Source organism: Ranitomeya imitator, chromosome 2, assembly GCF_032444005.1.
Source record: "Ranitomeya imitator isolate aRanImi1 chromosome 2, aRanImi1.pri, whole genome shotgun sequence".
In the NCBI taxonomy this organism is placed as follows: Eukaryota; Metazoa; Chordata; class Amphibia; order Anura; family Dendrobatidae; genus Ranitomeya; species Ranitomeya imitator.
Window position 1 is genome coordinate 329,460,264 of NC_091283.1, and position 72,089 is coordinate 329,532,352.

General features: G+C 45.3%; 1 protein-coding gene across 1 annotated transcript; it reads left to right on the forward strand.

Moving 5' to 3' along the window:
* The first annotated feature begins 25,265 nt into the window (after positions 1–25,265).
* On the forward strand, positions 25,266–59,778 carry LOC138663562 (oocyte zinc finger protein XlCOF22-like). The gene is made up of 6 exons (XM_069749808.1): positions 25,266–25,390; positions 40,726–40,875; positions 46,958–47,081; positions 47,165–47,262; positions 47,467–47,557; positions 57,866–59,778. Exons 2-6 carry the CDS (start codon positions 40,798–40,800, stop codon positions 59,248–59,250), a joined length of 1,776 nt encoding a protein of 591 aa, XP_069605909.1. The 5' UTR covers positions 25,266–25,390; positions 40,726–40,797; the 3' UTR covers positions 59,251–59,778.
* The last annotated feature ends 12,311 nt before the right edge of the window (positions 59,779–72,089 follow it).

Sequence of the window (72,089 nt, forward strand, 5' to 3'; positions counted from 1 at the left end):
GAAGGTAGGAAATGGTTAATTTGATTACTTTCAGACCATCTCTCCTGTCTGCATTCAGTAAGACGGCATCAATACGAATGCAGTAGTTAATAAAGTCTCCTAATGCAGTGGGAGGGTCAGCACGAGCAAGTTCATCCTTAATCATGGGACACAACCCTTTCCGGAAAATAGATTTTTTTGCGGAACTGTCCCAAGTGGTATCAAGGGCCCATCTCTTGAAATCCAGGGCATATTTGGCTGAGCGCTTACCCTGGCGCAAAGTCAACATGGCTGCTTCAGCTGTTAAACCTCGGTTAGGGTCATCAAAAACCTACCCCATGGCTGAAATGAAAGCATCAAGATTATTCAAACATTCATCCTCAGTCTCAATCAGAGGGTTTGCCCACATTAGAGCTTTGTTGGAGAGCAGCATAATTAGGTAAGCACTTTTGGATTGTTCCAAGGTAAGTTGCGAAGCATGTGCAGAGAAAAACAATTTGCATTGGTTAATAAACCCTCTGAAATTTTCACGTTTGCTACCAAAACAAAAAGGAGGTAACTTGGGAATCCCAGAACCCGGGGGTAGAGATGAAGCCTGGACTTGTTCCTCCAGAGCCTCAATCCTGACTCGTAAATCCTGAGTATTTTGTCCAAAAACTTGCAGATTGTGATAGTTAAGATCCTGCAGACTTGCATAGCGGATCTTTAAAGCCTGTAAATCCGCAAAGATTGTATCGATAACTTCACACAATTCCTTTATGCGAGCCTCCATCTTCCCAGATCCTTTAAGGCAGAAGTGCTGGAAAAGGAAAAAGGCGCACAATAGGGTTTACCCATGGTAACACACCTGACTGGAAAGAAGGGAATGTGCTCACCTGAAATGGTAGTGAGAAGTTACAACCACTGTCATCACAGAATATATAGATGAATATCTGCCCGAATCCTCTAAGGCAGAAATGTTGGAAGAGAAACAAGGGCGCACAATAGTGTTTACCTGTGGTAACACACCTGGCTGACAAAGAAGGGAATGCACTCACCTGAAATGGTTGTGAGAAGTCACAACCACTGTCATCACAGTAGGTATAAACAGATACACAGTCCACAGCAGACTCGGCGTCCTCAGACCCAGCAGACACTAAAGTTGGCTTCTGAATCTTCTAATGTTTTGTACACAGTCTATTTAGAGTCTTGTGCTTGGGTGTGAGGAAGACACAAGAGACACAGGTTTAGTTAGGATTTGCTTGTATTACTTCATACAAGTATGCCACAGAAAAACAAGTTTTACACAATTGCAGGTACAGAGGTACATAGGCAGGAGACACGGCGGGCGACACAGCAGACCAGAGTAAACCTTAAGATCAGCATTAAGCACAAAGCAGGTTCAGAGTCACTCTGTTACATCCCTGGTAAATGTTGTTTAGCATGCAGCAGAGTTCCAGTTTCTACAAGTGTTCCATCCCCTTTGAGAAAGCTGGACCATGAAACGCGCATCAGGGGCACCTAGGGGGGCTGTGGGAGACGTTCCTACTCATGGGTAAGCGCTGAATTGTTTGCAAGAGTTCTGGACATATGGGTTATGGATTGTAACATAGAATTGTGATGGACTGAGTCCTTGAACTCTGTTGGTTTTGATTATAACTCTGCTGACACCATGAGGGAATACATTTTGTCTCTCATTTACTCTCTAGTTTATCACTAGTTTTTTCTTTGGCCTCCTGTACATTTGGGTCTATATTGGAATATGTATACTGATGTATTTGTACACATTATTTATATTGAATAAAAATTTACATTTATATAACGATTGGTGGGACATTTTGCTTACTCCATCTTTTTGTGTATACTGTTTTTGGGAGTAGTCTCTTTCAGTTACCTTTTTTGGGTGACTATGATGGGAAAGTGATACTTGTTCACCCTCGGCCACAGTGTTACAGTGTGCTTAATGACTTTTCGATTGAAGATTATTCAGAATGCTGGTCAGCTGACTTGGGGTGAAGTGTACATAGTGTAAGGGTGGTGTCTCTATCTGCCCCTGCTTTCTTGGTGCCTGTAGGGTTCTTTTCCTAGTACTAGGCAGCATGTATGACATTCCCTCTTTATCTTCATCAGAGGAATAGTTGTGATACCGTGTACTGGGGTCATGCACTGGCTGATATTTGGACTTAGAAGTTGCCTTTTTGTGTGAGGATATATCCCCCTTGCTGAAGATTGTGGTGGATTAGGCTTATAGTTCCATGTTGGTGCAAATGTTGGAAACTCTGACCGATGCTGAAATTGTGCATTGTCAGCAGATGGTGATGTCAGTCCTCCCCCCTCTGCATCCCGGGCTGAGCTGTCTGCTGCCTCATGTGTCTGGGGGCTGCCTGTAGTACTATGGGCAGGGAGGTCACACTCTTCCGATATCATAACTGGTAATGTCTGTGCAGTATTTGGGACATAAAAGTGCCTTGTGCTGTAAGCACCGGATACAGAGACACCACACTGAATTGGGCACTGGCCCAGCTGGCAACACAGAAGAAGAATGAGTAGAAGAAGGAAGGTGTGAAAAAGGAGATAGCTGTGGCAGAGAAGAAAGAGAAGGAGAGAGAGGTGTAGAAGAAAGAGGAGGAGAGAGGTGTGGTGAAGAAAGAGGAGAAAGAGGGGAGAGGTGTGGTGAAGAAAGAGGAGGAGAGAGGGGTGTAGAAGAAAGAGGAGGAGGGAGGTGTGATGAAGAAAGAGGAGAAGGAGGGGAGAGGTGTGGTGAAGAAAGAGGATAGAGGGGTGTAGAAGAAAGGAGGAAGAGGAGAGGTGTGGTGAGGGGGGGAAGAAGTCAGAAGTGTGAAGAGGGTAGGAGAGAAGGAGGAGGAGGAGAAGATGGGTGTGAAGGAGGTGGAGGAGAGAGAGAGAAGAAAGAGGAAAATGGAGTAAAAAAAAGGGGGACAGAAAGATTGACAGAGAAAGAGGATAGAGGAGAGAATTCCTCCCCCTTCTGTGCAGTCTGAGAGGGCATGGTTGGAATAATGCATTCTCCCTGTAGGAAGGTATGGGGAGCGCCCACATACTGTGCAAAACTCCCTATGCCATGGATTCTGTTGGGAGCATACTGCACATGTTCAATATCTCCCGTCCCCGTATGGGGGAGGCACTGATGGCATAACACCTTTCCCCATCTTATAAGCATAAAAATCATTTCCTGGTTTGTTCACATATCTTTCTGTACCTCCTAAAAAAATTTCACATACTTAACACCTTCTTGTTCTGCCACTATCTGGGGAGTAGCTTTCAATTCTGGAAGTAAGAGACCCTCCTGTTAATTAACCACCGTATTCCCAATGGCAAAAGCAAAAAAAGGCAGAACAAAAAAACTTAAAAACAAAAGTTGGTACAACTTCTAACACTTCTGTCTGTGCTCAGACACAGTCAGACACACACACTTCCCCTTTCTTATGCTGGTGTATCCAAAGTCACTAAAGTCATGTATCTAAAGACATGTATCTCACAGCAGTGACAGATACCACTCAGTTTCACTTCCTCAAAACTCCTATGCTGTAGCTAGCACGTATCTCAGAATGCAAAGACAGGAAACAGAGCAAAAACAGATGTGACAGTGTGATTTACATTGAATAAATCCTTGCTAACCGCAAAAGGAGAAGTGTGAAAAAGAGAAAAAAAAAAACTTTCCCTATTGCAACTTTATGCATTTAAAGCAAAAGTACGTGACATAAACAAGAATAGATAAACAGACGTCTGGGAGAAATTGATGCCCTCTTTATTATTTTGTGACACGTACAAGCCGTCCTGGTAACAGGCAACTGCCATTCGCACAGAGCACTAAAATGCTCGGGCAGCCTGTGTGGCAGGCAGGAATTCTTACCACCCTCTGCTCCAGTCGTCCCACCTGGCTTGCCGGTTACGGGAATCTGTGGTATCCCTCTAAGTTATCACCATCTGAGCCTGGATGTCTGGGACCACCTGTCCCTCCTATGCACGGGAATCTGTCATAACTTATCGAGCAATTTGACTTTCTGTTATTGGTTTCCCAGCCACCACAAGCAAAATCAGTCACTGTTCCAACTATTTCCCTGATCTACACAGATATGGAACACATACACGAAATACAGCAGACACCATGACTTATATTCCAGGGTTTGGATAAGGCGTGGACTGTTTACACTACCTGGGAATGCGGTGGTGACCACATCTGACCGGCAAGAGGTATAGACCCGGACTGGGCATAGGGGACATTCAGGTAAGATGACAAGATTTTCTTACCTTATGGAGCAGCGCAGTCTCCGTCCCGTGAGCCATGGCTGTGGCCAACACCTCCGTATCTCCAGTCAGCAGGGTCCCCGTGCGCTTCATCCATTGCCCCGCATGCAGGCACCAGATGTTATGGAAATTAGATTTGGATAAGTCTATCCCTGTGTGTGCTGCGACTGATCCCAACAAGACTGAGTATTTTGAGTGCTCATCAAGAATGAGACTGTACACCATGGTGACAGAATAACATTCCACCAATACTGATGGTTTATTGTACATACATGGTTTTATAATTGCATATAGAAAGGGGTGGTTAGGGGTGGTTAGTTAATTACCATATTGTCAAGCTCCTCTGTTATTGGTTGTCTGAATACATAAAAGATTCTGGTTAAGGCATAACAACAAGCTAATTTAGCACTTCATAAGTAACTATCGTCTTTTTCCTGCTATTCAGCAAAAATGTAGACATCAGCCAAGACATCTGGTGTTCGTTCCTGTTTTTGGTGTCTAGAAATGCCAAAGAGCTGTCTGGTTTGAGCTGGTCTGGCTCATGGGGTTAAGTTAAGCAATTGATTGTAGTGTATATATTAGCTGTGAATTTATATGAGTTCATATAAGTACATATGAGTATATATGCAAGTGAGATCTAGATGAAACGTATACATTTCCATCACAATTCCCCTTTAGGTATGACTTGTCCTCATAGTAATCTCTTGTCCCAAAGTGCTGCAACTCTTTTGTGCTGCCGGTGAGCTGATGCATGCCTAGCGCATACACCCCACTCCGTACAGACTTTTGCAAATGGGCAGTCAGGAAATCTGTCCGTAATGGGGGTTCATGGCATTGTAATCATAGTCTCTTAGTTAACAGCATGTGTAGTCAGCGGTGTGTATTCTTTATCAGGTAGGTCACCTATCCGGTCAGGCAGGGCATCCACAACATCATTTTGGCTTGGGTGTATCTTCTGGTATGGGAGTTTTCTTGCAATGCCATGCATGGATCCAAGTGGGTCTTCCCTCTAGTTTCACAGAGGTTGGTGTCATCAGCATTTGGAAAGGACCATCAAATCTGGGATCGAGTGGTATTCTCCTTACAAACTTTTTCACCAACACCCAGTCTCCTGGCTTCCAGGAGTGCTTACCGGATACTGAATCTGGATCTGGCAATGAAGAAAAAACTCGAGAATGGATATTAGCAAGTTTCTTGGTGAGCTCAATTACATAAGCAGGCAAAGTATCATATTGCATGGTCAGCTGCTAAGGAAAGAATACCCCTAACCTGGGACTAGAAGATATTTGAAGAGGCGGGTCGTGACACAATATATGTGATGAAAAGCACTAAGAGGAAAAACATACCGTACTCCAGATTAAGTGGAACGTGAATGGTCAGCGAAGACCAAAAAAAAGAGAGAAGATCATTGGATATGATGGGGTTAAATACCTACAGTATAAAAGAGAGGAGTGTATTGTATGTAGAGCAATTGATGTGTGGGGCGCACTGAGGGGTTAAAACATACCCGTATATAGATGCTTGAAACTTATTCAGTCTATGGAGAGGAAGGCAAAACCTAGTTGCAGCCTGGACTCAGAAACAATGCCTAGTTAATGGGCTGAGCGCTATATCCAAATAAAGGTAACTGGGAAAAAATTACCTGTGACTTGGCGGTGCAGACGCTGCATCCACCGCTGGTCTGTGGTGTAGTAAAAAGGCTGGGTATACAAAGGGAGGGAGGCGGGAAAAATAGTGCGCAGCGTTGCGCTATGAGGTCGGCCGTCGGAGACCGGAAGTGGCGTCAGTGGAAGTCTCCCTGCGTTCCAGGGGACAAGTATGCGTTCCACTGCTCAGTTGGGAACCGGAAGTGGTGGCTGGTGCGTTCCACTGCAGTTTGTGTGCGTTCCACTTGTATTCCTACAGTGTGGGGAGTTAATAGCATGGCTCAGCGGTGGGAGAAACAGAATATGTCTGTCCAGAGTTTATATAGGCGTACTATTGTATAATTAAGAACGAGGGGAAGTTAGTATACCTAATAATAACATAGTAACATAGTTAGTAAGGCCGAAAAAAGACATTTGTCCATCCAGTTCAGCCTATATTCCATCATAATAAATACCCAGATCTACGTCCTTCTACAGAACCTAATAATTGTATGATACAATATTGTTCTGCTCCAGGAAGACATCCAGGCCTCTCTTGAACCCCTCGACTGAGTTCGCCATCACCACCTCCTCAGGCAAGCAATTCCAGATTCTCACTGCCCTAACAGTAAAGAATCCTCTTCTATGTTGGTGGAAAAACCTTCTCTCCTCCAGACGCAAAGAATGCCCCCTTGTGCCCGTCACCTTCCTTGGTATAAACAGATCCTCAGCGAGATATTTGTATTGTCCCCTTATATACTTATACATGGTTATTAGATCGCCCCTCAGTCGTCTTTTTTCTAGACTAAATAATCCTAATTTCGCTAATCTATCTGGGTATTGTAGTTCTCCCATCCCCTTTATTAATTTTGTTGCCCTCCTTTGTACTCTCTCTAGTTCCACTATATCCTTCCTGAGCACCGGTGCCCAAAACTGGACACAGTACTCCATGTGCGGTCTAACTAGGGATTTGTACAGAGGCAGTATAATGCTCTCATCATGTGTATCCAGACCTCTTTTAATGCACCCCATGATCCTGTTTGCCTTGGCAGCTGCTGCCTGGCACTGGCTGCTCCAGGTAAGTTTATCATTAACTAGGATCCCCAAGTCCTTCTCCCTGTCAGATTTACCCAGTGGTTTCCCGTTCAGTGTGTAATGGTGATATTGATTCCCTCTTCCCATGTGTATAACCTTACATTTATCATTGTTAAACCTCATCTGCCACCTTTCAGCCCAAGTTTCCAACTTATCCAGATCCATCTGTAGCAGAATACTATCTTCTCTTGTATTAACTGCTTTACATAGTTTTGTATCATCTGCAAATATCGATATTTTACTGTGTAAACCTTCTACCAGATCATTAATGAATATGTTGAAGAGAACAGGTCCCAATACTGACCCCTGCGGTACCCCACTGGTCACAGCGACCCAGTTAGAGACTATACCATTTATAACCACCCTCTGCTTTCTATCACTAAGCCAGTTACTAACCCATTTACACACATTTTCCCCCAGACCAAGCATTCTCATTTTGTGTACCAACCTCTTGTGTGGCACGGTATCAAACGCTTTGGAAAAATCGAGATATACCACGTCCAATGACTCACCGTGGTCCAGTCTATAGCTTACCTCTTCATAAAAACTGATTAGATTGGTTTGACAGGAGCGATTTCTCATAAACCCATGCTGATATGGAGTTAAACAGTTATTCTCATTGAGATAATCCAGAATAACATCCCTCAGAAACCCTTCAAATATTTTACCAACAATAGAGGTTAGACTTACTGGCCTATAATTTCCAGGTTCACTTTTAGAGCCCTTTTTGAATATTGGCACCACATTTGCTATGCGCCAATCCTGCGGAACAGACCCTGTCTCTATAGAGTCCCTAAAAATAAGAAATAATGGTTTATCTATTACATTACTTAGTTCTCTTAGTACTCGTGGGTGTATGCCATCCGGACCCGGAGATTTATCTATTTTAATCTTATTTAGCCGGTTTCGCACCTCTTCTTGGGTTAGATTGGTGACCCTTAATATAGGGTTTTCATTGTTTCTTGGGATTTCACCTAGCATTTCATTTTCCACCGTGAATACCGTGGAGAAGAAGGTGTTTAATATGTTAGCTTTTTCCTCGTCATCTACAACCATTCTTTCCTCACTATTTTTTAAGGGGCCTACATTTTCAGTTTTTATTCTTTTACTATTGATATAGTTGAAGAACAGTTTGGGATTAGTTTTACTCTCCTTAGCAATGTGCTTCTCTGTTTCCTTTTTGGCAGCTTTAATTAGTTTTTTAGATAAAGTATTTTTCTCCCTATAGTTTTTTAGAGCTTCAATGGTGCCATCCTGCTTTAATAGTGCAAATGCTTTCTTTTTACTGTTAATTGCCTGTCTTACTTCTTTGTTTAGCCACATTGGGTTTTTCCTATTTCTAGTCCTTTTATTCCCACAAGGTATAAACCGCTTACACTGCCTATTTAGGATGTTCTTAAACATTTCCCATTTATTATCTGTATTCTCATTTCTGAGGATATTGTCCCAGTCTACCAGATTAAGGGCATCTCTAAGCTGTTCAAACTTTGCCTTCCTAAAGTTCAATGTTTTTGTGACTCCCTGACAATAAGACTAAGTATGCTTGAAATAAATTTAGCAAAAAAATAAAAATACAAAAATAAAAAGTGTTGTACGAGAAAATGTACCGACAATGTAAAATATAAGGGACTGAACGGGGCGGAGGACGGTGTGCACCATCTTAAGGGTGAAGAACATGGGAGAAACAGATGAGTATGCAAATTATATCCAGGAGAGGGTGAGGCTAAAGGTGAACTATTTCAGAAGAATGCTGAATCGGTGCTCGTGATAGATGGTGTCCAGAATTCAGTATAGATGGCTCTAGGGAGATAGAAACGGCATGTTAGTCGTCTATAGTATATATGAGCATAAATAATACTGGCTGGATTAAGAGGTAACATTATCACAAAAAAACCCATAAAGAATTGGTGACACATAATAATAAGGATGGCAATTCTTTACAAAAATGACAATGCATCGTATTCCCTATTGAGGCCTCTGGGAGCAAGCGTTTCTAGAGTCTGAATCCAGTATGCTTCGCGTTTTTTTAGTCTGGAGATTCTGTCCCCACCCCGCCTCAAAGGGGGTACACACTATGACCTGGAATTTGAGTTGAGAGATAGAGTGTCCCAGTGCATGAAAATGGTTGGGGATAGGGAGGAGTAAGTTCTTACAGCGAATCGTAGACTTGTGTTTTGAGATTATATCTCGTATTGGCTGGGTGGTCTCTCCAATGTAGAGTAGACCACAGGGACACTTTATTAAATAAATGACAAACAATGTTTCACAGGTTGAATAGTCCCTGATTCTAAATACCTTGCCTGATCTAGTGTGATGAAAAGTACTGCCCTTGAGGACGTTGCATTGTGCACAATGTAGACAGGGAAACGTCCCTGTTTTAGGCCTAGCTACGAAAAGTTGTTTGTGTGGCGCACATATCCGCTTTTCCTAGGTTATCTTTTATGTTTGGAGGTCTTTTGAAGCATGGTAGGAAAGGTTCATGGAACTCTGCAATGTTAGGATGTGCAGTTGACAATAAATGCCAAAAAATTTACTGATGGCCTTATGGAGGATGAAGGATAATGGATGATACGAGTATACAAAGGGGGATGCGTTTGCCGGAATGCTTTCTGTGGGTGGATGGTGGTGGATGTTGTCCAGTGATCTTCTCTTTTTTTTTTTTGGTCTTAGCTGACCTTTCACGTCCCACTTACTCTGGAGTATGGTATGTTTTTCCTCTTAGTACTTCTCATCACATATACTGTACAGTAGATTGTGTCATGACCTGCCTCTTCTAATATGATTTATTCGATTAATAGATCTTTACTGCCAATAATTTCTTGTATATACTTTTGTTATTTTTCCTTTTTTTTCCCCACATATATTATGTATTTGCATTTATTTTGGTTACTATGTGTGTCACAGCAACTGATGAAGGTCTATGTTTGAGACTGAAACGTTTTGCCATACTTTGAGGTACCACTGTCTGACCGAATAAAATTATTTCCATATTCACATAAGTTGAGTGCCAGGTTCTGCTTTCTACATATTGTGCTGAGCGGGCTTTCATATGTCTTGCACTGAGGAGAGGCTTACGTCGGGCAACTCTGCCATAAAGGCCCAACTGGTGGAGGGCTGCAGTGATAGTTGACTTTGTGGAACTTTCTCCCATCTCCCTTCTGTTTCTCTGGACCTCTGCCACAGTGATCTTGGGATTCTTCTTTACCTCTCTCACCATGGCCATTCTCCCACGATTACTTAGTTTGGCCAGGTCTAGGAAGACATCTGGTGGTATCAAACTTCTTCCATTTAAGGATTATGGAGGTCACTGTGCTCTTAAGAACCTTGAGTACTGCAAAAATTATTTTGTAACCTTGGCAAGATCTGTGCCTTGCCACAATTCTGTCACTGAGCTCCTTGGCCAATTCCTTTGACCTCATGATTCTCATTTAGTCTGACATGCACTGTGAGCTGTGAGGTGTTAAATAGACAGGTGTGTGCCTTTCCAAGTCAAGTCCTATCAGTTTACTTAAAGGGACACTGTCACCTGAATTTGGAGGGAACAATCTTCTGCCATGGAGACAGGGTTTTTGGGTGTTTGATTCACCCTTTCCTTACCCACTGGTTGCATGCTGGCTGCAATATTGGATTGAAGTTCATTCTCTGTCCTCCGTAGTACATGCCTGCACAAGGCAATGTTGCCTTGCGCAGGCATGTACTATGGAGGACAGAGAATGAACTTCAATCCAATATTGCAGCCAGCATGCAGCCAGTGGGTAAGGAAAGGGTGAATCAAACACCCAAAAACCCCGCCTCCATGGCTGAAGATTGTTCCCTCCAAATTCAGGTGACAGTGTCCCTTTAAACACAGCTGGACTACAATGAAGGCGTAGAACCATCTCAAGAAGGATCACAAGGAGATGGACAGCATGTGACTTAAATATGAGAGTCTGAGCAAAGGGTCTGAATACTTATGACCATGTGGTATTTCGGTTTTTCTTATTTAATACATTTGCAAAATTTCTACATTTCAGTTTTTTTTCAGTCAGGATGGGGTGCAGAGTGTCAATTAATGAGAAAAGAACTTTTTTGAATTTACCAAATGGCTGCAATCAGGCTCGGACTGGTCCACCGGAGAATTCTCCGGTGGGCCCTGGCACTTACACCTGCTGGCATACTGACCAGCAGCTGCCTAGGGCCCCCACTGCTCCAGGGGCCCCTTGCCAGTGGCTATAGGGCCCCTGGGTCAAGGGGGCCCGCCTTGTGCCAGTAGCAGCAGCCGGAGACAGGATCGTGTCCCCGCTGCTAAAGCAGAATGAATATTCACCCTTCCCCACGCCCCTATGGGCGTGGAGAGGAGTGAATTCCATTTCTCTTTAATAGCGGGCAGCGTTAGCCGCAGGGTGCAGCTAACACTGCCCACATGTAAAGCCGCACCACACTCACAAAGTAACACACACACAGCACACATACACACAAGCAGGCACACAGACTCAGACAGAGCAGCTCTCCGGCTCCCAGCATCCTGCTTCCTGTGAGGCAGCCCAGCTGGATGACGTCATCATCCAGCGTACTGCTGTCTCAGTCAGAAAGCTTCCTGGAATGAAGAGGCTGTTGGGGTGAGCGGCTGCTGCTGGGAGGTGAGCTGTGCTGTGTGTGTGGTGTGTGTGTGTGTGTGCTGCTGCAGGGAGGTGAGCTGTGGTGTGTGTGTGTTGCTGCTGCAGGGAGGTGAGCTGTGTGGTGTGTGTGTGTTGCTGCAGGGAGGTGAGCTGTGTGGTGTGTGTGTGCTGCTGCTGCTGCAGGGAGGTGAGCTGTGCGGTGTGTGTGTGCTGCTGCTGCAGGGAGGTGAGCAGTGGTGTGTGTGTGTGTGTGTGCTGCAGGGAGGTGAGCTGTGCTGTGTGCCTGTGTGTGTGGGTGCTGGCTCATCATCCCCCCCCCTGGTGTCGTGATATAGATCCTGGAGACGTGTGCATAGAGGGGCCCCATGTTTGAGGTGATGGGGCAGAGACAGAGATGGGCCCCTTGTGTGAGGTGTTGGGGCAGAGAGGGGCCGGGGCCCCCTGTGTGAGGTGGCGGGGCAGAGAGGGGCACTCCCTCTGTGAGGTGGCAAGGCAGAGAGGGGCCCCCTGTGTGGTGCTAAGATGTGGGCAGAGAGGGGCACACCCTCTGTGAGGTGGCAAAGTAGAGAGAGGCATCCCCTGTGTGGTATTGAGACGTGGGCAGAGAGGGGCGCCCCCTGCGTGTGTGGTGGCGGGGCAAAGAAGGGTGCCCCCTGTATGTGCGGTGCGAGGCAGAGAGGAGCCCTCTGTAAGTAATACCAGCTAGAGAGCCTCACATTTAGTGTGCGCCAGTGAGGAGTTCCCCTTATACCAAACGCCCCTATGCACCATGTGAACTAGAAAAAAATGCCACCATACATAGTACCCGATAGTGACTGCCCCCATAGTTTGCACCAGTCCATAGTGCTCTTATAAACATTGTGGATGCTTTCCTGAAACGGAAAGTACTTGCAAGCAGCATAATACAAAGAATAGCAGGTTTACCCAGAATCCTTTGCAGTAGGCGGAGCTATGCAAATCATCTCTTTCCACCCCTGTCTAATCCACAGCGCTTGGAATCGCCAAGCGTGCAATGCTGCGGATTAGTTTGTAAATTTACACAGCCAACCAATTCCTACCTGTGGACACGTGTTTCGGGCTTTAGGCCCTCATCAGCACAGGGCTGGAATTGGTTGGCTGTATGGAGTGGGGCTCGGTGAGCAAGCGATACATACATGCTAGCCACCTTAGGGAGAGACCCAAGTTGGGCTAAATGTAGCGGGACGAAAGAGACCGAAAAGCCCTCTACTTAAAGGAAATACATAGTGGATGCTTTCCTGAAACGGAAAGTACTTGCAAGCAGCATAATACAAAGAATAGCAGGTTTACCCAGAATCCTTTGCAGTAGGCGGAGCTATGCAAATCATCTCTTTCCACCCCTGTCTAATCCACAGCGCTTGGAATCGCCAAGCGTGCAATGCTGCGGATTAGTTTGTAAATTTACACAGCCAACCAATTCCTACCTGTGGACACGTGTTTCGGGCTTTAGGCCCTCATCAGCACAGGGCTGGAATTGGTTGGCTGTATGGAGTGGGGCTCGGTGAGCAAGCGATACATACATGCTAGCCACCTTAGGGAGAGACCCAAGTTGGGCTAAATGTAGCGGGACGAAAGAGACCGAAAAGCCCTCTACTTAAAGGAAATTTAGCCCAACTTGGGTCTCTCCCTAAGGTGGCTAGCATGTATGTATCGCTTGCTCACCGAGCCCCACTCCATACAGCCAACCAATTCCAGCCCTGTGCTGATGAGGGCCTAAAGCCCGAAACACGTGTCCACAGGTAGGAATTGGTTGGCTGTGTAAATTTACAAACTAATCCGCAGCATTGCACGCTTGGCGATTCCAAGCGCTGTGGATTAGACAGGGGTGGAAAGAGATGATTTGCATAGCTCCGCCTACTGCAAAGGATTCTGGGTAAACCTGCTATTCTTTGTATTATGCTGCTTGCAAGTACTTTCCGTTTCAGGAAAGCATCCACTATGTATTTCCTTTAAGTAGAGGGCTTTTCGGTCTCTTTCGTCCCGCTACATTTAGCCCAACTTGGGTCTCTCCCTAAGGTGGCTAGCATGTATGTATCGCTTGCTCACCGAGCCCCACTCCATACAGCCAACCAATTCCAGCCCTGTGCTGATGAGGGCCTAAAGCCCGAAACACGTGTCCACAGGTAGGAATTGGTTGGCTGTGTAAATTTACAAACTAATCCGCAGCATTGCACGCTTGGCGATTCCAAGCGCTGTGGATTAGACAGGGGTGGAAAGAGATGATTTGCATAGCTCCGCCTACTGCAAAGGATTCTGGGTAAACCTGCTATTCTTTGTATTATGCTGCTTGCAAGTACTTTCCGTTTCAGGAAAGCATCCACTATGTATTTCCTTTAAGTAGAGGGCTTTTCGGTCTCTTTCGTCCCGCTACATTTAGCCCAACTTGGGTCTCTCCCTAAGGTGGCTAGCATGTATGTATCGCTTGCTCACCGAGCCCCACTCCATACAGCCAACCAATTCCAGCCCTGTGCTGATGAGGGCCTAAAGCCCGAAACACGTGTCCACAGGTAGGAATTGGTTGGCTGTGTAAATTTACAAACTAATCCGCAGCATTGCACGCTTGGCGATTCCAAGCGCTGTGGATTAGACAGGGGTGGAAAGAGATGATTTGCATAGCTCCGCCTACTGCAAAGGATTCTGGGTAAACCTGCTATTCTTTGTATTATGCTGCTTGCAAGTACTTTCCGTTTCAGGAAAGCATCCACTATGTATTTCCTTTAAGTAGAGGGCTTTTCGGTCTCTTTCGTCCCGCTACATTTAGCCCAACTTGGGTCTCTCCCTAAGGTGGCTAGCATGTATGTATCGCTTATAAACATTGGCAGCCATCATGTTCCTCTGTGCCCCAATGTTCTGTCACTGTAGATCAGTGATAGTGGAATCATCCAGCCTGGACTTCAGTGACTCCAGATTCTTGCCCCGTTCATCACATCAGGAGATGTGTCCTAGCGCAGCACTCTGTCTCCTCTTAGGCCGGGGCAACACCTGTGCATATTGTCTCTTCTAAGAGAATCGGCTCAGTTATGGAAATACTCCAATCACACTTCTCTCAGAGAAGATGGAAAAGCAAATGTCTCCATTTTGTCAGTCTGCAGAAATCTGACTGCACATAAATGTCATCCAAGTGCAGATCAATTTTATACACGCACCCATAGACTTGAATGAGTGGGTGTGTGCCATCCAATTTGGGCAGCAATTTGCATTATGCATGAAAAAAAAAGTTGCAGATCTACAATTCCCCATAGTGTAACATTAAAATACCACATAGCACTCGGCCATGTTATACACTTGTGTGAGTGAGCCTTTTATAGTGTGTGGCAGTGTTGTACTGTGTGTGTGTGTGTGTGTGTGTGTATGTGTGTGTGGCAGTGTTGTACTGTGTGTGTGCGTCAGTGTTGTACTGTGTGTGGCAGTATTGTACTTTGTGTGCATGTGTGGGTGGCAGTGTTGTACTGTGTGTGTGTGTGGCAGTGTTGTACTGTGTGTGTGGCAGTGTTGTACTGTATGTGTGTGTGTGTGTGTGTGTGTGTGTGTGTATATGTGTGTATATGTATATGTATGTATGTGTGTGTGTGTGTGTGTGGCAGTGTCCCTTTTTGTACGGATCCGCTTTGCAGTGGCATGCAGTGATGTTGGCTGTGACAGCCAAGTCAGTGCATTTCACAATTCTGCAATCACACACTGTGCTTTTTACAGATTTGTTCGTGAGCTCAAGAACGGATCCGTAAAAAGAATGAGCACTTAAATTCTTTTTGTGCTTTTTGGATGTGCTTTTACTCACCTTCCCTGCGCTCCCACGGTGATCTCGCAGGTCCGGAGGCTGCAGGACCTTTGAGATGACCTGGCACAACACTATGTGACTGAGCAGGGACCTAGAGGCACAGAATGCTGCAGCCTCCGAGACGAGGGGACATCGCTGGACATCACCGTGGGGGTGTGGGGAAGGTGAGTAATTAGCATAGCAGCATTCACACACACACACAAGACTGCGCTTTGTGAGGATGCAGTCAAAATGCTGTGTGTGAACGAAGCCATGCGTTTTTTACAGATCATTTTTTTGCAGTGCACTGCACTGACCTCCCAACATCCCAACAAAGTCAATGAGTTTCCCAGAATTGCTATTCAGACATGACCTTTTGTGAGAATCGGTATTTTTGTATTTTTTGGTAGAAAACTGATCCTCACAAAAAAAGAGCATGTCAATTCATGTTGCATTTTTCATATATATATATATATATATATATATATATATATATATATATATATATATATATATATATATATATATATATATATATATAGAGAGATATATATATATATATATATATATATATATATATATATATATATATAGATATATACACACACACACACATTTTTTGTACTGTAATTTTTTGTTTCTAAGAAATTAAACATAGGAGCCTATACTTATTACATATTGCACTTGCAGTGTGTGAAATGAATTCGCATCGGGGCCCATAACTTTGTAGTTACTCCTCTGGATGGAGGTGATGGGCAGGCAATGATGGAAGTGATGGGCAATTATGGTGAGGGAGGGAATGATGGAGGTGATGGGCAATGAGGGTGAGGGGAGGCAATGATGAAAGTGAGGTGCAATGATGGTGGGGCGGCAATGATGGAGGTGATAGGCAATGGTGGTGGGGGAGGCAATAGTGGAGATGGGCAATGATGGTGGTGGGGGAGACAATGATGGAGGTGATGGGCAATGATGGTGGGGAGACAACGATGGAGGTGATGGACAATCATGGTGAGGGAGGGAATCATGGAGGTAATGGGCAATGATGGTGGGGAGGCAATGATGGAGGTGATGAAATGGACAATGATGGTGGGGGAGGAGGCAATGATGCAGGTGGTGGAATGGGCAGTGATGGAGGTGGTGGGGGAGAAGGCAATGATAGAGGTGGTGATGAGGACAATCAGGGCTGCCACTAGAAATTTCGGGGCCCCATACTGGCAAAATTTTCGGGGCCCCCTTGAGACTCCGCCCAGGCTCCACCCCAGCCCCGCCTCCAGGCTCCACCCCACGAACTGTCCACAGTCCCACCGCTCTCTCTTGGAAAATCTCCACTTCTCACCTATCACACATTGACATAGTAACATAGTAACATAGTAACATAGTTAGTAAGGCCGAAAAAAGACATTTGTCCATCCAGTTCAGCCTATATTCCATCATAATAAATACCCAGATCTACGTCCTTCTACAGAACCTAATAATTGTATGATACAATATTGTTCTGCTCCAGGAAGACATCCAGGCCTCTCTTGAACCCCTCGACTGAGTTCGCCATCACCACCTCCTCAGGCAAGCAATTCCAGATTCTCACTGCCCTAACAGTAAAGAATCCTCTTCTATGTTGGTGGAAAAACCTTCTCTCCTCCAGACGCAAAGAATGCCCCCTTGTGCCCGTCACCTTCCTTGGTATAAACAGATCCTCAGTGAGATATTTGTATTGTCCCCTTATATACTTATACATGGTTATTAGATCGCCCCTCAGTCGTTTTTTTTCTAGACTAAATAATCCTAATTTCGCTAATCTATCTGGGTATTGTAGTTCTCCCATCCCCTTTATTAATTTTGTTGCCCTCCTTTGTACTCTCTCTAGTTCCATTATATCCTTCCTGAGCACCGGTGCCCAAAATTGGACACAGTACTCCATGTGCGGTCTAACTAGGGATTTGTACAGAGGCAGTATAATGCTCTCATCATGTGTATCCAGACCTCTTTTAATGCACCCCATGATCCTGTTTGCCTTGGCAGCTGCTGCCTGGCACTGGCTGCTCCAGGTAAGTTTATCATTAACTAGGATCCCCAAGTCCTTCTCCCTGTCAGATTTACCCAGTGGTTTCCCGTTCAGTGTGTAATGGTGATATTGATTCCCTCTTCCCATGTGTATAACCTTACATTTATCATTGTTAAACCTCATCTGCCACCTTTCAGCCCAAGTTTCCAACTTATCCAGATCCATCTGTAGCAGAATACTATCTTCTCTTGTATTAACTGCTTTACATAGTTTTGTATCATCTGCAAATATCGATATTTTACTGTGTAAACCTTCTACCAGATCATTAATGAATATGTTGAAGAGAACAGGTCCCAATACTGACCCCTGCGGTACCCCACTGGTCACAGCGACCCAGTTAGAGACTATACCATTTATAACCACCCTCTGCTTTCTATCACTAAGCCAGTTACTAACCCATTTACACACATTTTCCCCCAGACCAAGCATTCTCATTTTGTGTACCAACCTCTTGTGCGGCACGGTATCAAACGCTTTGGAAAAATCGAGATATACCACGTCCAATGACTCACCGTGGTCCAGCCTATAGCTTACCTCTTCATAAAAACTGATTAGATTGGTTTGACAGGAGCGATTTCTCATAAACCCATGCTGATATGGAGTTAAACAGTTATTCTCATTGAGATAATCCAGAATAACATCCCTCAGAAACCCTTCAAATATTTTACCAACAATAGAGGTTAGACTTACTGGCCTATAATTTCCAGGTTCACTTTTAGAGCCCTTTTTGAATATTGGCACCACATTTGCTATGCGCCAATCCTGCGGAACAGACCCTGTCACTATAGAGTCACTAAAAATAAGAAATAATGGTTTATCTATTACATTACTTAGTTCTCTTAGTACTCGTGGGTGTATGCCATCCGGACCCGGAGATTTATCTATTTTAATCTTATTTAGCCGGTTTCGCACCTCTTCTTGGGTTAGATTGGTGACCCTTAATATAGGGTTTTCATTGTTTCTTGGGATTTCACGTAGCATTTCATTTTCCACCGTGAATACCGTGGAGAAGAAGGTGTTTAATATGTTAGCTTTTTCCTCGTCATCTACAACCATTCTTTCCTCACTATTTTTTAAGGGGCCTACATTTTCAGTTTTTATTCTTTTACTATTGATATAGTTGAAGAACAGTTTGGGATTAGTTTTACTCTCCTTAGCAATGTGCTTCTCTGTTTCCTTTTTGGCAGCTTTAATTAGTTTTTTAGATGAAGTATTTTTCTCCCTATAGTTTTTTAGAGCTTCAATGGTGCCATCCTGCTTTAGTAGTGCAAATGCTTTCTTTTTACTGTTAATTGCCTGTCTTACTTCTTTGTTTAGCCACATTGGGTTTTTCCTATTTCTAGTCCTTTTATTCCCACAAGGTATAAACCGCTTACACTGCCTAATTAGGATGTTCTTAAACATTTCCCATTTATTATCTGTATTCTCATTTCTGAGGATATTGTCCCAGTCTACCAGATTAAGGGCATCTCTAAGCTGTTCAAACTTTGCCTTCCTAAAGTTCAATGTTTTTGTGACTCCCTGACAAGTCCCCCTAGTGAAAGACAGGTGAAACTGCACAATATTGTGGTCGCTATTTCCTAAATGCCCAACCACCTGCAGATTTGTTATTCTGTCAGGTCTATTAGATAGTATTAGGTCTAAAAGTGCTACTCCTCTGGTTGGATTCTGCACCAATTGTGAAAGATAATTTTTCTTGGTTATTAGCAGAAACCTGTTGCCTTTATGGGTTTCACAGGTTTCTGTTTCCCAGTTAATATCCGGGTAGTTAAAGTCCCCCATAACCAGGACCTCATTATGGGTTGCAGCTTCATCTATCTGCTTTAGAAGTAGACTTTCCATGCTTTCTGTTATATTTGGGGGTTTGTAACAGACCCCAATGAGAATTTTGTTACCATTTTTCCCTCCATGAATTTCAACCCATATGGACTCGACATCCTCATTCCCTTCGCTAATATCCTCCCTTAAAGTGGACTTTAGACAAGACTTTACATAGAGACAAACCCCTCCTCCTCTCCGATTTTTACGATCCTTTCTAAACAGACTGTAACCCTGTAAGTTAACTGCCCAGTCATAGCTTTCATCTAACCATGTCTCGGTTATTCCCACTATGTCAAAGTTACCTGTAGATATTTCTGCTTCTAGTTCTTCCATCTTGTTTGTCAGGCTTCTGGCGTTTGCGAGCATGCAGTTTAGAGGATTTTGTTTTGTTCCAATCTCCTCACTGTGGATTGTTTTAGAAATGTTCTTACCTCCCTTCTGAGTATGTTTTCCTGGGTCGTCTTTGTTCGACAGTTCCCATCACCACATCACACATATAGCCGGCAGCTTTTGTTTTGGCCAAAATATTTTTTAAGCCGCCACCATAACACGGTAGACACTTTTGGCCGGGCCCTACTCTACTGTAACCTACTAAATGTTTGTTAAAATATGCAATACAATTTAGGTATATTTTTATTTATTTTTCAATTTTTAAAATGACCTATAATACTACATACAAGGAACAAATACCACAGCACTATGACCAGATGACATATTACCACCACAGTGATCGAATAATATAAAATACAAGGAACAAATACCGCTACACCATGACCAGACCACATATTACCACCAATGACTGAATACTACAATACTGATCAGTAATAAAAAAAAAACCCCACAATACTATCACCAGCAGTGCCATTATACACAGGAGATCTGTAATTAGTATGCAGTGTCTGTGTACAGGTAATACAGCGATCACCGGTGACATTACACACAGGAGCTCTGTATATAATGTATAGGTAATACAGTGATCACTGGTGACATTACACACAGGAGCTCTGTATATAATGTACAGGTAATACAGTGATCACTGGTGACATTGTACACAGGACCTCTGTATATAGTATACAGTGTATAGTGTCAGTGTATAGGTAACACTGACTCACCAGTGACGTCTCTAGGTGAAGTCCTTCATCTTTCATCCAGCACAGACCGCCATCACTTCATCCAGCCAGGACTCGTCTCTGCAGGAAATAAAACAGTTATCTCGAGTTCCGCTTGTAGAACACATTACTTAATTTTCCCAACTTCTACATTACACCACATGAAGAAGGCAACATAGTATCACTCTACACAGTAACAGGACCGCCCCCCCATTTAAAACAGTATACTCAAAAAATAAAATAAATACATCACTGCAATAATAATATCCCTTAATTAGCCCCTATGGTAATATTCGCCATCCTAGCCCCCGTGTGTCTCATTCCAGGCTCCAGCCATATGTTCTCCCATCCTGCCCTCATGAGTATCCATTCTGCCCCATATGATCTCCCCATCCTGCCCCATCTGTTTCCAATCCTGCCCCATCTGTGTCCAGCACTCTGCCCCACCTGTGTCCAATCCTGCCCCATCTCTGTCCAGCACTCTGCCCCACCTGAGTCCAATCCTGCCCCATCTCTGTCCAGCACTCTGCCCCATCTCTGTCCAGCACTCTGCCCCATCTCTGTCCAGCACTCTGCCCCATCTCTGTCCAGCACTCTGCCCCATCTCTGTCCAGCTTTCTGCCCCCCCGTGTCCAGCTTTCTGCCCCCCCCTGTGTCCAGCTTTCTGCCCCCCCTGTGTCCAGCTTTCTGCCCCCCCGTGTCCAGCTTTCTGCCCCCCCCGTGCCCAGCTTTCTGCCCCCCCCTGTGTCCAGCTTTCTGCCCTCCCTGTGTCCAGCTTTCTGCCCTCCCTGTGTCCAGCTTTCTGCCCCCCCCCTGTGTCCAGCTTTCTGCCCCCCTGTGTCCAGCTATCTGCCCCCCCTGTGTCCAGTTTTCTGCCCTCCCTGTGTCCAGCTTTACTGCCCCCTCCCCCGCCTGCCTCTTCTCCTCCGCCGTCTGACTGGTCCTCCGCCGACCGCCGGTCCCCCGCTGCCGCCGGTGCTTGCCTCTTCTCCTCTGCCGGTCCCCAGCTGCCGCCGGCGCTTGCCTCTTCTCCTCTGCCGGTCCCCCGCTGCCGCCTGCCTCTTCTCCTCCGCCGGGTCCCTCGTCGTCCGGTGGTCCCCCGCTGCCTCTTCTCTGCTCCCTCCGCCGTCCACGAGGTGTCACACCGCCGCACGCTGCTCTGGTCCCGGAATGAGGAAGTGGAGCAGGGCAGCGTGTGACGTCACTAACTTGCGGCGGGCGGGCCCATGATGCACCGCGGGCCCGGCCGCCTTAAAGGTACAAGGCTCATTTACAGACAGGCACAGCACAGTGGCACTGGCAGCCGCAGCCTGAATAAAAATGTCAGGGGGGGCCCGAACAGAGCGCGGACCGGACCGGATGCCAGCGTGCTCGCTCGGGCCCCCCTTTTTGCTCCTCATCACCGGGCCCCATACGGCAGTGATGCCTGTAATGCCCTGATGGCGGCCCTGAGGACAATGATGGGGTGGAGAGGGGTCGCATTATACTTTATGAGGTGGCTACATTATATTCTGTGGGGGACTGCATTATTCTCAGGGGACTACTTTATATTATGGGAGGCTACATCATACTGTGTGAGGGGGCTACAATATACTCTATGGGGGGCTGCATTCTCTCACTTGACTACATTATATTCTTTGGTGGCTGCATTAAACTATATGAGGAGGGCTGCATTATACCCTATGAGGGTGCTACATTATATTCTATGGTGGGGACTGCATTATACCTGAGGGGGTTGCATTATATTTTGTGGGGTGCTGCATTATATTCTATGAAAGGGGACTGCGTTATATTTTATGAGGGGGCTAAATTATATTTTATGAGGGGGCTACCCCAACCCCTGCTACATAATTAAGATGTGAACTACCATATATTATACCCTGTTATTAGCACTTTTTCACTGCACAATTGGTGGTCTTGTATCTATTTCTATGTAGCTACATAGTGGGCCCCAAGAATGATTTTCTCTGGTGGGCCCAAGGTGCTCCAGTTTGATGCTGGCTGCAATGAAACAAAGAGTGAAATATTTAAAGGGGTCTGAATACTTTCCATACCCACGGTTCTGTATATCCACTATCCAACTAAATTAAATCCTCATAGTGATCAATTATATGCATATATGCAACTATATCTCCAAAGGTCATATCCAGACAAAAAGGAAAAATCCTATAAATATAGATACAATTCTCATTGAATATAACTCGTGCTGTGACGGCTGTGATCCACATCCACAGTACTGGTACCACCAAATAGGGTTACTGCTGTATGAAAGGACACCGAGCAGAAGGAAAGTGCATGTGTGCATGAACTGGAAGCTGCTAGAATAAAAATCCATGTTACAATCATAAAAACAATAACAGCAGACATATAAAGTGACATTTAACATGTTTGTTTACAGATAGGCCGGCGATCACAGAAATGGGGCGTAACTAATATTCTCATTGAGCCAAGATGGACGGAGTGAGTCAAGAGTCCAAATCGATCTGGATTCAAGTCTCCTAGAGATCCCACCACCACGGACTACGATCATGTCGGTACCCCTGACCCAGAGAAGGCTGCCATCACAGTTATGGTAAAATGTAACATGGCGTGGGAGTGTTTATCGTGGATCCGTCCTCATGGGCCGCCGCAGCAGTGACGCCGATTACATGCTCTCTAATGCGTATTGTGTTGTCAATACGACATATATCATAGTACAAGGACACACTGCGTAATAGACGACATTCGTGCTTGTCCATGTGATTCCGTATTGTCGAAATCGACCGGAATCCGAAAACATATCACAGCGGTCAACATCTGAGCACGCCACGCAGCGGCCACATGGGACGCACCCACGCTGCCTCGCAAATGAATCAAGGAACGTAGTGGCTGATTCGCCCACGTAACGACTTCGAACCAGATGGTTACATACGTTCTTGGAATGTCGTGCCGTGATGGCAGCCCTCTCAGGTAAGAATGCTGAAATAATGGGCTCTGCCTTCAGGATGGGCCGTAATCTATCAAGTGCGCTCCTCATAAGTGGGAATTGGGAGTGAAAATGAGTGACAAACCGAACAATGTCCTGGTCCTTCCTTACCTCAGATTTATATAGAAGGCTCTGTCTAGAAGAATGCTTTGCCCTATTATGCTACTAGCCGTCGTTTCAGGTCCTCCGCCTGTATTCTAAAATCAGCATCATGGATGGATTGAGTGATGTGCCCAGGGTGTGAGGGGGAGGCGTGCAGTGCCATGTTTGTGGAAGTAGGTTTGCGGAATATATCGGTTTGTATCTCGCCATTAGTATCTCTATTTATTGTTACATCAAGGAATTCAATGGCATCGCCACCACTTTTGTATGTGATGAAGATGTTCCGGTCGTTGATATTCAAGAAGGACATGAACTCCTGTAGCCCTGCCAGATCAGCAATATGTCATCAATGTACCGTGTCCAGGATAGGACGAGAAAGAGGCCTTCTGCCATCTGACCAATAAGGTGTGGTATAAGAAGCTCACCTTCAGCCTCTTGTCCACATATACCACACAATTACATACCATCATTGGTAGAGCTAGAGAGTGGGACCATTACTAAGGAATTGGCTACGGCCCTGATGATTTCACAACCTACCATTCCCACTCTCTATTTGTGGCCTAAGATTCACAAGGACGCGCAGACGCCCCCGGGGTAATGTGCCTCCATTTTTTAGAGTACATTGTGTGACATTTTCAGTCTACCTTTCCCCCTCACCTGGTCCCTTTATGTTTAATAATAACAATGTTCAGATCCAAGGAGCACCGTGTACGGCATCAATGGAGGGAGCAGCGGAGATTCTCTTATCACTGGGATCCCACTCAGCATAGTCTGCACTGCGGACTATATACCCGAAGCATCACACATGGGTCCGCTCTGTGCGCAGGGTACACCCAGTACTTATTATTATTTATTATTATAGCGCCATTTATTCCATGGCGCTTTACATGTGAGGAGGGGTATACATAATAAAAACAAGTACAATAATAATACAAGTCATAACTGGTACAGGACGAGAGAGGAGCCTGCCCGCAAGGGCTCACAATCTACAAGGGATGAGTGAGAATACAGAAGGACTTCTGTTATATACAGTCACCTCCGTACTCCTCGTACACATAGGGCTCCACTCCGTACACCTAATACACATGCGGCTTCGCCCCGTACACCTCATACACACTGCTCCGCTTCGTACACAGGGCTCTGCTACATCCACAATGTAAACCCCTCCTGACCCCACACATAAACTTCCCCTCCTCCAGCACCATGACAACAAGCACAGCAGAGTCCTGCATACACTGAGGCCCCTGATCATGTGACCCCTGACTCCTCCCCTCCTGTGACCTCATCACAGGTCCTGTTCGCACAGAGAGAGCAGCCATATAAGTGGAGTAGTGCAGCTCTGCGGGTGGAGGTCGGTGCTGGAGGCCCCATTATTCTCTATGTGGAGTGCGGCTCTGGGGGTGGAGGTCGGTGCTGGAGGCTCCATTATTCTCTATGTGGAGTGCGGCTCTGGGGGTGGAGGTCGGTGCTGGAGGCTCCATTATTCTCTATGTGGAGTGCGGCTCTGCGGGTGGAGGTCGGTGCTGGAGGCTCCATTATTCTCTATGTGGAGTGCGGCTCTGGGGGTGGAGGTCGGTGCTGGAGGCTCCATTATTCTCTATGAGGAGTGCGGTTCTGGGGGTGGAGGCCGGTGCTGGAGGCTCCATTATTCTCTATGTGGAGTGCGGCTCTGCGGGTGGAGGCCGGTGCTGGAGGCTCCATTATTCTCTATGTGGAGTGCGGCTCTGCAGGTGGAGGCCGGTGCTGGAGGCTCCATTATTCTCTATGTGGAGTGCGGCTCTGCGGGTGGAGGCCGGTGCTGGAGGCTCCATTATTCTCTATGTGGAGTGCGGCTCTGCGGGTGGAGGCCGGTGCTGGAGGATCCATTATTCTCTATGTGGAGTGCGGCTCTGCGGGTGGAGGCCGGTGCTGGAGGCTCCATTATTCTCTATGTGGAGTGCGGCTCTGCGGGTGGAGGCCGGTGCTGGAGGATCCATTATTCTCTATGTGGAGTGCGGCTCTGCGGGTGGAGGTCGGTGCTGGAGGCTCCATTATTCTCTATGTGGAGTGCGGCTCTGCGGGTGGAGGTCGGTGCTGGAGGCTCCATTATTCTCTATGTGGAGTGTGGCTCTGCGGGTGGAGGTCGGTGCTGGAGGCTCCATTATTCTCTATGTGGAGTGCGGCTCTGCGGGTGGAGGTCGGTGCTGGAGGCTCCATTATTCTCTATGTGGAGTGCGGCTCTGCGGGTGGAGGTCGGTGCTGGAGGCTCCATTATTCTCTATGTGGAGTGTGGCTCTGCGGGTGGAGGTCGGTGCTGGAGGCCCCATTATTCTCTATGTGGAGTGCGGCTCTGTGGGTGGAGGTCGGTGCTGGAGGCTCCATTATTCTCTATGGAGTGCGGCTCTGCGGGTGGAGGTCGGTGCTGGAGGCTCCATTATTCTATATGTGGAGTGCAGCAGGTAAAGACCCCATTATTCACAGGTGTCCCTTCTAATTGGGGGGGAAACCATCACCTCTAATAATCCTCAGTTCTGACAAACACTGAGAAGTGCCCCTTTATGGAGGCGACAGAAAGTCTGTTTAGTCACTTTAGCTTCATAGTATCAGCTCTAATCCAATGGGGAGAAAGCGATTTACCCTGAAGAGTCACAGATTGTGGGGTGTTATAAAATGTTATATTTAGGGGGGTTTTGTGTTGTCTCCCTATATGAATCACAATGGTTTTGTTCCCTTTCCGCTGATAGATACAAATGACCCAACTATGAAAGACGGGAACCAAGGAAACCTGTATTACTCTCATAGTACGGGGCCCCTTTATTGGCCTCCACACTGTATAATGTTCCCCCAGTATCGATATCCTCCGCACAATATGATAGTACAAGAAGCCCCACACAATCTGCTACCACCCAAACCACTAGGTAATAAATTCTCTCTTATCCCCGTTCTTGATGCCTTACAGTGCCACCTTCTTGGTTCCCCAGTACATCCATACTCAATTTTATTTTATCTCTTGTTTCTTTCATGTAATACCTTATGTACTCATGTATAAGCCGAGTTTTTCAGCACGTTTATTTTTTTTCTGCTGAAAACGCCCCCCTCAGCTTATACACGAATGATGGTCCCAGAAAGCCGGAGGGGGAGTGGAGGTCAGCGGGTCACAGAGGCAGGAGCCGGTGGCTGTGGCTAAAGCCTGTGCCGCTGCTGTAGTAGCTCAGTGCCAGCCACAGCCGCCGGCTTCCAGCCATACATCGTACTCGCCTACCGGTGTGCCCTTGGTGCTGGCACTGCATCTAGTTCCGGCCGCCTAAACCTGGAGCTCTTCCTGCCGAGTGATCATGTGGGACCGCTCATTAAGGTAATGAATATGCATGCCTTTCCACTTCCATAGGTGTAGGCGCATATTCATTACCTAATGAGCAGGGCCACGTGATTGTTCAGTACAGGAAGAGCTCCAGGCTCCGGTGGCCAGAACGATGCAGGTTGCGCAGGTAGGTGAGAGGGATGTGTTTGATCTTTTTAATAAAAAACAAAACAAAAACCATGCATAGGGATAAGGAGCCATGCATACCATGATCGGGATGAGGGGACAATGCATATCTGGCTTATACGCGAGTCAATCAGCTTACCCAGTTTTTCGTGTAAAAAGTAGGTGCCTAAGCTTATACTCAAGTATATATGTTATATGGAATCCAAAGCAAAATTGCTAAAAAATAAAAAAAACCTATCCAGAAAAAAAAAAAAAAACACTGTACATGGAGACATTAGCATTAGATAACTCCTGTCTTGTTGTTCTTACAAACTGTTACAGAACCCCCCCAGCACCAATAATATGTTATGTAGTATATTTTATGTATAATAGTTTCCATTTGAAATGCATCAGTCCACAGGCTGCGCCCCTGGACAAGATATTCTCTTTCTGACCTCCCCCACCTTTGTAATTCCCACAGTAAATATTGGCAGGCTCCGGCCCCCTGCGGCTATTGTAATGTATGTCTGGCCGGCTGTTTTCCTATTGGCCTGCCCTGTGTATCTGTGTTATATATTCTGTGTGCTGTCAATAAATATAGTTCTTACCGATAACGGTATTTCTCTGAGCCCATGACGGCACCACGGAGAGAGGGGATCCGCCCACCAAGGACAGGAAACCTACGGATAAAAAGGCGGTACCACTCTCCTGCATCAGTTGTTTTACATAGAGAACGATGGGAGACTACTAAAACATTTGTAAATTTTAACTGTTTATCATAACGAGATACCGTGTGTTTAAAGACTATGGCACTAATTTGATGTGCGCACCCATAAGTGAAGGGAGGGAATGTACGGGTGCCGTCATGGGCTCAGAGAAATACCGTTATCGGTAAGAACTATATTTTTCTCTGATCGCCCATGACGGCACCACGGAGAGAATTGCATAGATAGTACATTCAGGGAGGGACCACCGCCTCCAGAACCCTTTTACCGAAAGTAAGGTCTGAAGAGGAGATTAGGTCCAATCTATAGTGCCTATAGAATGTGGATGGTGAAGACCAGGTAGCAGCTCTACATATCTGGTCTATGGAAGCTCCGGCCTTCTCCGCCCAGGAAGTTGCCACTGCCCTTGTTGAGTGAGCCTTAACCTCCCCGGGAACGGACATCCCACTTGCCGAGTATGAGAGACTGATGGCGTCCGTGATCCATCTTGCTATGGTGGCTTTGGATGTTTTTTTCCCCTTCCGGGGACCCTGGAAACACACAAACAGAGAGGGATCCTCCCTACTCTCTCTAGTGGCTTCTATGTAATGTAAGAGACACCTTTTTACATCTAGTGTATGTAATGTTTGTTCCTCCTTATTTTTAGGGTTGGGACAGAAGGAGGGGAGAGATATCTCTTGGGACCTGTGAAATTTTGAAGCCACTTTCGGTAGATATGCTGGGTCTGTTTTTAAAATGACTCTATCCTCTAGAAATTGTGTGTAGGGAGGATTGGCTGAGAGAGCCTGTAAGTCGCTAACCCTACGGGCAGAAGTGAGGGCGACTAACAGAGCAGTTTTTTTCGAGATAGATTTTTCAGTGAAGCTTCGCGTAATGGTTCAAATGGAGTACTAGTCAGGGCTTTAAGGACCAAGTTTAAGTCCCATTGAGGAACAACTTTTACTGGAAGAGGCCTCGATCTTCCTGCTGCCCTGATAAATCTAGAGACCCATCTGTTTGAAGCCAAGTCAAAATTGAATAGGGCTCCCAAAGCTGCCACATGAACTTTTAGGGTACTAGTGGCCAACCCCATCTCCAACCCATTTTGTAGGAATTCTAGTATGGAAGTAAGGGGAATTTCTTTCCCTATTCTTACACCTGAAGAAGACAGAAATTTTTTCCATACCTTGCCGTATTGTTTTGTTGTAACCGGCTTCCTACTTTGTAACAGAGTTGAGATTAGCCCCGGAGAGAACCCTCTGCTCTCTAATAATTTCCTTTCAAGAGCCAAGCTGTCAAGTGCAAGTTCTTGACTCGTGGATGACAGACTAGGCCTTGCGACAATAGATCCTGAAGGTCTGGTAATACCCAAGGGTCGGATATTGACATCTTCCTCATCCATGAGAACCAAGGTCTCTTCGGCCAGAACGGGGCAATTAAGATGACCAGCGCCCCGTCCTCCCGAATCTTCCTCAGCACTGCTGGAATCAGAATAAGAGGAGGGAAGGCATAGACAAGATGGTGACCCCAAGATATCAGGAAAACGTCCACAGCTACTGGGTTCCCCAGAGGAGACAGGGAGCAAAAGGAGGCTACTTTTTTGTTTAGATGGCTCGCAAAGAGATCTATTTTGGGAACACCCCATTTTTCTGTGATCTGGGTGAATATTGACCGATTTAGTTCCCATTCCCCCTGTTTTAGGCTGGACCGGCTGAGGAAGTCTGCTTTGTAATTGTCTACTCCCCTTATGTGTAGGCTTGTTAGGGATAAGAGATTGCTCTCTGCTATTTGCAGGATTGAGTCGGTCACTTCCATTAGATTTTTGGAACGGGTACCCCCCTGGTGATTTAGGTGAGATACTACCACCCGGTTGTCCGACATTACTCTTACATGGTGAGAGTGAAGGACCCCCAAGAATTCTTGAAGGCCAAATTTTACTGCAAGGAGTTCCTTCATGTTGGAGGATTTGTTTACAAGAGATGGAGACCAAATGCCCTGGGCTACTAGGTCGCCCAGATGGGCCCCCCACCCTGAAGGGCTTGCGTCTGTAGTCAGGACTTTCGAGACCTGAATTACCCATGGGACTCCCTGGGAAAGATTTTCCTGCGATTTCCACCATGTTAGAGAGTGATTGGTGCGAGGAGATAGAGTCAACTGCCCGTCTAAATGCCCTCCTAGATGGATTTGCTCCGATAATATCTGCCATTGAAGGACTCTTGAATGTAATTGGGCCCACTGGACCGCTGGAATGCAAGAGGTCATGGAGCCTAAGAGGGACATGGCCTGATGGAGTGTTATGGAGGGGAGAGATTGGGTTCTTGATACTAAACTTTTTAGTTTTTGTATCTTGTGCTCTGGGAGCCGACACTCCATCTTTTTGGAGTCTAGAGTGAGACCTAGGTACTCCTGGACCTGAGAAGGCATTAGTCTGGATTTCTCTCTGTTTATTAGCCAACCCAATTCCTTTAAAGAATGCATCACTATTGCCAGTTGATCCTCGCAATGTTGCGGGGAGGAGCCTATCACCAAGAAATCGTCCAGATATGGAACGATTAGGGTATTTTCTTCCCTGAGGTGAGCCATTACCTCTGCTATCAGCTTTGTGAAAACCCTCGGGGCTATGGCAAGGCCAAATGGTAGAGCTGAAAATTGGAAGTGATTTAGGACTCCCTTGATGTGAACTGCCATCCTGAGGAACCTCTGGTGATCCTTGTGTATTGGGACGTGATAATATGCGTCCTTTAGGTCCAGGACCACCATGAAGCATTGGGGAAACAACATTTTGATAGATGATTTTATCGTTTCCATCTTGAATGCTTGAACGTCCAAGTAATCGTTTAGTTTTTTTAGATTTATAATGGTCCTGAAGGAACCGTCTGGTTTCTTCCTCAGGAATAGAGGGGAATAGTACCCTTGCCCTCTTTCTTGTGGGGGAACCTCCAGGAGTACTCCCTTTTTTACTAGCCCGATGACCTCGTTTTCCAGTGCCAGCTGTTCTTCTGCCGAAGATCTTATAGATGTCATCGTAAAAGAGGGACGGGGGCATTTTTTGAATGTCAGCCTCAGACCTGATTCTATGATGTTTAGAATCCATTGACTGGAGGTAATCTTTTTCCAGGCTGGGAGAAAGAGAGATAATCTCCCTCCCACCTGGGGCGAACCTTCATTGAGAAGGCTTCTTGGTATCGCTGGGGTTTTTGTTAAAGATGAACCCCTTGTTCTTGTTCCTCTTATCCTCCCACTTTCCCTGGCCTCTCCCAGGGTTCTTACGGAAAAACCTCTTGTTCCGAAAGGGCTTCCTGTAAGAGGGGAGACCAAGAGAGGGAAAGGACTTTTTCTTGTCCCCTGCTTTTTCCAAGATATCATCTAATGTGGAACCGAACAAAAACTCCCCTTCGCAGGGGATAGTACACAATTTTGTTTTTGTTTGTAGATCGCCAGGCCAATTCTTAAGCCAGAGGGCACGCCTGGCCGCATTAGCAAATACTGCCGACCTGGCAGCTAATCTTATAGAGTCTGCCGAGGCGTCAGCCAGAAAGGCCGCAGCTCCCCTTATTACGGGTAATGTCTTCAGCATCAAGTCTCGGGAAGTTTTCCCTTTTAATTGACCCTCTAGTTGATTCAACCAGATCATTAGGGAGCGAGATGTGCATGCTGCTGCCACTGCCGGTTTCAGGCCTCCTCCCGCTGACTCCCAAGAGCCCTTGAGGAAGGCATCCGCCTTCTTGTCCATAGGGTCTTTTAGGACCCCCATGTCCTCGAACGGGAGAGCGAATTTCTTTGATGCTTTCGCTATTGCTACATCTAATTTGGGGGCTTTTTCCCAAAAGGAGCAGGATTCATCCTCAAAGGGGTATTTCCTTTTGGGAGTTAGGAGAGTCTTTTTCATGGGTTTTTTCCATTCTTTTTTGATTAACGCTGCAATTGTTTCATTAAGCGGAAAAGCTCTTCTCTTTCTTTGTTCTAAGCCCCCAAACATAATGTCTTGTGCTGATTTTTTAGGGTGGGAGTCTACTAACCCCATAGTACTCCTCACTGCCTTTATGAGGCCATCAGTGTCCTCTAATGGGAAACAATTGTGACCTCCTGAGGAAGAAGTGGATGACGAAGATGTGGAGGAGGAGTCGGAGGATACCGAACTCGCACTATCGCTGTCAGATTTAGAGACTGGGGACGGGGACCTGTGTCTGGTCCTTCTCCGTTTTTTTCCCCTTTTAAGGGATTTAAAGGTGTCTTCCACCTGCTCTTTAATCAGGTTTTTAAGATCTGTTGCAAACCCGGGCAGGCTTTCTGATACCGTCTGCTGTATGCAAGAATTACATAGCTGCTTCTCCCAGGCGAGTGGAAGATCCTCTTTACAGATGGCACAGACCTTGTGCTTGGTTTTACCTACGCTTTTCCTCCCCTAAAAGAGACAAATAATAATCTTACTGTCTCTAACTTTCACGAAGATCAACTTACCACCTCCAGGACCCATAAATACCGGTTGGGAATTCTCAGCCTCTGGCTTTTTCCCCGACGCCGTGCTGGACTCCTTGCTGTGTTGAGACCTTTGGCGTTCTTTGCTGGTGTCCTGGTAACCTTTCTGCTGTCGCCTTTTTTGCTGCTGCGGCGATGCTATAGGTGGAGGTGATTCAGGCAAGGGAGATGCCGGGTCGCTCATACTGCTGCTGCTGGTCTGCGCAAAACAACACTTGCTACGATGGCGCTGACATGACTGCTCCTGAGGCTCCTGCCAATATACTGCAGAGCCACTGGGGGGAAGTAAATCCTCCCATTTAAACTTTCCCGCCGCTCCTCTTTTTTTTTTTTTCCGCCCGCGCCCGGCCGGCGCGAGGAGTGCTGAAACGCTGGCGCCTGCGCAGATGCTCCTGCGTCTTGTAGAACGCCTAAGCGTCATGTCGGGATCTATGGAGCGTCCAGACTACGGCGAGGAGCGCCGAACGCCGACGCCTGCGCAGTCGCTTCCGCGGCGCCCCGGCGTCTCGCGAGACCAGCGCAGCTCCGGGCATGCGCCGACTTTCCAAGATGGCGCTCGGAGTACAGATATGGCGCTGCTGACCGGCACCCCCGGTCCTATGCAGACCCTTATTGCGCGGCTCTGCAAGCCCGATGGCGTTGCAGTGTGCAGGCTGACGCGTGCTAGGGGAGGGCCACGCCGCACCTCCCGCAACCACAGAGGGACCCCCCTGGTTGCCGCTGCTGCATCTTACCTGAGGAGGTGACCGCGAAATCCTTGTCACCTCCTCCACGCACCCTTGAGGCCCACTAGCCCCCAGCGGTGGTGCCTCGGGTCACCACCCCAGCCGAGGCAGAGGGACCCCAGCTGCCTGAATCGGACTGGTTGGCCCCGGAATTCCAACGCTGACTGGTAAGTCCGTAGGTCTCCCATCAAGGACAGGAAACCAACTGATGCAGGAGAGTGGTACCACCTTTTTATCCGTAGGTTTCCTGTCCTTGGTGGGCGGATCCCCTCTCTCCGTGGTGCCGTCATGGGCGATCAGAGAAAAAAGGTGTTCTTTTAGACTGTAAATTCGTGGAGTAGCAGTCAGCTTTTATATGCTCTCACGTAACCAAGGAATTCCAGCCAGCGTCCTTCAGAATCCAGCAAAAGCAGAGTGGACCTCCTGAAACATGGGGTGGTACTGAAAGAGGTACCCCAGTTTGGTAGACCCCATTACACAAACTATATGTCAGGGCTGGCGGAACTCACCGAGTAAATATAGAGATGTTATTTGGTGCGTTCCCAGCCCGGGGTCCACCATGCTGGAAAAAAACCTGCTGCTGGCAAACGGCGGCACTATATGGCGGTTGAAGCGATCTCTGTTGCTTGACAGTCGCTACAAAGAAAGGACTGTGTCCTGTTAAACTCCACAGGAATACACAGTAACTGCTGAGCAGATAGCAGCTTGTGGTCACACAGTCAAGGAGGCAAACATACAATCTCCTCACCGAAGGTGCCGGTATTCTAAGTGGCTTATTTCAGCCGGGGCCCTGAATCCACACAAGAGTGACCACATTGGCGCAAAACTCATAACATGCTTTGATACTAGCGCATGGCCGTGCGGCCATGCGAACCTTAAATAGCTGCAGCAAGTAAAAGACCTTCCTAGAAGGACCAATGAGAGGCTGCTACAGAGCCTGAGCACCTTGTGACCCTCGATCTCCAATGAGAGATCTTACCCTGGGCATGCTCAGAAGGAGAAAAGCAGGACTTAGTCCCAAAAACGATGGCTGCTCGCCGCTGCCCAGCACTGGCTTCAATGGCAGAAGCTGGAAAAGCAGCAGTAACCCTTTGCACAGAGTCAGACTGAGCGAGACGCTGGGACAGACGTCTCTGCAGGCTCCACTGCGGCAGGAGAAGAATGGGAGACCGCAGTGGAGATGGCCCGAGATTCCCCCTGTGCAGAGGTGGGAACTCGACCCCTAACACATATATATATATATATATATATATATATATATATATATATATATATATATATATATATATATATATATATATATATATATATATATATATCTATCTATATCTATATCTATCCAGCGTCATTGACTGGTCCAGGCCACGACCAATCAGCAACAGGCACAGTCTGGCCGAGAATTAGTCCCTCCCTACTTCCATAGTCAGTGCCCGGCGCCCGCTCCATACTCCCCTCCAGTCAGCGCTCACACAGGGTTAATGGCAGCGTTAACGGACCGCGTTATGCCGCGGGTAACGCACTCCGTTAATGCTGCTATTAACCCTGTGTGACCAACTTTTTACTATTGATGCTGCCTATGCAGCATCAATAATAAAAAGATCTAATGTTAAAAATAAAAAACAAAAAACCTGCTATTCTCACCTTCCGTCATCCGCCAATGCGCACGGCTGCCGCCAGCTTCCGCTCCCAGAGATGCATTGCGAAATTACCCAGAAGACTTAAGCTTTAGTCACACTAAACGACTTACCAACGATCACGACCAGCGATACGACCTGGCCGTGATCGTTGGTAAGTCGTTGTGTGGTCGCTGGGGAGCTGTCACACAGACAGCTCTCTCCAGCTACCAACGATTAGGGGAAATACTTCGGCATCGTTGAAACTGTCTTCAACGATGCTGAAGTCCCCCTGCAGCACCCGGGTAACCAGGGTAAACATCGGGTTACTAAGTGCAGGGCCGCGCTTAGTAACCCGATATTTACCCTGGTTACCATTGTAAAAAAAAAAAAAACACTACATACTCACATTCTGATGTTTGTCATGTCCCCCGGCGTCCACAGGGTTAAAACGGTTTTCGGCAGGAGCGCTGCTAATGCATGCGCTCCGGCCGAGAGCTTCCCTGCACTGACTGTCAGCGCCGGCAGTAACAGCGGTGACGTCGCCGCTGTGCTCTGCTTTGCTTTATGGCCGGCGCTGACAGTCAGTGCAGGGAAGCTCTCGGCCGGAGTGCGTGCATTAGCAGCGCTCCTGCCGAAAGCAGTTTTAATCCTGTGGATGCTGGGGGACGTGACAGACATCAGAATGTGAGCATGTACTGTTTTTTTTTTTTTTGTTTGTTTTTTAACTTTTACAATGGTAACCAGGGTAAATATCGGGTTACTAAACGCGGCCCTGCGCTTAGTAACCCGATGTTTACCCTGGTTACAAGTGAACACATCGCTGGATCGGCGTCACACACGCCGATCCAGCGATGACAGCGGGTGGTCAGCGACCAAAAAATGGTCCTGATCATTCCCAGCGACCAACGATCTCCCAGCAGGGGCTTGATCGTTGGTCGCTGTCACACATAACGAGATCGTTAGCGGTATCGTTGCTACGTCACCAAAAGCGTGACGTTGCAATGATATCCTTAACGATCTCGTTATGTGTGACTCAGCCTTTAGCTGTCTCGTGAGACCACTAAGTCATCTCAGTAATTTCGCAATGCATCTCTGGGAACGGAAGCTGGAGTCAGCAGCGCGCGCATCGGGACAGCTTCGCTGGACGCTGGAGGGTGAGTATATAACTATTTTTTATTTTAATTATTTTTTTACATGGATATGGTGCCCACACTGCTATATACTGCGTGGGGTGTGTTATATACTGCGTGGGCTGTTATATATTACGTGGGCAGTTATATACTATGTGGCTGCTATATACATACTGTGGGGATACGCTACCTGAGTGTGTTGGGGAACACTCGCTTGGCAGCAGGATAAACACTTCAGGCACGATATCTCACACATCAGTCTTATTTGGTTTATTACACATCATAAACCACATGACGTAGAGTCCATTGTGTTACACAGTTCATAGAACCTCACAAGCACCAACAGTCTGTATAGTACCTGACGGGAGCTCCTGTTCCACCTGCTGACTCCTTGTCAGTCCACTCCTCCGGGTAAGCTGCCTCACAGAGATCACCAACTTGCCTGGCCGGCACACATTAGTCAGTTCAGACCCACCGAAGGACTGTAGCTTCCCCCCACAGTAGCTGTCACTGGCTCTGCAGATCCCGGTCCTCACCTCATGCTATTCAGGGATCTGGTCCTACTCCCAGGACCTCCCAACACCCAGGTTACACAGGATCACACAGGTGGCCTGTCCGGGTACTATTCAGGACGTCCATCCCCAGCTGGGACCGTCCAATACCCAGGCCACCAGTAGCAAAGTCCCACCTTGTGCTATTCAGAATTCCTCCTCCCAGGAAATCCAACACATACTTCAGGACCTTCAGACCAACCACATGTGACCCACACCCTGGTCACATTATATACCCTGAAACCACACCCCTGGGTGGGAGTGTGGATGTGTGGCTAGTTTGTCCCGCCCATCTCACACAACTAGCCTAGTGAGTCTCCCTTGCCTATTATACAACACTATACCAACTGTTGAGGGACTACAGGTCCCAGAATAAACACATTACATCAGACTTACCACGCAGACTCCCTCTGCGACACATATCGGCTATCAATCACATGACCAGTCACTGTTTCATCACAATTATGTCTCCAAGTGCACCTTGAAGTGCACATGCAGCGCCCCCTGGCTGTAACATTGGTCACTGCACCACAATACATACATACATACATACATACATACATACATATTCTAGAATACCCAATGCGTTAGAATCGGGCCACCATCTAGTCTTTTATAAAAGTCTCAAACTTCTGTGTGTGAATCAGACATGAGATCTAACGTGGTAGAAGATTACAGTGCGGGGAAGACAGGAAACCTTCATATAGACGGCCGGTGGTGATGGAGTCAGTGACGGACTCTGGACAAATATGTTTCTAGAGCCGTAGTAGAAGATGAAGATGTCGTCCTCATCATGAAGTAGTTATTTCTCCTGTTACGTGTAATGAATATCTCCTGCTTTATTGCTAATGCTGATTCCACTGTCGGTAAATGAGATGAGAATTAGCGTTATGGAAGATGAGTCTATGAGAAACATATTCAGCTGCCGACTCCGAGGAAGAAACTGCTTGTTGTCTGTGGCCTAAAATATTCTATTTAGTTTTATTAGTAGACTAGGTGAAGAGCCCGGCGTTGCCTGGGCATAGTAAATATCTGTGGTTAGTTATAGCACCTCACTTCTCTTATTTTCCCATCACGCCTCTCATTTTTCCCCCTCATTTTCTTCCTTACACCTCTCTTTTTTTCCCCTCACTCCTCTCATTCCCCCCTCACTCCTCTCATTGGGGGAGGAGTAACACTTGTCATTTCGACCTCACATCTGTCATTTTATGATCACTCCACTATTTTTCCCTCACTCCTCTCATTTTGCACTCACACCTTTTCATTTTCACCTCACACCCCTCATTTTCACCTCACACCTCTCATTTTCCCCTCAGTATATACATGTTTGTCATCTCCCTTATATATAGTATATACCTGTATGTCATCTCCTGTATATAGTATATACCTGTGTCATCTCCCCTGTAAATATTATATACCTGCTGTGTCATCTCCTCCTGTATATAGTATATACCTGTATGTCATCTCTTCTGTATATACTATATACCTGCATGTAAACTCCTGTATATAGTATATACCTGCTGTATGTCATCTCCTCCCCTATATACCTATGTGTCATCTCCTCCTGTATATAGTATATACCTGTCATCTCCCCTGTATATAGTATACAGTGGGGCAAAAAAGTATTTAGTCAGTCAGCAATAGTGCAAGTTCCACCACTTAAAAAGATGAGAGGCGTCTGTAATTTACATCATAGGTAGACCTCAACTATGGGAGACAAACTGAGAAAAAAAAAATCCAGAAAATCACATTGTCTGTTTTTTTAACATTTTATTTGCATATTATGGTGGAAAATAAGTATTTGGTCAGAAACAAACAATCAAGATTTCTGGCTCTCACAGACCTGTAACTTCTTCTTTAAGAGTCTCCTCTTTCCTCCACTCATTACCTGTAGTAATGGCACCTGTTTAAACTTGTTATCAGTATAAAAAGACACCTGTGCACACCCTCAAACAGTCTGACTCCAAACTCCACTATGGTGAAGACCAAAGAGCTGTCAAAGGACACCAGAAACAAAATTGTAGCCCTGCACCAGGCTGGGAAGACTGAATCTGCAATAGCCAACCAGCTTGGAGTGAAGAAATCAACAGTGGGAGCAATAATTAGAAAATGGAAGACATACAAGACCACTGATAATCTCCCTCGATCTGGGGCTCCACGCAAAATCCCACCCCGTGGGGTCAGAATGATCACAAGAACGGTGAGCAAAAATCCCAGAACCACGCGGGGGGACCTAGTGAATGAACTGCAGAGAGCTGGAACCAATGTAACAAGGCCTACCATAAGTAACACACTACGCCACCATGGACTCAGATCCTGCAGTGCCAGACGTGTCCCACTGCTTAAGCCAGTACATGTCCTGGCCCGTCTGAAGTTTGCTAGAGAGCATTTCGATGATCCAGAGGAGTTTTGGGAGAATGTCCTATGGTCTAATGAAACCAAACTGGAACTGTTTGGTAGAAACACAACTTGTCGTGTTTGGAGGAAAAAGAATACTGAGTTGCATCCATCAAACACCATACCTACTGTAAAGCATGGTGGTGGAAACATCATGCTTTGGGGCTGTTTCTCTGCAAAGGGGCCAGGACGACTGATCCGGGTACATGAAAGAATGAATGGGGCCATGTATCGTGAGATTTTGAGTGCAAACCTCCTTCCATCAGCAAGGGCATTGAAGATGAAACGTGGCTGGGTCTTTCAACATGACAATGATCCAAAGCACACCGCCAGGGCAACGAAGGAGTGGCTTCGTAAGAAGCATTTCAAGGTCCTGGAGTGGCCTAGCCAGTCTCCAGATCTCAACCCTATAGAAAACCTTTGGAGGGAGTTGAAAGTCCGTGTTGCCAAGCGAAAAGCCAAAAACATCACTGCTCTAGAGGAGATCTGCATGGAGGAATGGGCCAACATACCAACAACAGTGTGTGTCAACCTTGTGAAGACTTACAGAAAACGTTTGACCTCTGCCATTGCCAACAAAGGATATATTACAAAGTATTGAGATGAAATTTTGTTTCTGACCAAATACTTATTTTCCACCATATTATGCAAATAAAATGTTAAAAAAACAGACAATGTGATTTTCTGGATTTTTTTTTCTCAGTTTGTCTCCCATAGTTGAGGTCTACCTATGATGTAAGTTACAGACGCCTCTCATCTTTATAAGTGGTGGAACTTGCACTATTGCTGACTGACTAAATACTTTTTTGCCCCACTGTATATGTGTGTCATCTCCCCTGTATATAGTATATACGTGTGTCATCTCCTCCTGTATATACCTGTGTGTCATCTCCCCTGTATATAGTATATACCTGTGTCATCTCCTCCTGTATATAGTATATACGTGTGTCATCTCCCCTGTATATAGTATATATGTGTGTGTGTCATCTCCTCCTGTATTAGACCGCGTTCACACGTTATTTGGTCAGTATTTTTACCTCAGTATTTGTAAGCTAAATTGGCAGCCTGATAAATCCCCAGCCAACAGGAAGCCCTCCCCCCTGGCAGTATATATTAGCTCACACATACACATAATAGACAGGTCATGTGACTGACAGCTGCCGTATTTCCTATATGGTACATTTGTTGCTCTTGTAGTTTGTCTGCTTATTAATCAGATTTTTATTTTTGAAGGATAATACCAGACTTGTGTGTGTTTTAGGGCGAGTTTCGTTTGTCAAGTTGTGTGTGTTGAGTTGCGTGTGGCGACATGCGCGTAGCAACATTTTGTGTGTCGAGTTGCATGTGACAGGTTAGTGTAGCAAGTTGTGTGCAGCAAGTTTTGCACGTGTCGAGTTTTGTGTGGTGCGTTTTGAGTATGTGACAGTTTTGTGTGAGGAAACTTTTGCATGTGTTGCAACTTTTGTGCATGTGTCAAATTTTCCGCGTGTGCAAGTTTTGTGTGTGTCGAGTTTTCCATGAGGTGAGTTTTGCGTGAGCCTAGTTTTGCATGTGGCAAGTTTTGCACGTGGCAAATTTTGAGCTGCGACTTTTGTGTTTCGACTTTTATGTGGCGAGGTTGGTGTATGTGTGGTGAAATGTGTGCTGAGGGTGATATATGTGTTCAAGCACGTGGTAGTGTGTGGCGCATTTTGTGTGTGTTCATATCCCCGTGTGTGGTGAGTATCCCATGTCGAGGCCCCACCTTAGCAATTGTACGGTATATACTCTTTGGCGCCATCGCTCTCATTCTTTAAGTCCCCCTTCTTCACATCTGGCAGCTGTCAATTTGCCTCCAACACTTTTCCTTTCACTTTTTCCCCATTATGTAGATAGGGGCAAAATTGTTTGGTGAATTGGAACGCGTGGGGTTAAAATTTAGCCTCACAACATAGCCTGTGACGCTCTCGGGGTCCAGACGTGTGACTGTGCAAAATTTTGTGGCTGTAGCTGCGATGGTGCAGATGCCAATACTGGGGACACACACACACACGCACACGCACACACATATACACACGCACACACATATACAAACGCACACACATATACACACATATACACACGTACACACGCACACACATATACACACGCACACACATACACATTCAGCTTTATATATTTGTAAAGAAAGAAAACTAAATACTGTAAAATAATTACTGTAAAATAATAAATTTCATATGTTTCCCCTATTATCTCCAGTAATTGTATTAATACACAGGATTTTTATGATGTTACATCGGCTCATCTTCTTCTCATTCAGGTCTCTACATTATCGGATCCTCTGTGATGATCTTGTGTATATAAGATAATTTTTCTGAATTACCCATCAAAGATGAATATGGACAGAGACAAGATGGCGAAGAAGATATTACACCTCACCCTAGAGATCCTCTTCCGTCTTACTGGAGAGGTGAGAGATTCTGATGACGTCACATTACATCATTCTTATCTATGGGAATAACAGATGGACAGAACTGGAGGGGTGAGGACTCTCGAAATGTCTGTAGTGAGATTTATTAATGTGTCTCTCCATTACCAGGATTGTTGTGAGTTCTGTTTTTGGGCTCCCTCTGGTGGTTACTGATGGTACTGGGTGACTTGTGTTCTCTGCAGTCTCTGGTGTCCACCTGTTCCATCAGGTTATGGGTGTTTCCTATTTAACCTGGCTTTTTTGTCATTTCCTCGCCGGCTATCAATGTAATCAGCGTGTCTGTTTACCTCTGCTCCCTGCGTCTGTGATCTTCTGGACAAGCTAAGTTTTGATTTTCCGGTTCTATGTTTTGTTTTCATTTTGTCTTAGTCCAGCTTGCAGTTATGTGATTCTTTTCTGCTGGTTGCTCTAGTGGGCTGAAATTACTCCTCATGTTCCATGAGTTGGCACATGAGTTCAAGTAATTTCAGGATGGTTTTTTGAAGGGTTTTTCGCTGACCGCGCAGTTCACTTTTGTATCCTCTGCTATCTAGCTTTAGCGGGCCTCATTTTTGCTGATTCTGTTTTCATCTCTACGTTTGTGATTTCCTCTCATTTCACCGTTATTACATGTGGGGGGCTGCTATTTCTGTGTGGTGTATCTCTGGAGGCAAGTGAGGTCTGTGTTTCTTCTTATAGGGGAAGTTAGTCCTTCGGCTGGAGCGAGACGTCTAGGATCATCGTAGGCACGTTCCCCGGCTACTGTTAGTTGTGTGGTTAGGTTCAGGAGCGCGGTCAGCTCAGTTTCCATCACCCTAGAGCTTGTTTTGTTTTTGAGCTTGTCCTTTTGTGATCCCCTGCCATTGGGATCATGACAGTATAGCCGGCCATAAAATATGAATTGGTCTTCGTTTTGGCTGAAGTAGGAGGAAAAGTAGTCTGAGGATATATATATTTTTTTTTTTCCTCCTTCTCTTAATCTTTGAATGGCTCTGACTTCAGCTGTTTATCATGGACGTCCAGAGTTTGGCTTCCAGCCTGAATAATCTTGCTGCTAAGGTTCAAAATATACAATATTTTGTTGTACATACGCCTATCTCTGAACCTAGAATTCCTGTCCCAGAGTTTTTTTCTGGAGATAGATCTAGTTTTTTGAATTTTAGGAATAATTGCAAGTTGTTTCTTTCCTTGAAATCTCGCTCTTCTGGAGACCCTGCTCAGCAGGTCAAGATTGTTATATCTTTCCTGCGGGGGGATCCTCAGAATTGGGCATTTGCATTGGCACCAGGGGATCCTGCGTTGCTCAATGTGGATGCGTTTTTTCTGGCATTGGGTTTGCTCTATGAGGAACCTAACCTTGAGATTCAGGCTGAAAAAGCTTTATTAGCTCTCTCTCAGGGGCAAGATGAAGCAGAAATATATTGTCAGAAATTTCGGAAATGGTCAGTGCTTACTCAGTGGAATGAGTGCGCTCTGGCTGCAAAATTCAGAGATGGTCTTTCTGAAGCCATTAAAGATGTTATGGTGGGGTTCCCGGCGCCTACAGGTCTGAATGAGTCCATGACTATGGCTATTCAGATTGATCGGCGTTTACGGGAGTGCAAACCTGTGCACCATTTGGCGGTGTCTTTTGAACAGGCACCTGAGATAATGCAATGTGATAGAATTCAGTCCAGAAGTGAACGGCAAAATTATAAGCGGAAAAATGGATTGTGTTTTTATTGTGGTGATTCAGCTCATGTTATATCAGCATGCTCTAAACGCACAAAAAAGGTTGATAAGTCTGTTGCCATTGGTACTTTACAGTCTAAGTTCATTCTGTCTGTGACGCTGATTTGTTCATTATCATCCATTTCCGTCGATGCCTATGTGGATTCAGGCGCTGCCCTGAGTCTTATGGATTGGTCATTCGCCAAACGCTGTGGGTTTAGTCTAGAACCTCTGGAAGCTCCTATTCCTTTGAAAGGAATTGATTCTACACCTTTGGCTATGAATAAACCTCAGTACTGGACACAAGTGACCATGCGTATGACTCCCGCTCATCAGGAGGTGATTCGCTTTCTGGTACTGTATAATTTACATGATGTCTTAGTGCTTGGTCTGCCATGGTTACAAACTCATAACCCAGTCCTGGACTGGAAAACAATGTCTGTGTTAAGCTGGGGATGTCAGGGGGTTCATGATGATGCATCTCCGATTTCTATCGCTTCATCTACTCCTTCTGAGGTTCCGGTATATTTGTCTGATTATCGGGAGCTTTTTGAGGAGCCTAAGCTCAGTTCGCTTCCTCCTCACAGGGATTGCGATTGTGCTATAGATTTGATTCCTGGCAGTAAGTTCCCTAAAGGTCGTTTGTTCAATCTGTCAGTGCCAGAGCATGCTGCTATGCGGAATTATATTAAGGAGTCCTTGGAAAAGGGGCATATCCGTCCATCTTCATCCCCTTTGGGAGCAGGTTTCTTTTTTGTGGCTAAGAAAGATGGTTCCTTGAGGCCTTGCATAGATTATCGTCTTTTGAATAAGATTACAGTCAAATATCAGTATCCTTTGCCATTGTTGACTGATTTGTTTGCTCGCATTAAGGGGGCTAAATGGTTCACTAAGATTGATCTTAGGGGTGCGTATAATCTTGTGCGGATAAGGCAGGGTGATGAGTGGAAAACCGCATTTAATACGCCTGAGGGCCATTTCGAGTATTTGGTGATGCCTTTTGGACTTTCTAATGCTCCTTCTGTCTTCCAGTCTTTTATGCATGATATTTTCCGTGAATATCTGGATAAATTTATTATCGTGTATTTGGATGATGTTTTGGTTTTTTCTGATGACTGGGAGACTCATGTTCAGCAGGTCAGGAAGGTGTTTCAGGTCCTGCGGGCCAATGCTTTGTTTGTAAAGGGTTCTAAATGTATCTTTGGAGTCCAGAAGATTTCTTTTTTGGGGTATATTTTTTCCCCTTCCACTATTGAGATGGATCCCGTCAAGGTTCAGGCTATTTGTGACTGGACGCAGCTTAAATCTCTTAAGAGTCTACAGAAGTTCTTGGGCTTTGCTAATTTTTATCGTCGCTTCATAACTAATTTTTCTAGTGTGGTTAAGCCTTTGACGGATTTGACTAAAAAGGGTGCTGATGTTACTGATTGGTCTCCTATGGCTGTGGAGGCCTTTCAGGAACTTAAGCGCCGGTTTTCTTCTGCTCCTGTGTTGCGTCAGCCAGATACGTCGCTTCCTTTTCAGGTTGAGGTTGATGCTTCCAAGATCGGAGCGGGGGCGGTTTTGTCGCAGAGAAGTTCCGATGGCTCAGTGATGAAGCCATGTGCGTTCTTTTCTAGAAAATTTTCGCCCGCTGAACGAAATTATGATGTTGGTAATCGGGAGCTTTTGGCCATGAAATGGGCATTTGAGGAGTGGCGTCATTGGCTTGAGGGTGCTAGACATCGTGTGGTGGTCTTGACTGATCACAAAAATCTGATGTACCTTGAGTCTGCCAAGCGTCTGAATCCTAGACAGGCTCGTTGGTCACTGTTTTTCTCTCGTTTCAATTTTGTGGTTTCATACCTGCCAGGTTCAAAGAATGTGAAGGCGGATGCTTTGTCTAGGAGTTTTGTGCCTGACTCCCCTGGAAATTCTGAGCCTACTGGTATCCTTAGGGATGGAGTGATTTTGTCGGCGGTCTCCCCAGACTTGCGACGTGCTTTGCAGGAGTTTCAGGCGGATAAACCTGATCGTTGTCCGCCGGAAAGACTGTTTGTTCCGGATAATTGGACCAGTAGAGTCATCTCCGAGGTTCATTCTTCTGTGTTGGCAGGTCATCCTGGAATATTTGGTACTAGAGACTTGGTGGCCAGGTCTTTTTGGTGGCCTTCCTTGTCGAGGGATGTGCGTTCTTTCGTGCAGTCTTGTGGAGTTTGCGCTCGGGCTAAGCCTTGCTGTTCTCGGGCCAGTGGATTGTTGTCTCCTTTGCCTAATCCAAAGAGGCCTTGGACGCACATTTCCATGGACTTTATTTCGGATCACCCTATCTATTAAAAAATGTCCGTCATTTGGGTTGTGTGTGACCGTTTCTCTAAGATGGTTCATCTGGTACCCTTGCCTAAGTTACCTTCCTCCTCTGAGTTGGTCCCTCTGTTTTTTCAAAACGTGGTTCGTTTGCATGGCATTCCGGAGAACATCGTTTCTGACAGGGGATCCCAGTTTGTGTCTAGATTTTGGCGTACGTTTTGTGCTAAGATGGGCATTGATTTGTCCTTTTCGTCTGCATTTCATCCCCAGACGAATGGCCAGACGGAACGAACTAATCAGACCTTAGAAACTTATTTAAGGTGTTTTGTTTCTGCTGATCAGGATGACTGGGTTTCCTTTTTGCCGCTTGCCGAGTTTGCCCTTAATAATCGGGCTAGTTCTGCTACCTTGGTTTCTCCTTTCTTTTGTAATTCGGGGTTTCATCCTCGTTTTTCCTCTGGTCAGGTTGAGCCTTCTGATTGTCCTGGAGTGGACATGGTGGTGGATAGGTTGCATCGGATTTGGAGTCATGTGGTGGACAATTTGAAGTTGTCCCAGGAGAAGGCTCAGCAGTTTGCTAATCGCCGTCGCCGCGTGGGTCCTCGACTTCTTGTTGGGGACTTGGTGTGGTTGTCTTCTCGTTTTGTTCCTATGAAGGTCTCTTCTCCTAAGTTCAAGCCTCGGTTCATCGGTCCCTATAAGATCTTGGAAATTCTTAACCCTGTGTCGTTTCGTTTGGATCTCCCAGCATCGTTTGCTATTCATAATGTGTTCCATCGGTCGTTGTTGCGGAAGTATGAGGTACCTGTCGTTCCTTCTCTTGAACCTCCTGATCCGGTGCTGGTGGAGGGTGAATTGGAGTATGTTGTTGAGAAGATCTTGGATTCTCGTGTTTCCAGACGGAAACTCCAGTATTTGGTCAAGTGGAAGGGTTATGGTCAGGAGGATAATTCTTGGGTGATTGCCTCTGATGTTCATGCTGCCGATTTGGTCCGTGCTTTTCATAGGGCTCATCCTGGTCGCCCTGGTGGTTCTCGTGAGGGTTCGGTGACCCCTCCTCAAGGGGGGAGGTACTGTTGTGAGTTCTGTTTTTGGGCTCCCTCTGGTGGTTACTGATGGTACTGGGTGACTTGTGTTCTCTGCAGTCTCTGGTGTCCACCTGTTCCATCAGGTTATGGGTGTTTCCTATTTAACCTGGCTTTTTTGTCATTTCCTCGCCGGCTATCAATGTAATCAGCGTGTCTGTTTACCTCTGCTCCCTGCGTCTGTGATCTTCTGGACAAGCTAAGTTTTGATTTTCCGGTTCTATGTTTTGTTTTCATTTTGTCTTAGTCCAGCTTGCAGTTATGTGATTCTTGTCTGCTGGTTGCTCTAGTGGGCTGAAATTACTCCTCATGTTCCATGAGTTGGCACATGAGTTCAAGTAATTTCAGGATGGTTTTTTGAAGGGTTTTTCGCTGACCGCGCAGTTCACTTTTGTATCCTCTGCTATCTAGCTTTAGCGGGCCTCATTTTTGCTGATTCTGTTTTCATCTCTACGTTTGTGATTTCCTCTCATTTCACCGTTATTACATGTGGGGGGCTGCTATTTCTGTGTGGTGTATCTCTGGAGGCAAGTGAGGTCTGTGTTTCTTCTTATAGGGGAAGTTAGTCCTTCGGCTGGAGCGAGACGTCTAGGATCATCGTAGGCACGTTCCCCGGCTACTGTTAGTTGTGTGGTTAGGTTCAGGAGCGCGGTCAGCTCAGTTTCCATCACCCTAGAGCTTGTTTTGTTTTTGAGCTTGTCCTTTTGTGATCCCCTGCCATTGGGATCATGACACAGGATTACACAGTAGTGAAGAAGACCTCTAGTAAGCGCTGTCAGGACCCTGTGTCTGAGGGATGGGGAAGACCCCTGAGCCCAATCACAGGGCCTCCATCTCACCCCTTGATACATGAGGACATCAATGACCAGAAGATCCTAGAACTCACTTACAAGATGATTGAGCTGCTGACTGGAGAGGTGACACTGCAGGGAATGCTGGGACATTATATAGTAACAATATGAAGGGTTGGGGCATGACTGTATCATTGTATGTGTCAGGTTCCTATAAGGTGTCAGGATGTCTCCATCTATTTCTCCATGGAGGAGTGGGAGTATTTAGAAGGACAAAAAAGTCAGTACAAGGACATCATGAAGGAGGATCCCCAGCCCCTCACATCACCAGGTAATAGACAGGACTAAATACACACGGCCTATAATTATCTGTATGTAAAGAATGAATTCAGTCCCTGTATGTGTTTCCTCCAGATCTATCCAATAAGAGAACAACACCAGAGAGATGTCCCCGTCCTCTTCTTCCACAGGACTGTAAACAAGAAGATCCCAATGTTGCTCCGGATCATCAGGTAGATGGAGAGAAGGTGTCATGAGTGACATCTCCCCTATGATGTGTACACGGCTGTGAAGGTCTTGTGCTCTGTCTTGTTTTATCTACCAGTATTATATGTTTTATACTTGTGTAATGAGAACGGTGGAGATGGTAGGATTAGAGCTGATCATAGATTTTCACTTCTCCATCTGTCTGTGACTTTTACAATATTTTGTTTTAGGGTGAAGATCTGACCCATATTAATACTACAGAGACATATGTGAAGGGTGATGAGCGGTGTAAGGAGGAGATTCCTACGTATGACTACCCAGGTGAGTAGTAACCACTAAATGCAGAGAAGTCATAAATTCTTCTCAGTCACCAGCTATGGCTGGTTTATCGGTGGTGTAGTCTGGCCATATCACAATCATGTGATCACCATTTATTCAGTCGCCATGACAGCACCACGAGAGAGAGGGGATCTGCCCTTCAGGGACAGGAAACCTGAAGACATAAAAGGGCGGCACCTCTCTCCCGCATCAGTTGGTTTCCTGTCCCTGACAGGAGAACCTCTTCAGACAGGCCTTATGAAGAAGTTCGAAGAAACGAACATAACCCAGTCCTGGCAGGCCGATTCAGGTAGCGGGGGTCCCCTACCTCGGTCTGTCCAGGACACCGGAAGCACCACACGGCAGGGGAACTGCTGATGTCGGTGTCAGCAGAGAGGGGTAGCTTTTATCTAAATGCTTGCCTCTTAAGTGATCCGTCGCCGTTAGGTACCAGGTGAGTATATGGGGTCTTCTGCCATGGCCACGCCCAGGGGTCCTCCCGGGGTCTGTCCGCGGCCTGGTGGTGATATGCGAGTCGGCCGGGCGGCGCTGGCTTCCTCGACCGCGCGTCGGCACGCTCACCGTGGTCGCGACCGGAAGGGGCCTGTCTGGATGACGCGGCAGGGCATGCGCAGTGGGACCACGCCGGCCGATGACGTCGCTATCGCATCCTCGCCTGATCCTGGTACCCGGCAATTATGCGGTGGGGGGGCAGGTTTGCAGATGGGCCTTCGGGGGGGCGGAGGTCTGTTTACGGTCGGTCCGGGGCGCGGCCCTGGGGGAGGCACTCCAACATTTAATCATGGTACCGGGCAGATCACCTGGAGCCTGCTGACCCCCATCAGGGGGCGGTAACTTGGGGGTATTTAATGAGGAGTCTGACGACTGCTGAGTGCTTCTGACTCATTGTAATGGAGTCGTGGGAGCACCACTGCCTGACAAGCAGCAGCAGATTCAGCCCAGTGAGGTGCCTCGAATTATATCCCAATGGCAATCTAGTGGCAGTAGTCGCGCTGGTGGAGGCAAGGATACCCAAAAATCGAGGCAGAGCAAGTCCTCAAGCCGCAAAACATCGCCGGCTAGGAAGGACCCCCCACTGATTACGGTATCAATGACTGCACGCTTGGGTAAGTGATCTGTGTGAAAGTTCACTTAGTGATTTCCTGTTACTCCTTATATTCCTTCTCTCCTTGTTAGGGGAGAAAATGTTCCCGCAAAGCCAAACATAGGGAGTGTGCCGAATGTGTTGAACCACTCCCAGATGGCCATGACAGAAAGCTATTTAAACCCTGCATACAACGCTTAATTGAGGAAGAAGCCCCTGACCTTACTTCCACTCTAAGGTATATGGTTAGACAGGAAGTTAAAGGTTCTATTAAATCCATGTCCCAGAAAACGAATGTCAGGAGAAGCAAACATATTAGGTCCCCAATTTCGGATTTGGGGTCTCACTCGGGTGAACTGAGCTCTGATTCCTTTCCGTCATCCTCTTCATCTATAGAGACCGAGTCTAGCGCATGGCCGTGCGAGCCTTAAATAGTTGCAGCACGTACAGGACCTTCAAAGAAGGACCAATGGAAGTTGCTGCAGTACCTGAGCATGTGACCCTAGATCTCCACTGAGAGATCTTGCCCTGGGCATGCTCAGTGTATGCAAAGCAGGACTTAGTCCCAGAAAAGCCTGCTCGCCGCAGATCAGTGCAGGGTACAATAGCAGAGCCTGGAGAGGCAGCAGTAACCCTTTGCACAGTATCACTCAGTGAGACGCTGGGACCGACGTCTCCGCTGAGCAGGCTCCACTGTAGCCGATGCAGAATGGGAGACCGCAGCACACACGGATCGAGATTTCCCCTGTGCAGCAACACCTAACAGTCCTTCCCTCATTTTGTACCTACCAACTAATCCCACATAACTATATGCGAGAAGAAGAGATCCCAAATCATTATTAAAACCAATGTTTATTAATAAATGTTAAAAATAACATGATAAAAAAGCAAACAATACCGTACGGGACACCACCATGCACAGATATCTATACCTATACACACAGTGTGATATATAGTAAAATATTAGCAAGTAACTCCACTGAGAAACAAATCAATTTGGACACAATTCCAAACGGTAATGTCCACAAGAAGGCTGTTATTACATCACGTAGTCATATAATATAGTCAGCATATACAGCCCAAACAATACATTACTAACCTATAAAAAGGTAATCATAATCAGCACAATGGCCTCTGTTTACATAAGCAAAAAATGCTGATGAAGGTATGCGACCCGAAACAACCCCTAGAGTGGACCAGTGTGGAAGCCAAATATCATACAATGCAGTGAAGGGGTATGTGCTTATGGTGTCCCCCTCACCCCGATGCGCGTTTCGCCTCCTGCTTATTTCTGCTTTACACCTGTAAAAACAGATGTATCTTGAGAAAGGCAGATATGCGCCGAAATGTTGATGATTTAAACACATCTGTATTCATATGGGTCTATTATCTGAAATTGTGGATTTTCTTGTTAAAGCACAACAAAACGTTAGATAAATTTCTACCATTTTGATCTATTGACTTTTTACTCCAGAGCATCCATTCAACAGTGAGCACCCCGTTTCTTGACTGTAAATGCCAAATACATTGATTCTAAATGTGGTTTGAGCACACTATAAAACTCAGAAGCGAGGGGGAAATTTGACTTTGGGAGAGCGTATTTTGCTGGATTGGTTTATGGAAGCCATGTTGCTTTTCAAGAGCCTTTGAGCCACTAACAATGTAGAAACCTCTGTTTAAACAAGAAAATACAATCCCTAATCAAAAAGGAATGGAAAAGTTCAGACACAGTCCTCCTGACCCCAAAGAGAAAATACCCCTTTGATGACCCTGTTTGTTCTTTCCAGGGGCGGACACTAACAGCTTGGGGCCCCTGTGCAATAAATGTGTCTGGGCCCCCTTCCCTGCCCGGTATGCTGCGTAGGCCGGCGTCAGATGAGCGTATTGCATCAGATGCGATATGCTAATGACCCCCGGCTCCTGCTCTGCTGCAAGCAAGAGCCGAGTGTCATGCGTCTGTGCTCCAAGCCTCTCGCAGAGAGCGGATCGGAGCACAGCTCCGGAGGAAGCGGAGAAATGACTTTCTCCATCTCCTCCATTGCCAGGGTCAGCGTATATCGCACAGCACTCGGATGATATCCGAGTGATGTGCATTGTCTCACTTACACCTATAGGCTTATATGGGTGCGAGTGAGCCGAGCCTCGGCTGAGTGTCCGTGACAATCGCAGCATGCTACGATTTCACTCACACACTGAATACAGATACACATACATATACCGTACATACATACATACAACTTACACACATATACCGATATACCATACACACACAGATACACATACCGTGCATACATACACCTTACATACATATACCGATATACCGTACATACACAGATACACATACCATACGTACATACAGATACACATACATATACCGTACATACATACACCTTACATACATATACCGATATACCGTACATACACACACATATACCGTACATACATACACTTTAGATACATATACCGTGCTGCATGTGCGTACACACAGGTCTGCCACCTGCGTCTTTGTACGCATAATGGGGATGGAATTTCATAGAATCCCCCACTATGCTGTAACATCTGCCGCTGTGGATGAACGCAGTGTCCAATCCGCAGCAAATCCGCCATGTGGAAACACACCCTTATGGTCTATGTGAGATTGCAGCGGACAAAGACCAGGCTGGTGTTGTCACTATCGGGCCACTGTGCAGTGAAAATATGAGGATATGTCACTTTCCTTAGGTCTCCGGCATTAGTGAAGAGTGAACGTCCCCAAATAAGGCATTATCCAAACATGCTTGTGTGCGGAGTGTTTTTGGCATGCTTGAATAATATTTATTTTCGACTCCCCACAGCTTCATGTGGACTGTTCCACACATGCAGGGGTTGCCTAACAAACAGGGAATCATTCCTGCTTGTGTTGCGGATGTCAAAAAGCCACGAATCGTGCAGCAGCGGAAACTCGAACATAAGGCTATGTTCACACATTGCGGTTTTTACCGCAAAACCGCAGCAATTTCAGCAGTTTCCATAGCGTTTACAGTAACATGTAAACCCTATGGAAACCGCAAACCGCTGTGCACATGCTGCGGGAAAAACCGCGCGGGAACGCAGCAGTTTACAACCCGCAGCATGTCACTTCTTTGTGCAGAATCGCAGCGATTCTGCACCCATAGGAATGCATTGATCCGCTTACTTCCCGCATGGGGCTGTGCCCACCATGCGGGAAGTAAGCGGATAATGTGCGGGTTATACCCGGGGTGGAGGAGAGGAGACTCTCCTCCAGGCCCCGGGAACCATATTTGAGTAAAAAAAAAAAGAATTAAAATAAAAAATAATGCTATGCTCACCTCTCAGCGCTGCACGCGGCCGTCCGGTCTCAGGTTTGCTATGCGACCAGGACCTGCGGTGACGTCGCAGTCACATGACCGTGACGTCACGAAGGTCCTGGTCGCACAGCATCTTTGGAACCGGACCGCCGCCTGCAGCGCCGAGGAGATCGGGACGTCAGAGGGTGAGTATATCATTATTTTATTATTTTTAACATTACTATTGATGCTGCATATTGCTGCATATGCAGCATCAATAGTAGGAGTAAAATCCCGCAGCGGAAGCCGCAGGACAAACCGCAATAAATCTGCAGGGATTAAAAGATAAAGTAAGCAGCACAGCCCGACAACAAGGACTAGAGTGGTATCATTCAGGAAACTACTGAGCTCAAAACATATCGGGAGGTGCTCACGTCTGAACCATGACAGAAATGTAGTAATACGAAAAATGAAGAAAAGACGTGGCAACACTCACCAATCTTGTGAAGCAGATAAAGCCCTTTAATCAAGCAGTGAAGAGACCATATTCACGGCACGGGGGAGAAAAAGAGGTGAGCGGGGAGAGGACAACAGCCGTTTCGCGCCCACACCGGCGCTTCTACGGGTCGACCCGTAGAAGCGCCGGTGTGGGCGCGAAACGGCTGTTGTCCTCTCCCCGCTCACCTCTTTTTCTCCCCCGTGCCGTGAATATGGTCTCTTCACTGCTTGATTAAAGGGCTTTATCTGCTTCACAAATCTGCAGGGATAACCGCAGCGGGTTTGCCCTGCAGATTTATCAAATCCGCTGCGGGAGAACCCGCAGGGACCCGACGCTATTTGTGAACATGGCCTAAGACCACGCCGAAGATGCTCCTTTAGCACTTGAGCATGCTCAGATAACGCCTTATCCAAACATGCTCGCTTATGACTTGATCACTACTCCCAACATGGTTCAAATATAAATTGTTGTTTCTTTATTTTTCAAAACAAAACTGTATACTTACAACATTTCCACCAGGCAGCAAAGATCCTGTCAGCCTGGTCCACACTCGTCCTCTGCACTGAGTCTGCAGCAGCTTCCCGCTTCAAGCTGCGGACTCTAGAGCACAGACAGGTAATGATGCACAGATGTCACTGTGCACTCCATGTAATCTTAGACATTGCACCAGGGGATCGCCATCCCATCCCCCCTATATAGTGGATCATTTTAGTACCCGGCCCTTCTCCTACCTAACCTTGTGATCCCTCCTCAGTCCCTCTCCCCCCATTCTCATGTATCCCAGTCCCGAGGGATCACTGAGTCGTGCACACAGCAGCAGCAGCAGCAGCACAGGGACTTACAAACAGAGCGGAAGCTTCAGTGAGTCACCGACACTCCCCCTCTGTCTCCCTGGCTCCTCTCTTCCAGCGTCTGCCGTCACCATGGCTACCGCACCAGTGACTGCTGGACAGCAGCACAATGAATACTAACAGGAGAGGTCAGCAGGGGGGCCCTTTTGAACTTCATATCACTTGCGTGCAGCAGAGCGGCCCCCTGCTTCTCCTGTTAGCTGTCATTCACCGCCCTGCTTTCTCAGTCCTTCGGGGCCCCCTCCCGCTCTGGGCCCCGGTGCAGTTGCACAGGTTGAACCGGCGGTATGTCCGCCCATGGTTCTTTCTGGGGAAAAGGCTAAAAAAAATTTGCCTTGCCTTTTGAGGACATGGGGACCCTGAAAGACCCCATGGACAAAAAAGCTGAAATATTCTTGAAAAGCACTTGGGAGGCTGCCGGGGAGGGGATTAAAACCAGTCATAGCTGCCACATGCACCGCCAGAGCCCTAATGGTGTGGTTAGACCACTTAGTCACAACTAAAAGATAAATCCCCGAGAGAATCAGTTTTGGACTCGGTCTCAATAATGAAAGGAGCAGCTGCGTTCCTAGCAGACGCCTCTATAGACTCGGTTAGGTTAGCGGCAAGGTTCGCTTCCATTTCAAATACGGCGAGAAGGGCTTTATGGCTCAAATGCTGGCCCGACCTACAAACAAAAGCCAAATTATGCTTAATTCCCTGCGAAGGAGAATTCTTATTTGGGCCAACCCTAGACGACATTCTTGATAAAGCAGAGGATAAGAAAAAAGCTTTCCCTGGGTTTTCCAACCAGTTCTATAGACGGCCCTTTCGGAGTAGGAGATTCATACGTAGAAAGCTCCCTAATGGTCAAAAGGAGGGATGGGAGGATAAAAGATTTTGAGGGAAAGGGTTCATGTTCAACAAACCCGCAAACAAAAAACCACCCCAATGAAGGTGGGCCCCAGGTGGGAGGGAGATTGGCCTACTTTCTTCCAGCCTGGGAAAAAATATCGGGGAGCGCATGGATCTTAAATATAATAAGAAAAGGTCTAAAGCTGAAGTTCCATACTATCGCATCCCGTCACTTTGTCATAACCCCTCAAAGGAAGGTAGAAGCCGAGCAACTAGGCCTCCAAAAAGAAACACAGAATCTATTAGCAAAAAATGTCCTGCAAGAATTTCCAGACTGAGAGAAAGGCATGGGATTTTACTCCCTCTATTTCTTCGGATAAAACTGGATGGAATTTACAGGACAATAATAAATTTGAAAAAACTAAACAAATATCTAGTGACTCAACAATTCAAAATGGAGACAAAGACAAGTTTGAGCGCTTTATCCGTCTTGTTTCATGACTCATCGATTTTAAAAGACGCATATTACCATGTGCCAATCCACTTAGATCATCAGAAATTCCTTAGGGTGGCAGTAATGATGCAAGGGGAGTTAAAACATTACCAATTCAGAGCCCTCCCATTTGTCCTAGCCATAGCACCGAGGGTGTTTACGAAACTAATGGAGGTCATGGCTCACATAAGAGAACAAAATATTCTGATAGTTCCATATCTGGATGACCTACTGGTGGTTTTTTTTAAATCAGATAGCTTTTTATTAAGCATAATAAATGATATCTACTTATACAGCAAGTTACATTTGTGTTTTAAATTAACAAGAAAATATACCCCTCCCCCCCCTCCCTCAGATAACCAACCCCAACCATACCTACCCCTCAACGAGAAGATCTTCCCTATTACAGACATATTATATCATTAACATTGTTTTCAACAACCCCTCAATTATTCCCATTTAGCCATGGCTGCCATAGTTTCTGAAAAAACCCCATCCTATTCCTCTTGATATAGATGCTTTTTTCGAGCTGGACAATATGATTCGCCTGTGCAACAAACTCTCGTCTGGTTGGAGGTTCCTCCCTAATCCAGTATCTCGCAATCACTTTCCTTGCAATGAAGAGTAATCTAGCTATTGCCATTTTTGCAGTTTCGTCGGCCGATATTTCCTCCACGTACCCAAGTACACAAACCACTGGATCCCTGGGAATCGCACACCCATAAAGCACCCCAATTTGGTTCAACACTACCACCCAATACGAAAAGAGTCTAGGACACATCCACAACATGTGCAGCATACCCGCCCCAGACTGAGCGCATCTGGGGCACCTAGAATCAGATCTCACTCCAGCTCTAAACAACAAGTCGGGTGTCCTATAGGCCCTATTTACCACATATAGTTGCGACAGTCTCCCAGGTTCACTCATTGACAATTTGGGTACATATTCCAGAATAGATTCCCATTTGTCATCGTCTATTTCCCCCAGTTCAGCCTCCCACTTCTCTCTAGCCTTAATCGGGTAATCTGCCAGAAATGTTGTGCAGCAAATCCCCATATACTTCCGATATTGCCCCCTTTGTTCCATTATTATTTAGTATAAAGTCTAACATGAGATCTTTCTGAATCACCATGGGCCCCCTCCTCTTCTGTGCCTGAAAAGCGTGCTGAACTCTCCTATATTGATACCACTTTAACCACGGGAACTGAAATTCCTGCTGAAGCGCATCGTAAGATTTAAGACTCCCATTGTGAATCAATTGTCCTAACAACCTAATGCCTTTCTCCCTCCATTCTCCCATTCCTTCCATATGGTTAAATTCTTGAAGAGAGGAGTTATCCCAGATAGGTGAAAATTCCGTGAATCCCCCAACTCCCCTAATTCGTTTAAGCATCTGCCATACCCTATGAATTAAATTCATGGTGAGAAAACAAGTCCCCAATTTCTTAGAGTCCTGCTTCCAGGCCCAGACTCAGACCTACTGGTGGTTGGCGAATCCTCTCACCATTGCAGTCAACAGCTGGACAAAGTGATGACATCCCTGACAAACCTAGGATGGCTGTTAAACCTAGCAATGTCCAGGATCATTCCAACTCAAATGCAGCAGCACCTAGGAATAATGATATTCAGACTCAAACAGGCAAGAATGCCATCTCCAGACGGGAAAATTTTGAACATGGTGCAGCTGGTAGCACAACTGAGGGAATCTCCGGTCATCACCTTGCGCAAAGCAATGTCCATACTAGAATCAATGACAGCCTGTATTCCAGCGGTCCGTTGGGCCCAAAGTTATACCAGGGACCTTCAGTGGGAGATACTAGAGGCAGAGTCTCGTTTAAAGGGAGATTTAGAAAAGCACTTAAAAATCTCATCAAAACCAATACGTTCCCTAGCTTGGTGGGTGAATCCAGACAACTTAGTCAGGGGTGTCCCGTGGGTGTGGCCAATATCTATAACACTAACCACAGACGCAAGCCCCTGGGCTGGGGGGTGCATCTGGACAGACCAATTGCTCAAGGTCCTTGGTCAGTAGAGCAGAAAATTGAAGAACCAAACAGGATATTTCACCGCCAGGAGTTCTTTCATATCAGCCACTTTCTGGACTCTCTTCAATCCCATCATGTAAGGGTGTTCTGAGACAACTGGGTGGTGGTGGCATATTTGAATCACCAGAGGGGCACCAGGTCTCGAGCATTGATGGGCGTAACAAAATCCATCCTGCTGTTAGCAGAGACCAATCTAGCTTCATTATCAGCTCTTCACATCAAAGGCACGGAAAGTCAGGCCGCAGATTTTTTTAAGTTGAACACAGCTGAGGCAGGGGGAGTGGGAATTAAACCAGGATGTATTCAACTACATAGTAGAGCTTTGGGGTTTCACACACACATTAGTTGTTAAGAAGTGCCTGGTCCAATATCTGTCAGCCGCGAGGGACTGTAGGGAAGGATAGGTCTCTTTTTGTTTGCTTTCAGGGTCCAAATAAAGGACATAAAGGATCAAAGGCCACACTGGCGAGATGGATACGAGACGCTATCATCCTTTCGTATTCCTCGTGTAATGAAGCAATTCCAGAGGGGGTCAGAGCTCATTCGACCAGGTCAGTGGTGACCTCATGGGCAGAGAGAGCCGGAGCCTCAATTGAGCAGATATGTAGAGCAGCTACTTGGTCTTCTCCTTCTACTTTCTTTAGTCATTACTGACTAGATCTGACCTCTTCTTCAGACCTCACCTTTTGCAGAAGGGTTCTGGAGGCAGTGGTCCTCCCCCCTAATGTACATTCTATTAAATTCTCTCCGTAGTACCGTCATTGGGGGAAAGAGAAAATCGTAGTTACTTACCGATAACGGTATTTCTCTGATCCCATGACGGCACCCATACATTCCCTCCCTTCACACTAGGATTACTTATTAATGTTTAGTCATGCGGTGCCTCTAATAAGTCTGAATTAAAATATTTGTTTGGTTTAACTTCAGCTGAAGTTCTGTTTAATGCTCTGTAAACCAACTGATGTGGGAAAAAGGTACCGCTTTTTTAACCTGTAGGTTTCCTGTCACTGAGGGCGGATCCCTCTCTCTCCGTGGTGCCGTCATGGGATCAGAGAAATAGTTATCGGTAAGTAACTACGTTTTTTTTTTTTTTTTTTAATAGCTTTCCATTTTTATTGACAGTTTAAATAGAAATTTTCAAAAATATTAAGTTTGAGGATATTTAACTGAAAAATAATTGGTTTTATTTTTTGCAGATGACTGTACCAGGAGATCAGAGGGACAGCTGACATCTTCTTCAATTTTTAAATCCGATAATCTTGAGATCCCACACGATGCAATAGAAGTGAATGCAATTACTCCAGATATACCATCATCCCTTCACAGCATCTGTCTGTCATCTGATCCTTTGAAACAGGTCCTGTCTTCTGATTCATTACCGACTACTAAGGAAAATCAAATTAGTAAAATAAGCATTAACAAACGAACTGCTCCTAAATCAAAGAAGCCAATTTCACCTTCAGAATATGGAAATGGCTTTCCCCATGAAAAGACTTTTCTTAAACATCAAACAATTCACACAGCTGAGAACAGATTTTCTTGTTCCAAGTGTGGGAAATGTTTTAACAAGAAATCAGATTTGCGTAAGCACCAGAGAATTCACACAGGGGAGAAGCCTTTTTCCTGTTCCGATTGTGGGAAATGTTTTAACCAGAAATCAGATTTGCATAAGCACCAGAGAGTTCACACAGGGCAGAAGCCTTTTTCCTGTTCCGAATGTGGGAAATGTTTTAACCAGAAATCAGATTTTGTTATACACCACAGAACTCACACAGGGGAGAAGCCTTTTTCCTGTTTAGAATGTGGGAAATGTTTTAACCATAAATCAGGTTTGTCTAAGCACCAGAGAATTCACACAGGGCAGAAGCCTTTTTCCTGTTCAGAATGTGGGAAATGTTTTAACCAGAAATCAGATTTTGTTATACACCACAGAACTCACACAGGGGAGAAGCCTTTTTCTTGTTCAGAATGTGGGAAATGTTTTAACCAGAAAGCTCATCTTGATTACCACCAGAGAAACCACACAGGGGAGAAGCCTTTTTCTTGTTCAGAATGTGGGAAATGTTTTAACCAGAAATCAGATTTTGTTATACACCACAGAACTCACACAGGGGAGAAGCCTTTTTCTTGTTTAGAATGTGGGAAATGTTTTAACCATAAATCAGATTTGCGTAAGCACCAGAGAACCCACACAGGGGAGAAGCCTTTTTTCTGTTCAGAATGTGGGAAATGTTTTAACCAGAAAGCTCATCTTGATTACCACCAGAGAACTCACACAGGGGAGAAGCCTTTTTCCTGTTCAGAGTGTGGGAAATGTTTTAACCAGAAATCAAATTTTGTTACACACAACAGAACTCGCACAGGGGAGAAGCCTTTTTTTCCTGTTCAGGATGTGGGAAATGTTTTAACCAGAAATCAAATTTTGTTAAACACAACAGAACTCACACAGGGGAGAAGCCTTTTTCCTGTTCAGAATGTGGGAAATGTTTTAATGATAAATCAGATTTGCTTAAATGCCAGAGAATTCACTCTGGGGAGAAGCTTTTTTCATGTTCTTAATGTGGGAAATCTTTTAAACTGAAAGATATTTTCTTAAATGTGTTATCATGTTTGGCCTTGTTAAAAAATCAAAAAAATCATTCACCCTCCATGTCAGTGCTGCTCAAGCGGTATCAGCAATCATGTTCCTGGGGCTCTATTAGATTGCTACATAGCACATGCCCTGTGCCCAATCAGCCCCAGCTTCACTGTCCCTGCCCTGAGACGTATTGAAAATCAACTGGAAGCCAGGGCTGCGACTTCTCTTTGACTTCCTCTTATTGTTCTATTTTTGTCTGAAGGTGAGAACAGTGAAGCCAGCTCTAATTGGACACGGGGCTCGTGTGACATAATAACCTGAGCCCCCAAAACGCAAGTGCTGACACTGCTGGATCCGCGCCAGCATGGGAGGTTTATACAAGTTTTTTTATTTTAACAGGACCAAACATGAGGAATTAGAAGTCAAAATCACACAGAGGAGAAGACCTTATGATACCTAGAGTGTGAAATATGAATTACTGGAATAATCGTATTTTGTTGACCATCAAAAATAACTCTGAGAAGCAATATGTTATTAAAAAATTGTACAAAAACTTAGAACAGCCAGACATATTATTGATTGAGAAAGGGAAATTACTTTAGAACTTGCCATATTACTTGTACTATAAGACACACTTTTCCATTACGTCCCTCCAGACAGCACCACAGACGTAGTCCTTCCTTGACCTGTAGCGGGACAGGATTGCAGAGAGGTTAAAAGGCCCCTCCCTTCTCCACCCGCCAGTGGTTTTTCCTGTCCCTACAGGGGATGGTTTTATGAGAGGTTGCTCCTAGATTGAAGATAGCATGTGGACGTTGCACGGACTAAGGGGGATCTCGGCCTTCCTTTCCCCTGTCAAGCAGTGGCTGACACCTCTCTGAATATGAGGTCCCTCAGCCATCAGTTGCTGTACCATTACGGACTTGGGAGGGATCGTAGGGTCTCGTCCTTCCCTTCCCCCTGTCAAGCGGTCCATGGCCGACGCATCTCTGAGAAAAGTCCCTCAGCCAACAGCCAGCCTGTGCATCATTGGCAGTAATGCAGCATTCCTGATGTGACACAGCTTCCCTCCATGGTGGGCACTCAGCATTACCTGCTTCCCCTGTTTTTCTAGCGGGTGTGGAGCCAGCACAGGTAAGTGCACTGTGGAATGTTGTGTTGACGGCCTAAGCCTCTGGGCTAATGCTGGTCTCATGCCTTCGTGCCAAATTTGGGCCTAAAGCCTCATGTGCTGAGGTTTGATTTCACATATATGCAGCTAAGCCTTGGACCTCTAGGCTATCATAAGACCATATGTCCGGGCTACATCTCATGATTTGACTTCAGTTAGTTGCATGTCATATCTGCACAGGGCCTTATGATCAGGCTTTAGAGTGACTTTTATGAAGCATGTTTCCTATTTTTGGCTTAATAAACAAGTGCTTCACTGTTCTTTGAAACCTAACTACTCCAGCCATAGCAGAGCACATGGTGTTAATGCACCACATTGTCTCCATGAAGACTGCCCTCCAGCTGCAGCTCATTATTGGATGATTAGCCTGAATTCTGATAGATTGCTCTCTAGAATGTAAAGGTACCTTCACACTAAACGACGCTGCAGCGATCCAGACAACGATCCGGATCGCTGCAGCGTCGCTGTTTGGTCGCTGGAGAGCTGTCACACAGACCGCTCTCCAGCGACCAACGATGCCGGTAACCAGGGTAAACATCGGGTTACTAAGCGCAGGGCCGCGCTTAGTAACCTGATGTTTACCCTGGTTACCATCCTAAAAGTAAAAAAAACAAACGCTTCATACTTACCTTCCGCTGTCTGTCCCTCAGCGCTCTGCTTCTCTGTACTGGCTGTGAGCACAGTGGCCGTAAAGCACAGCGGTGACGTCACCGCTCTGCTTTCCGGCCGCTGTGCTCACAGTGAGTGCAGGAAAGCACAACGCCAGGGACAGATAGCGGAAGGTAAGTATGAAGTGTTTGTTTTTTTTACTTTTAGGATGGTAACCAGGGTAAACATCGGGTTACTAAGCGCGGCCCTGCGCTTAGTAACCCGAAGTTTACCCTGGTTACCAGCGAGGACATCGCTGAATCGGCGTCACACACGCCGATTCAGCGATGTCAGCGGGAGAGCCAGCGACCAAATAAAGTTCTGGCCTTCTAGCCCCGACCAACGACATCACAGCAGGATCCTGATCGCTGCTGCGTGTCAAACTGAACGATATCGCTAGCCAGGACGCTGCAACGTCACGGATCGCTAGCGATATCGTTCAGTGTGAAGATACCTTAACTGTGGGCCTGGTCTCTTGTTTGGTACCTTCAAGAATGGCCATAGTCTGTCTGTTCCTCAGATTGCCTCTGTGCATCATATTGCATCATTGTGCCTCTGTGAATCATATTGTATCATAGTTACATATAGTTATTAAGGTTGAAGGAAGACTTTAAGTCCATCTAGTTCAACCCATAGCCTAACCTAACATGCCCTAACATGTTGATCCAGAGGAAGGCAAAAAAAACCCATGTGGCAAAGAGTAAGCTCCACATTGGGGAAAAAAATTCCTTCCCGACTCCACATACGGCAATCAGACTAGTTCCCTGGATCAACGCCCTATCAAGGAATCTAGTATATATACCCTGTAACATTACACTTTTCCAGAAAGGTATCCAGTCCCCTCTTAAATTTAAGTAATGAATCACTCATTACAACATCATACGGCAGAGAGTTCCATAGTCTCACTGCTCTTACAGTAAAGAATCCGCGTCTATTATTATGCTTAAACCTTCTTTCCTCCAGACGTAGAGGATGCCCCCTTATCCCTGTCTCAGGTCTATGATTAAAAAGATCATCAGAAAGGTCTTTGTACTGTCCCCTCATATATTTATACATTAAAATAAGATCACCCCTTAGTCTTCGTTTTTCCAAACTAAATAGCCCCAAGTGTAATAACCTATCCTGGTATTGCAGACCCCCCAGTCCTCTAATAACCTTGGTCGCTCTTCTCTGCACCCGCTCTAGTTCAGCTATGTCTTTCTTATACACCGGAGACCAGAACTTTGCACAGTATTCTAAGTGTGGTCGAACTAGTGACTTGTATAGAGGTAGAATGATGTTCTCCTCATGAGCATCTATGCCTCTTTTAATGCATCCCATTATTTTATTTGCCTTTGTAGCAGCTGCCTGACACTGGCCACTGAATATGAGTTTGTCATCCACCCATACACAGTTTTGGCCAGATTTTTAGAATTAAGCACATAGTTATACATCTTATTACTTCTACCCGAGTGCATGACCTTACATTTATCCCCATTAAAGCTCATTTGCCATTTATCAGCCCAAGCTTCTAGTTTACATAAATCATCCTGTAATATAAAATTGTCCTCCTCTGTACTGATTACCCTGCAGAGTTTAGTGTCATCTGCAAATATTGAAATTCTACTCTGAATGCCCCCTACAGGTCATTAATAAATATGTTAAAAAGAAGAGGGCCCAATACTGACCCCTGTGGTACCCCACTGCTAACCGCGACCCAGTCCAAGTGTGCTCCATTAATAACCACCCTTTGTTTCCTATCCCTGAGCCAGCTCTCAACCCACTTACACATATTTTCCCCTATCCCCATTATTCTCATTTTATGTATCAACCTATTGTGTGGCACCGTATCAAAAGCTTTTGAAAAGACAATATACACTACATCTACTGGGTTCCCTTGGTCCAGTCCGGAACTTACCTCTTCATAGAAGCTGATCAAATTAGTCTGACATGAACGGTCCCTAGTAAATCCGTGCTGATACTGGGTCATGAGGTTATTCCTCTGCAGATACTCCAGTATAGCATCTCTTAGAAAATCCTCCAGGATTTTACCCACAGTAGAGGTTAAGCTTACTGGCCTATAATTACCGAGTTCAGTTTTTGTCCCCTATATGAATATTAGCACCACATTTGCTATACGCCAGTCTTGTGGTACAGACCCTGTTATTATGGACCCGGGCCCGGAGATTTTTTTTTTTCCAAACTGTATTTATTAAACATTTTCAATTAAACATTTTCAACATTAGCATATCAACATGCAAACATAGGTACACGGAATTACCTCTCCCTTTCCGGTAATACAGAAGCCCACTATTAAAGACGATAACTATTTTAGCGATCCAGTTTGCAAGTTAAAGGCAAAGTGCCTCTCAATCAAGGTAAACATAAGGCTAAAGACATAGAATTCAACATGGAAATACAGTACGAGTGGACTACCACTCTGTAACTAGATAACCCCAAATGGTGAGAGAGGGGAAGTAATAGCTAAAGAAAAGATGAAGAACAAAAAAGAGGGGGGAGGGGTCAACAAACAGACTAGGGAAAATCAAGGAGAGGGGGGGGGGGAACACACGACTCCGCATTACGCCCAGTGTGTTATTTAGGAGACAAGTCCGCTTACAAGGGTGCTCGGTCCGCTACCGTCCGTTCCAGGAACCATGTAGTTGTGCAGAAGCATTGTTTGAGCCTCTGTTGTATATGCGTTGGAAGGATGGGTATAAGTGGCTGCCATAGTTCAAAAAAATTTTGGGTTTTTAGTTCTTTCTGAAGGGAAGCCTCCACCCAATCCATCCTAAATAGGAAAGAAAGTTTGCGGGCCCGGAGATTTGTCAATTTTAGTGATTTTTAGACGTCGCTGTACTTCCTGCTGGGTTAAGCAGGTGACAATTAATGAGGAATTTTTGTTATCACCGATCATATTGTCTGCCATGGGATTTTCTTGTGTAAATACTGATGAAAAAGTCATTTAGCATATTGGCTTGTTCCTCATCCTCATCCACCATTTCACCCAGACTATTTTTAAGGGGGCCAACACTATAACTTTTTAGTTTCTTACTATTTATGTAGTTAAAGAATATTTTGGGATTATTTGTACTCTCTCTGGCAATGAGTCTCTCTGTCTCAATCTTAGCTGCCTTGATTTGCTTTTTACAGAATTTATTTAATTTTCTGTATTTATTTAATGCCTCATCACTACCTACTTCCTTTAATTCTCTAAATGCTTTCTTTTTGTCACTTATTGCGCCCCTTACAGCTCTATTTAGCCATATTGGTTTCCTCCTATTTCTAGTATGTTTATTCACATATGGTATATACTGTGCACAGGTCCTATCCAGGATGCTAATAAATGTCTTCCATTTTCTTTGTGTATTTTTATGTCTCAGGATATCGTCCCAGTTAATTGCACCAAGATCCTCTCTCATCCGTTGGAAATTTGCCCTCCTGAAGTTTAGTGTCCTTGTAACCCCCCTACTACCCATCTTATTAAAGGATACATGAAAACTTATTATTTTGTGATCACTATTCCCCAAGTGACCCCCAACCCTTATATTTGCTATGCGGTCTGGCCTGTTGGTTAATATTAGGTCTAGCACTGCCCCCCTTCTTGTTGGGTCCTGAACCAATTGTGAAAAGTAATTGTCTCTCATAGTTGTCAAAAACAGATTACCTTTGCTGGAACTGCAGGTTTCTGTTCCCCAATCTATTTCAGGGTAGTTGAAGTCCCCCATAATAATCACTTCTCCATGAGTCGCAGCTTCATCTATTTGCTTTACGAGGATATTCTCCATTGCTTCCATTATTTTTGGAGACTTATAACAAACCCCTATAAGTAATTTATTATTTTTCCACCTCCCCTTATCTCCACCCACAGGGACTCAACATTTTCATTACATTCACCTATATTATCGCGCCAGATGGGTTTTAAGGACGATTTTACATACAGACACACCCCTCCCCCTCGCTTATCTGTATGGTCATTTCTGAAAAGGCTATAGCCCTGCAAGTTTACAGCCCAGTCATGGCTCTAATCCAGCCACGTCTCTGATATCCCCACCATGTCATAATTATGCTCCAACAACATTAATTCTAATTTGTCCATTTTGTTGGCGAGGCTTCTGAAATTAGTGTACATGCACTTGATGTTCCTCTCTGTACCTCTATTCTTTCTTAAATTATTAACTGTTCTAACCCCACCCCCCCATGCCACTGCCACCCCCATCTTCCTTATTTGTACCCAGGTCTCTATCTGCACTATCTTTGCCTCCTATAATATGAATATCCTCCCCCCAATCCCTAGTTTAAACACTCCTCCAACCTTCTAGCCATTTTCTCCCCCAGCACAGCTGCACCTTCCCCATTTGAGGTGCAGCCCATCCCTAGCGTAGAGCCTGTAGCCAACTGAGAAGTCGGCCCAGTTCTGCAGGAACCCAAACCCCTCCTTCATACACCAATTCTTGAGCCACTTATTAACCTCCCTAATCTCTCATTGCCTCTCTGGCGTAGCACATGGTACAGGCAGTATTTCGGAAAATACCACGTTGGAGGTCCTTGCTTTCAGCTTGCAGCCTAATTCCCTAAAATCATCTTTAAAGGGACACTGTCACCTGAATTTGGAGGGAACAATCTTCAGCCATGGAGGCGGGGTTTTGGGGTTTTTGATTCACCCTTTCCTTACCCGCTGGCTGCATGCTGGCTGCAATATTGGATTGAAGTTCATTCTCTGTCCTCCGTAGTACATGCCTGCACAAGGTGCAATCTTGCCTTTTGTGTACCTTGGGGATCAGGTAGAAGGTTGCCAACTTAGGCTGATAGTCTCGAACCCTGTCCAAAAAAGTTTTTGTAATCAGGCCATCATCATATGCCCTCTCTAGGATCACCACCAACTGCTGTTGAAATAAAGTGGTGGGGTTAGCAACCAAACGTTTATAACAAGTCTCATTTTTCAATAGCTTGTTGGCTTGCCTAACGTACATGTCTACCGGCCAAACCACCAGGTTACCCCCTTTATCCGCTGGTTTATATACAACGTCTTCCAAATTTTTAAGTTGATCAAGGGCCAAACGTTCTTCCTTAGTCAAATTATCCCTATATCTCTGAGATTTGGCCATAGTATGGATTTCATTACTGACAAGACGTGTAAAAACCTCCACTGCCGGGCATAAATTGAGAGCCGGAAAATTTTTGGATTTCACAAATAACTTGGATGGAACCATACTTGCCTCTTGTTGTTCGGCTTCCAAGGATTCCAAAATTTCCACCACCTCACTATCCTCTATGGTGGTTGAAACTGTCTGATTACACCCACTCGGTTTAAAATGCAATTTTTTCAGAATGATCTTTCGTGCAAACAAATTTAAATCCTTTATCGCAGTAAAGGGATCTAGGAGAGAGGAGGGGGAGAAAGTAAGCCCCTTTTCCAATAAACCAATCTGTGAGTCAGTCAGGACATGTTTAGATAAATTAATTACCTTCATGTTGTCCCTTGCTTTCTTCTGTCCCTTAGGTTTATGAAATATATCCGCGTATTTACGCCTTCCACTCCTCAGGTGAAAATCGCGGCCATAAGCGATCTCATTGGAAGACCTCCCACTCTCACTTCCGGATACACTTGAGGCGTCCGATATATCCGTTCCTGATTGTTGCGATGGAGTCTCTGTTTTCCTCTGTTGCCACTTATATACTCTACACATTTCATAGTCTTTGTTATCTCGAATAAATTTCTTCAGTTTACCACCACTAACATCCTCTTCCCATTTATCCACATCTTTTCCCAGTTCTTTGAACCAGGATTCCAGAGACTCCTTGCTCATACCCGCCTCCAACAATTTATAGGTAATCTCCAACTCCTTATCCATGTCTTTAAGGCTAGCAGTGTTATGTTCAATTATAATTTTAATAAAATCCAGAGAGCAATTTGAGGCAGTGTCCATCCATTTTGTTACCAGTTCTTCACTACTTAAGTCAAAGGTCGGGTACAGCTGTACCCTGAGGCCTCGGGGAATAATCCTCTTACTTAAATAATTCTCTAAGGAGGCCTTATTCCACCAGATTTTAGTTTTTTTATGTAGAATATTCTTGTATTTAAACAATAGTTCTCTGCATCCTGCACTGGCATCTTGCGAAACGTGAACGGTACTTTGCTTAAAAATATTATCCGCTTTTGATCGCCAAGTCAGTTCCTTAGCTTTGAAATCCATATTGGATATACACCCTGTTATAACAAACAGTACAACAATTAACTCTACATATGTCTGAAAAACCATGAAAGAGGGCACTTCACAGTACTATATATCAAATAATCCCACACCCATACTGGTGGGAAGAATGAAGAGATCCCAATGATAAAAAACCAATGTTTATTAATAAAATTAAAACACCATAAAAAAGCAAAGTAACCGTCGGGGACACCAGCAACAAGGAAATATAAAAATACACTCAGATAATGCCAGAAGCTATATAAACAAAGTTCCCAGAAACAGGAATAACAATATATACATAAGTACAATGCATAACAATGTAGATACCGCCAATAGGTAACCATAGATTCCACCATCCACCAATTCAAAATACCAATCTATGCACAGTGGCGTTATTGTGGCAAGAGGATAGTGTTACTATTGAGGGATTTCTGTGATCATAAGAATTTCCTGGCTGAACAGAAGCGACTATGCTAGCCAAAATTATTAAAGAAAGTGAAGAGCGATCATATTACCTTGTCAGATGGCGTCCCCTCACCCCGACGCGCGTTTCGCCTCCTGCTTCTTCCGGGGGCGTGCCGAGGTGAGTGGTAGCCGTGCTTTATATATGAGAGGGAGAGGTATCCCAGGAACACCGGCAGCTGGCGGCGCATCAACGCGTGGCTCCGCCCCCAAGATGACGCGCTTCTCTTTCGCCGCTCAGTGACACGCAAGCCTTAGCCTGCGTGTCAGTGTGTGAGCGTTTCAGAGAGCGACGGTGAGCTGGAGCCACTGCGCATGCGCACCTGCCTATTGGACGGGAAAGGAGAATATAACCATACAGCGGCAAGATAAAGAAGAGGAAAAAAGGAAAATGTGATAACACCAATCCCCGGGTAAACCCCAAGGGAGCCTTATACACAAAGATATGTGGGAAGTGAGAAATAAAGCTAATAAATTAAAAAACTTTTAAGTGTTTGTGGCAGTGCCAATAAAGATAATGAAACAATAAAATCAAGTCAAAGTGTTTATTGAAAGAATATATAGTGCGAACGAATAATTAAATGAATGTGCCCGAATACATAAAGGGATATTACCCTAAAAGGTATCACTATAAGTTACAAAAAAGTGGGACACCCAAATAATACGCGCACAAAACAGATATAAGTGAAAAAATAATAAATAATAAAATAAATGAAGATAATTAAAATAAAGTAAGATAAAGAATCAAGAAGGAGGAAAGCAACATATTTGGCAAACAGGAAATGCCACTTAGTATCAATTCTACACTACCAAATACAATAAACATATTTAACCTTATATCTCCCACTTCTAATCCCATGCCCAAAACAGTGCGGGAGTGGGAAGATCTTGTAATAGAGGGGGATGGGGGGAACAAAGTGTGTACGTAGACTACATAGCAGAATTCCGGCATAGGGTAAGGACTACCTGTGCAATAAAGTGCTTATGGTGTGTACAAAATGGTGATACTAGCATAAAAAATTTTTTGAAACACAATTACTAAAATGCTTACAGTGTGCCAACATCGTAATATTATGACATGATTACTTTCATATAAATAAGTGACCAATGGCCATACAGATATAAAAATGATGAACATAAAATAAAAAGGGGAACTAAAGAACCCCCCACAAAAAATTCACCATAAAAAACTATGTATATATACATGGTAGTACAATAGACCCCCTTTAAAGGGTGCCCACATCATCCACATTATAAATATAATAATAATAATAAAAGTAGACACATCCTCCTTCTTTGTTCTTCATCCAATCTTCCTCTAACTTCTGCCAGATATTATAAACCGCCTATTCCATAGAAGATGTCCTGGATAGATCAAACAGTTTAAAGCCTCTCATATACTAAAAAGATAAAAATACCAATTAGAAGATAAAATACAAAAACAACATATATATATATATATATATAACGAATATCAGCAAAACAATATACCCCTCAACCCCTAAAAAGATACCAATTACAGAAAAGCAGAGAATCCCATGCTTTCATTTAGACCTCCAGGACTCAGGGCGCCCAAACGGAAAATCCAGCGGCATTCTAATTGTGCCAGCATTTTGCCTGAATCCCCTCCTCTGACTCCCAAATCTAGTTGGTCAATAGCTTTAAATCTAAGGCCTCGAGACTTACAGCTATGATATCGCTTGAAATGTCGTGGAAGCGACTTTAGCACTGTGTCATCCCTTGCATGTACCGCCTTTTCGATATCCAAAATATGCTCTCTCACCCTCAGTTTGAATTCTCTTGTGGTCATACCAATATATATTTTCCCACAAGGGCACACTGCTTGGTAAATAATAAGTTTGGACGAACAGGTAAGATGCTTGCGAATGTCATATCTTTTTGTACCATCCGCATTACAAAAATGTTTCGATTTGTCAAGATTTAAACAGGCTTTGCATAGCCCACAAGGAAAAAAGCCAGGAGACAATACACTGCTCATAGAGGGGCTTTTTGGATTAAAATGACTGTGTACCAGCAAATCCTTGACATTAGATGAACGGCGGGCCACACACTGTGGGGTCTGGGGTAAACACTGTTTGAGAACTGGATCGGTTAACAAAACCTTCCAGTGTCTGTTAATAAGATCTCTCAAATTTTTCCATTGTCCATTGTAAGTGGAGATGAAACGGACCTGTTTATCATCCTTCTTTTCTTTGACCTCGTTGTTATACAGAAGTTCATTTCTTGTCGTGGTTTTTGCCCTTCTATATCCCCTCCTAATCATTCGCCGACTATACCCTCTGTCCTCAAATCTTGTAGTCAGTTCCTCGCACTGTTTCTCGAACAAAATATCATTTGAACATATCCGTCTCACGCGTAGGAACTGACCTATAGGGATGCCTCTGATCGTATTTTCTGGATGTGACGACCTTGCATGCAGATATGAGTTGGTGGAGGTAGGTTTCCTGAACACGTCCGTGTGCACAGAACCATCACTGGCAGTTTCCACCCAGATGTCAAGGAATTCCAGACTCCTGCCAGATTTAAAGGTGAGTTTCACATTACTGTTGTTATTATTGAGTTTCCTCATTAGTGTCTCCAACCCTTCTTGATTACCTTCCCACACAAACATCACATCATCAATATATCGCATCCAGCTTTGGACCTGTCCCATTTCCACAATGCCATCCCCTAAGAAGATATCTCTCTCCCAAGCTCCTAAAAATAAATTCGCGTACGAGGGGGCACAGGAGGCCCCCATTGCCGTACCTTGTAGTTGGAGGTAGATATTATTATCGAAAATGAAGGCATTGTGTCTCAGGACAAATTCCAGTAATGTCAAAATCAAATCTGCCAGTCGACTTTCTATGTTGCTAGTCTGAAGAAACCAAGCTGTAGCTGCCAACCCATCTTCATGTCGAATCGACGTGTAGAGGGATTCGATATCCGCAGTAACCAACATTTGATTCTCCTCCAACTGCAACTGATCAATTCGTTGCAAGGCCTGGGTGGTATCCCTAATAAAAGAGGGGAGAGTAGACACAATGGGTTTGAGAAAGTAATCCACCACATCCGCGACAATCTCACATAAACCCCCTATACCGGCCACAATAGGTCGCCCAGGGGGGTCTAAGGCATTTTTGTGTACCTTAGGGATCAGGTAGAAGGTTGCCAACTTAGGCTGATAGTCTTTTTAGTATATGAGAGGCTTTAAAACTGTTTGATCTATCCAGGACATCTTCTATGGAATAGCCGGTTTATAATATCTGGCAGAAGTTAGAGGAAGATTGGATGAAGAACAAAGAAGGAGGATGTGTCTACTTTTAGTATTATATTTATAATGTGGATGATGTGGGCACCCTTTAAAGGGGGTCTATTGTACTACCATGTATATATACATAGTTTTTTATGGTGAATTTTTTGTGGGGGGTTCTTTAGTTCCCCTTTTTATTTTATGTTCATCATTTTTATATCTGTATGGCCATTGGTCACTGTTGTTTATATGAAAGTAATCATGTCATAATATTACGATGTTGGCACACTGTAAGCATTTTAGTAATTGTGTTTCAAAAATTTTTTTATGCTAGTATCACCATTTTGTACACACCATAAGCACTTTATTGCACAGGTAGTCCTTACCCTATGCCGGAATTCTGCTATGTAGTCTACGTACACACTTTGTTCCCCCCATCCCCCTCTATTACAAGATCTTCCCACTCCCGCACTGTTTTGGGCATGAGATTAGAAGTGGGAGATATAAGGTTAAATATGTTTATTGTATTTGGTAGTGTAGAATTGATACTAAGTGGCATTTCCTGTTTGCCAAATAGGTTGCTTTCCTCCTTCTTGATTCTTTATCTTACTTTATTTTATTTATCTTCATTTATTTTATTATTTATTATTTTTTCACTTATATCTGTTTTGTGCGCGTATTATTTGGGTGTCCCACTTTTTTGTAACTTATAGTGATACCTTTTAGGGTAATATCCCTTTATGTATTCGGGCACATTCATTTAATTATTCGTTCGCACTATATATTCTTTCAATAAACACTTTGACTTGATTTTATTGTTTCATTATCTTTATTGGCACTGCCACAAACACTTAAAAGTTTTTTAATTTATTAGCTTTATTTCTCACTTCCCACATATCTTTGTGTATAAGGCTCCCTTGGGGTTTACCCGGGGATTGGTGTTATCACATTTTCCTTTTTTCCTCTTCTTTATCTTGCCGCTGTATGGTTATATTCTCCTTTCCCGTCCAATAGGCAGGTGCGCATGCGCAGTGGCTCCAGCTCACCGTCGCTCTCTGAAACGCTCACACACTGACACGCAGGCTAAGGCTTGCGTGTCACTGAGCGGCGAAAGAGAAGCGCGTCATCTTGG

Bases quoted from the DNA above. Each gene is read 5' to 3' on its own strand.
- LOC138663562 (XM_069749808.1), top strand. From the start codon at position 40,798: ATGAATATGGACAGAGACAAGATGGCGAAGAAGATATTACACCTCACC. The intron at 47,263-47,466 runs GTAGATGGAGAG...ATTTTGTTTTAG, and splicing joins ATGTTGCTCCGGATCATCAG to GGTGAAGATCTGACCCATAT. The intron at 47,558-57,865 runs GTGAGTAGTAAC...TATTTTTTGCAG, and splicing joins TCCTACGTATGACTACCCAG to ATGACTGTACCAGGAGATCA.